The sequence below is a fragment of the Aplidium turbinatum genome, chromosome 5, assembly GCF_918807975.1.
Source record: "Aplidium turbinatum chromosome 5, kaAplTurb1.1, whole genome shotgun sequence".
Taxonomy (NCBI): Eukaryota; Metazoa; Chordata; class Ascidiacea; order Aplousobranchia; family Polyclinidae; genus Aplidium; species Aplidium turbinatum.
The window spans coordinates 11,439,104-11,511,192 of record NC_137476.1 but is presented as its reverse complement, the minus strand read 5'-3'; the positions used below and the strand labels follow the sequence as shown (position 1 = coordinate 11,511,192).

The window sequence follows — 72,089 nt, the reverse complement described above, 5'->3', positions numbered from 1 at the left end:
CAATTGATTCGTGTAGATGTATGATCGTGCTTTACAATCATGGCAAAATTGTTAAAATGCGAGCAGAAACGAGAAAACTACAGCAAGTTTAGTGGAAGCACTATTTACCGATCACTGCAAACAGGGGGTGGCGTATACTGAATAAGGATCGATTCGCCTTCACAATGCATTGGAAAAAGTGTCGCTGAGCGGCTACGTTTGAACGACGATTTCCCGTTTTATAGATAAGATATAAACCTGAAACTTTCCAGGTGCATAAAGCAAGACATATTCTTTTAGTTTGCGAAGATTTAATAATTTTATTGTGAAAATTAAGTAGCTGAGAATTGTTACAAGTTGGTGAAGTTTAAGTTATCACAAGATATATCTAGTACTTACTTTGTGCTACTGTTTAATTGATTCGGGTAGATATGTAATCGTGCTTTCCAACGATGGCAAAATTGTTAAAATCCGAGCAGAAACGAGAAAACTATCGCAAGTTTAGTGGAAGCACTATTTACCGATCACAGCAAACAGGGGGTGGCGTATACTGAATAAGGATCGATTCGCCTTTACAATGCATTGAAAAAAAGCTTCGCTGGGCGGTTAAGTTTGAACGACGATTGCTCGTTTGGTAGATGAGATATAAACCTGAAACTTTTCATGTGAATAAAGCAAGACATACTCTTTCAATTTGTAAAAAATTAATGATTTTATTACGGTATTAAAGTTAAATTGCTGAGAGTCGGTACAAGTTGGTGAAATTTAAGTTATCACAAGATAAATCTAGTACTTACTTTGTGCTACTGTTTAGTTGATTCGGGTAGATATATAATCGTTCTTTCCAACGATGGCAAAATTGTTAAAATCCGAGCAGAAACAAGAAAACTACAGCAAGTTTACTTGAAGCACTATTTACCGATCACAGCAAACAGGGGGTGGCGTATACTGAATAAGGATCGATTCGCCTTTACAACGCATTGGAAAAAAGTGTCGACGAGCGGCTACGTTTGAACGACGATTGCTCGTTTTATAGATAAGATATAAACCTGAAACTTTCCAGGTGCATAAAGCAAGACATATTCTTTTAATTTGCAAAGATTTAATAATTTTATTGTGAAAATTAAGTAGCTGAGAATTGTTACAAGTTGGTGAAGTTTAAGTTATCACAAGATATATCTAGTACGGTACTTACTTTGTGCTACTGTTTAATTGATTCGGGTAGATATGTAATCGTGCTTTCCAACGATGGCAAAATTGTTAAAATCCGAGCAGAAACGAGAAAACTATCGCAAGTTTAGTGGAAGCACTATTTACCGATCACAGCAAACAGGGGGTGGCTTATACTGAATAAGGATCGATTCGCCTTTACAACGCATTGGAAAAAAGTGTCGGCGAGCGGCTACGTTTGAACAACGATTGCCCCTGAAACTTTCCACGTGCATAAAGCAAGACATACTCTTTGCAGTTGCGTTAGATTGGTTATTTTATTGTAAAAATTAAAATGCGAAATTAGATAGCTACAACACATTTAGTTGCAAACGTTTCATATTTTTATTTTTAAAGTTTAATGGGTAAATTTTTAGTTGAATTGATGCAATTTGGTAAATTTTATGTCATTCTAGGTAGTAATATTCAACACTCGACGTTGGTTTAATGTTTTTATTGTAAAAACACAATAAAATTGTCAAAAAATCCATATCCATTCCGCTTTATCACCTCCATTCCGCCGCTTTTCACTTTCCTTTTTTTCACCCTCTCAATAATAGTTGCGTCCGTTTTGTGACGTCATGTTGACCAGGGTGGCGGATTCTATACTTGCACCGCAAATTGTCGTAGTATTTCAAAAGCCATACAAGATGGCGTTGCAAACAAACAGCACTACAAAAGCAGTAACCTTTTCCGAAAATAATATGTTTATCAAATCACTAATGAGATAGCTGTGCTGGCTTGCTATCATTGAGTTTTTGAAATCGAGGCGTTATTTTGCTTAGCCACTTGTCGGCTTCCAGCCGGTTTCGCTGTTTAGTTTTCAATACACACGGCGCTAAATTCAGTCTCACAAAGCCAAGTTGTTGCAAATGAAATCTGTTTTTGAATCACTAAATTTGAAACTGTGGGATACCCTTTGTACATGGAAGCCCGAAAGTGGATGTTTACAGAATCTTTGGGGTATTTGTCTTTGAAGGACGCAAAAGAAATTTACGATTTGCTGCTTCTGTCGTTATGTCCATAAACTGTTCTGCGACATGGATGGGAAGTTGAGGCAGATCGTTTCCAACAAATGGATCAATTATCCAATCATTTTGGCTATTAAGTGTTAGAGATTCTCCATAGTAGTAAACAAACTTTTTGGCAAACTGTTCCAGGCGTCCAATTATGGTTTGCTTAATATCAACTTCCTTGCCACAAATATATTGCGTTAGCTGAGGAAATATATCGTACTCATCTCTGGTGACATAACTTTTCCAAAATATGAGTTTTTTGTCGTAAGCAGAAACTTTGGCGGCGCGATCAATCACCGCTAAACTGTTGCCTTGCATAGATAAATTTAGAGAATTCAGAGAGTCAAATATATCGGCAAGGTAAGCAACTTTTGCGTTGAAATCTTCTTGCAAAAACTTCTCGGCTAATCTCACAAGTTCTGTTGCTTCAGGAAGATAGCAATCTCCTCCCACAAATTACAAACGCGCTTCAGGACACGACCTCGTGACAACCATCGCACTTCTGTGTGCAGCAGCAATGCTTGATAATAATCAGAATCCATGTCAGTGCACAAAGACGAAAACAAACGCCGATTTAGTGGACTTGTTTTGATGAAGTTTACACACTTCACAACATCATTCAACACTTCGGGCTGCTCTTAAGACAGCTTTTTGCAGCAAAGGCCTCACTGTGAAGAAAGCAATGAGTCCATACAGCACTTGGGGCTTTGTCTTTGATGCGTTTTACCACATCAGACTATGTGTGGCTCGACGTGTGCAAAAATTTGTCATGGTTTGTCCTACGTAGTGTTCGTGACATATAGTGCACGTTACAATGTATATCCCGTAATTTTGGAAAGTTAATTTATGTTTGAGAGTGAAATTTTTGTTGGGTTTACATTTAATAATAATATTAACAATAATAAAAACAAAAACTGTTAAAACTTCTTGCGCTACGATCATGCTACAAAGCTTTCCGATGTCTCGATATGAAACGCTTCATGACTTGTGTTTATATTTTCCAGTTTTGTGATCGATCTCTTCACGTTTCAATTTTTTTTATTGTTATTTTTTCGTCGAAGATACAATATGCCTGAAAAACAAGCGACCCAAAAAAATAATCAGGCAACCCAACTTTGGGTCGCGACCCATGTGTTGGGAACCACTGCACTACAGGGCATCGTGCTCTTGAAAAAACATTATATACATCTTTCCAATTTTGGCCTAGGCTGATCCATTTGTGGTGGCCTAATGATAAAAACAGAACACCAACATGTAGGCTGTCTGGTGGTGCTGCCATGTAGCTCAACAGCAACGTCAGTCCTTTACAAAAAGTTTGGTAACTTTTTTCCTGAACAGTTCTAGTGCAGCTGTTATTTTCGCAGCACGTGGCGGGCCGGATGAAATCAGTTCACGGGCCGGTTCTGGCCCGCGGGCCGTAGTTTGGTGACCCCTGATCCAGAGCATCGCTGAGTACTCTCTCCGCGGAAGTGAAGTGTTTGTGTTGTGTTGTTATACACAAATCGTCAGCGTATATGAAGCTTCTTGTACCAGGATGGATTGGTTGGTCGTTTGTATAAATGTTGTACAAGATGGGGGCTAAAACACTCCCTTGTGGTAGACCATTTTTCTGCTGTCTCCATCTGCTATTTTTACCACAAAAATAAACATAGAAACGGCGATTGCTAAGCAATGATTGTATCAGCTTAGTGAATCGAAAGTTCTCGGTGATATTGAGGATCTTTGATATAAGGAGACGATGGTTGACAGTGTCATACGCTGCAGATAGATCTACAAAGACAGCTCCTGTGACGGAACCCTCTTCAAACCCATTCTCTATGTGCTGTGTTAGATTCAAGAGTTGTCCTGTGCAGGATTTACCAGGTCGGAAACCTGCTTGTTCATTAATGAGTTGGTCTTCTATGAGAGGTTGCAATCGGTTTAATGTCAGCCTTTCAAACAACTTGAACAAATGACACAGCAAAGATATAGGACGAAAGCTTTTAGGGTCAGTTGGGTCTTTTCCTGGTTTCAACAATGCAATAATTTTGGCTTTTCTCCATAGCTTAGGAATTTGGTAAGAGCTGAGGCAGTTGTTGTAAAACTTTAGCAGCCATCCGAGAGCGATTGACCGAAATGTTTAATTTGTTCAGTCCGAATTCCATCTAATCCAGCAGATTTATCTTGTTTCAGAAATTCAATGCCCTTCTTCAGTTCTTCAATTGAGAAAGGAGATGTTAGACGAGAGTTGCGTTTATTTTGAGGTCTTATTAGCCGGGGTTTAGACTGCTTTTTCATGTTATTTTTGCTTTTGCCATTTAGAAGGAGTTGATGGGCAATTTGATTGGCAGATACAGTGTAGTGGTTGTCTGGTTTAGTGTAGTCAGCAATTTAATTGTTTTCCAGGCTTTCCGACTGCTATGAGACAGATCTGTGGATTCGATCATATCTTGCCACATTTTTCTCTTTTCGCTGGTGATAGCTGCCATCACGTTTTCTCCAGCTTCAACTGTAGAGTGAGAGAAAGGATCTGATTGGAACTTTTCTTTATAGTCTTCATAGAGGTCTGCTGAGTCTGAATTCAGACCAGGGATGTAACGTGTCCTACAGCCTCTAGGAATGTTTTTTCTTGACGCTCTTCATACAGCTTCTATGAAGTCAGGGTATTTATCTGATGACGTGTGTAAATTGGCGATGTGGAAGTCCAGATCTGAAGTAAATCCCTTCCAGTTAGCTTTTCGAAAGTTGTATCGTCGTTGATATGGGACATCCTTTGGAGTAACAACTGCCTTGATTCGGAGGCAGATTGGGCGATGTTGAGTATGTGGGATTGGATCCAATATGTGCTTCACACAGCCCATAGTGATGGAGTCACTTGCAAAGATGAGGTCCGGGTTTGAGCCTCGTTTCCATCTTCCGCTGTTAAAGGAAGGGGGTAACTTGGGATCATGTATGAGCTGCAAGTTATTATCGTCAGCCCATTTTTCAACAGCTTCTCCATCCTTAGTGGTGTTTCTATAGCCCCAGCTCGAGCTGTGGCTGTTGAAATCACCAATAAACAAGCCAGGCGTACTGCCATTTTGCACCATCAGATCGTTTGGTATGAAGGGTTCGTTTGGGGGCTTATAGACAGATGTTACGTCTATTCCATCGAGGTGGAGAGTCAGGCATTCGGTGTTATTGCTATCATCGGACGAAACTGAGTTAATGCGTGATCCAGATCTTACGTACATAGCACTGCCATGTTTCCCATGAGGGATTTCGTTGACGAGGTCCATTCCGGGTATTCTTGGCCTGTGGTGTGTAGCACTTCGGTGGGTTTCCTGTAGGCAGAGGACATTGCATTGATATTTCTTGCAGAGTTCAGCAAGGATGGCTGATTTTGCTGAAGAAAACCCTTCGATATTGGCCGAGATCACCGTTAGAGCAAGCCCTAAAAAGGGCTGGCTAGGCGTTAGAGTAGGCACGGTTGTCGTGTGACGTGGTGAAGACATTGGTTTCACTTCTAGTGCTTGTTAGCTCTGGTCCAAGTTACTTGTAGGGAAGGCCACGTAGAGGCTGTCTTCATCTTCCCCAATAATGTGATAAAAATAAATAAGCCAATGTGATAAAAGGTGGTTTTGCTTGCAGAACTCTGGTCGAGTTGTTTAATGAAGTAAGTATTTTCAGATAATTTTACCTCAAAAAGCTGCTTTTTGCCCAAAAAGCCACAGTTTTTTACCAAAACGCCTGTTTTTCCCCATATAAACTTGAATGGGCTGGGTTTTTTACAACCTTGGTTTGAACACTTCTGGTCTAGACATACCAGTTGTACACACAGAAAAAAAAATTAGGGGGGTCTAATTCAGAAATGTCGACCGACTGACTTGCGACAATAGTGACAGTGACAATAGGCAAATGTGCATCCCTTTGATTAATATTTAAAGGCACTCACGGCCCACAACCCACCTGTTGCCAATACATCAGGATTCGTTCTCTCAATCACTACTACTAGCACCATCAGCATCCTTATGTCCACTCTCGCAATCTTCTATAGATCTCGACTTTTTTGTCATGTATGACAACATAGAATTAGCTTTCTGTTTGCCAACACAAATAATTGCGAAAACAACAACTTGCCCAAAAACAGTTTGAAACAAAACACTAATTTTGTAAACAGTAAATTTGATGTGGACGTTTTTCCTACTTACAAAACATTCAAAGTTGTTGTAGTTTGTATTTTTAACTAAAGTCCCAGATGCCTTTGTCTCTCTGCTCAAATGTTGTGTACAGTTTTACATGTCCGTGTGATTCGGCATTGACATCGGTATGTCCACCAGACATTTGACCACGAGAGTACGGGAGCATCTAAACTTTAGAGAGGTAAAGAAAAGTGCCATCAAAGACCATATCATGGAGTTTTTTTGCACAGATTGAAAATTCTCTGCTGACTCATTTAAAATTTTACGCAAAGGCAAACCCCAATTTGACATCAAAATTCAGGAAGGAAGCACCGTTAATCAAACTCTACCGCCATAGTGCGCTACACCCCCCTACTCTACGCCTATGGCTACAACCCAAATTTAACTGTTAAATGATTGTCGACTGTTAAAACTATTTGTAAATATATATGTAAAATATATTGTTGTAATGCTCAGCCCTGTTGTATTATTGTTCTAACCCTAACCCCTTGGCCTCATGCTGGGTGCACTACAGAGACCTACTAAGCGTACCATCATCATCTAAATTGGGTTTTGTCTCCATTAGTGGGGGTAGCTGACTAGCTGTTTCATTCCTTGCAGCGATTGTCTTCACTCCTATTCTCCATCTCTCTTTGTCCATCGCATCTTCTTCACCTGTTCTTTCCATAATTTTTTATAATGGTTACAAGATGTTTATTTCCAGGTTTAGTGCAGTTTTTGTTATGTTGTAGACTTTCACTGAGAAAGACAACAATAAAAGATGACCAATGAAGAAAAGGTGTCTGGTGCTCAAGTGCTTGCAACTGCATTAAAAACTCAGGTTGGTTTTATGGATTTGCGGCTGTTGTTTTTTTGTCATTTATCCTATTGGAATTCACTGGAAATATTAGTTGCATATTTCTTTATAACTTATAAACTTATTCAAAACACTTTAGCTCCTTATATTAGTTTTAGAATGGCAAGAGTCCATCCAAATATTGAAAAACAGTGTGTCGAATGGGTTCATTGCTTTCACTATGAATTTGTATTTTAGGGAATCGAATATGTGTTTGGAATTGTTGGAGTTCCTGTCATTGAAGTCGCAATGGAAATTCAGAAAGTTGGTATTAAATTTATAGGAATGCGTAATGAGCAAGCAGCATCTTATGCTGCAGGAGCTATTGGATATCTTAGTGGGAAGCCAGGTGGTTAGAATGTTTCAAAACTTACTACTTCAACACTTTCCAATTATTTGAATTCAGTCTCGTTAATAACTGGTGTAATAATGTAATAATAAATAATTAGACTATATATTATATACATATTGGATGTAATCAATGTGTAGTAAGATTCCAGTGTTGTTGGTAAATACGGTATCAGCAAAATTATAATTGTCCACCAACACTTCACAAAGTGACAAAATTAAGGGTGAAGGCAAAATTAAAGGTCAAAATATATAATAGAAAAAATGTTAAAATGAAAATCAGTCTATCTTGTTCGAAGTGGTGTTGAAAGTTTGATTCCACCACATTTCTTTTTCCTATATAATATGTAAGTTAGTGGTTTTCAACCTGGTAGTCACTACTGCTGTGGGGTCACAATCCATTTTTTCAAGGGGGGCAAGACGCCTGAAAATCCAGTGTATCTTTTTCAATTCTTATTTGTGAGAAATGAATAATTAGGCTAATGTGTTTTTTCACAATAAACTATTCCTTGAGCTTAGGTTATCCTATTGTGTAAGCTTTCAGATGTTGCAAACGCTTTAACTTTTGGAAGCATTCAATATTGTTCACCTAGTTGTTGTACATTGCCTTGTGTAGATTAAAGTTAAGTAGTAGCCCACAGCCCCACACTATGACAAAAATCCAAGGTTATTTTGAATTGTGTGTCAAATATGCATTATAATTTGTCAGTACTTTATCGTTTCTAATAGCATTGAAAATTTTCAGTGTGGAGCCTACTTTGTATGAAAGTTCAGGCCTCGAAATTCACGGCGGACACGGCGGACATGTCCGCCGTCACAGCATGTGATGTCCGCGGGAAGTACCCTCTAGATCGGTCATATTTGTCCGCCGAGAAATATCGCAGAAACTGGCGATACAAATCGTCATTGCATAGCACGAACAACTGTTGCAAGAATATAATTTGCGCTGGGAAAGCGAAATTATCGCATTCCAAGCGCGCATCTAGAAAAAGTTAATACTGTATCTCTTACCTTCCATTCAAGCTGAAAAACTTTCGAATTTTACGTTGCTTCAACGATTGATGACATTGAATCAGCGTAACAGAGGTGAATTCTTAGCTAAGAATTGATGGGAGTACCGGTACTTCTACACTAATCACGCGCAACTTAGTTCAAGTCTTATGTCACAATGTCTGGCTTTGATCTCCGAGTAATATTGATAATGCAAGGTTGGTTACAAAGTTAGATTATAAGAGTATAGGCTACTACAGCAAGATGCCGCAAAACTTAAGTTTTGGTATTACAGTGAAAAAGAAGAGGCCCAGGGAAATTTCTGAAAGTGAGAATGAGGGCGATGAACCTACTACTAGGAATTTTAGTGGTGATAGACGCATGCGGCATATATATATTAAAGGAGCAACGAATGTAAGGATTAGCTCTGTCAAAGATCACAACACATCGTTTACCCCAAGCCATCAATTTCCGGTCATCAAGGCCATCGACAATACGAGTGACAAAAAAAAAAAATCAAAATTAAGAGGTTGTTTGAAATCGCATATTTTATCGCTAAAGAAGAGCTCGCATTTACGCTTTTCCCTCAACTAGCCGGTCTGGAGAAAAGACGGAATAGATCTCGGTATCACGTATCTTAACGACAAGCAGTGATCTCGTGGAGATTGGCGCACGTCTTTGAAGATCGATGTTATTGAAGCTCTAATCATGCGCATATGTTTGAATGGCCTTGACTGCGCTGATTATAACTCCGAGCCTGCCGTGGTCTCGTGGAATACTGATACTATTTTAGAGAGGCGACTGCATCACGGAGAGGGGAAAAAATAATTGTGCTTTTTCTAATGTTTTGTTTATTCTTTTCGTCACTTTCGCTCACATGACACGCAAAAATAAACCTAAAGAAAAAAGCCTAGTGAAACTTTGAACATCAGAAAATAGTAGCGTTACGCGTTAGTGTAGAAGTTTTCCGACTTGTGCCCAGAGCATTGTGACGCAAGAAGCCACACGACCTCGTTCGGTGGAAGTTAATCAGTTATGCGGCGGATTATTTTTTTATTATTTATTTGCATCAAGCACAAAAATTCCATAGAATTTAAATTTTTAACAATCATCATATTATCATCATCATCATATTTAGTAGCTACACGGCGTCAAGCGCACGTCGTTGGTCTGATGAAAGCCTTTCAGAGTGACTTCGCTGAAATTTTAAAAAGCCTAAACCGTAGCTATGGTTCTCAAATGGCGAAGACTTATCAAGATAAAGGGATTAAGTATGACGATCGACGTTAAAACTGGTGTGTCCGCCGTAAGACTTAATTTGTCCGCCGAGATAGCTGCTCAGACCGGACACGTTTGTCCGCCGTCAACAAAAACGAATTTCGAGGCCTGAAGTTCTTTTATTTCAGTTTCACGCATTACCAAGCAAAAAGATGCAGCATCAACTATTTTACTGAAACTGATTTTAATAAATTGATAAATGGTTAAATAAAAGATTGCTATAAATGCAGTTGGTGAAAATGTACCATAGCTTTTATTCATTATTTTTCTTTCCTATAATCTAGCCAAGCTGGATAGGAAATGTAAGGAAAGCTGCAACATTGCAAAACAATGTTTTTGATATCAAATGTTCACATTAGAACCATGAAATGAGACTTGACTGGGTGTCCTCATGAATTAAATTATATTAAACTTTGCATCAAATAGGCTATATATACATACTTTTAATAAATAGTTTCATAGGTGGTAGCGAGGCGACATTAATTGCTGTAAGAAGGTTTTTGTGCTAACAAGGTTGAAAAGCACTGGTGTTTCAAGTCATCTTCTTTTACAGTTTGTTTGTACTCAAAGCTTAAATATTATGAATGCTGTAGTCTGGCAGACTGAAATGAGAACCATCAATTTTATTCTGTTTTATGCTGATTGCTGAGTACAAAGTGCTGGGATATATATACTGGTTTTTTAACTAATTTGGTTTCATCTTCATATTATTCGATACACCTTGGTTCTTGAGCATGATAGTTGATGTACAACATTTTATATGTTGCCGGTAATGTGCTTGAAAATTGAAACGATTTTGTTAGAACTCTTCAAGAAATTTGTAACAGTAGAATATTGGCAAATATTGTATATTTTGTACGAATATCTTCAGGAGTATGCTTGGTTGTGTCTGGACCAGGATTGGTTCACGCATTGGCTGGGATGTCTAACGCAATGGAGAATTGTTGGCCAATGTTGGTGATTGGTGGATCGTCTGATCAAGATCAAGAATCTATGGGAGCTTTTCAAGAATTTCCACAGGTATATATATAACACATAACTATTGCTGAATAAAGATTAAAAAGTTTAAGTTTTGAAATTGTGACAGTGACACTTCATTTAAAATCGTACTTAATTTATTAAGGGTGCAAATTTCGATTTTTATTTATTTTAATTTACAACAGCAATTGATGCTACTGTAAAATGAATGTACAGTAGAATTTGCCTATAACGGCACCTCTAGGGGATTTGCAAAAACTGACGTTATAGCCGAATTGACGTTATAGACGAACTACCGCAAACTATTCCACAAGTGTTTTTTGATTAAAGAAAGAGGTGTATAATCCAATCAGGGTTACTGTGTACCACCAAACTGACAAAAGGCACGCAGAAAATACAGTAAACAAAGAAATTGTTTAAAAAAAATAACCTACAGGAAATTTGCGCAATCCAGCTCGTTACATACATTAGTAGAAAAGTTCATTGTTTATTAGCAAAAAAGGCATTGATCTTGAGCTCTTTCGGTTTTGACACGGATTTGACACAGCTGTAGAGCTGCTTTTTACACGTGATAGTTTTTCACGCGGGAAAAAAGTTAATTCACTTAAAGTCCCTGCTGAGAACGACATAGCGAAATAAAGGGAAGACATTTTGCAAGCAGCAGCGCTAACTGGATTAAAAGACTGACTGTTCGTGGTGAAGGTGATGGCTTAAAGTGACGTTATAAACGAACAAAAGACGTCTGGGGACCATTAAAGGGTGCTGTTACATGCGAATTGACGTTATAGGCGATGCTGTTGTAGCCGAACTACAATGTATGTAAAAGATAGGAATTCTGCCGGGACCGAGCGAAATGTGACGTAATAGGCGAATTGACGTCATAAACGAAGCCGTTATAGGCGAATTCTACTGTATATATATTAGTGTTTTAAAAAATGTACATCTTCCTACATTTGTAGAATTCTAGAAATTTATTCATATTTAATTCAATACAAAGTTAAATGACAAAATGAGATCAAACACCCTTTTCAGACGAGAATGGGCTCAGTGCAAGTTTTGTGAAAACTCAACTGCTAACTATGCATGAGGGATTATATCATAAAAATCTGTAAGGCCAAAGAAAAATTTCTGCTTTCTTTATTTAAAAAAAACATGTAACCAAATGTGATGGAATGCCTAGCCAATATAATCAAAAAATAAAAAGCACAAAATGTTGTCTTCTTCAGGTGAATATGATTGAATCGCACCTAAGATAATACAGTTTAATTTTTGAAGCATTTGCTGAAAATGAGTTAGTAACTACAAAGAAATACTCACATGACCGTGGTGGGTGAAAATTGCTGGGTTGATCTCTAAGTGGTCAAAACTGGGTTTTGACCACTAAGCGGTTTAAACCTGGTTTTAACCGGTCAAAACTAGGTTTAAACTGGTCAAAACCCTGTAATGAGTTGCTTGATCGTGTTCGCCAGAAAATCACTGAAAATGTGAGGGAGATGGTAGAAGGTGAGGGAGGAGGGAGAAGGAAAAGGTGAAATTGACTGGTGAATGAAGCATTTGAATATACTGGAGAGACTTGTTAATTCCAATTGTTCAATTGAGGTGTTCTAACTTACATAAAGTAGATAGGCATAGGTAGGCTTCAAAGAACGAATCATAAACTATCCTGTCTTTAATTTTTAAAGCATCTTAGAATATGCATTTGCATTGTTTTATTTTAACTGGATAAAATTTGATGGCAAATGTTTTTCATAAAAAAAATTGTTGGAATAAATTCTTGTACTTCAGTTGGCTGTGCAAATTGTTCATCGTTCTACCAAGCATTTTTTGGTTCATCAGAAACTTATTTTTAGAATTTGAATTTTCTCAATAATTAAAATAACCAACTGATTGAAATATCAAAAACAAACAGAGAAGTTGAATATTTTTTGTTCCAAATCCAGCATTTAGGTTATGTTGATCAAAACAAAATATAGTTGAACATCATTACTAATAACATGGAGGGTAATACTTTTAATTCAATTGAAACGCAACTTGATTCATACACTAAAGGGGTTTTGACCAGCAATAGGTGGTCAAAACTGCCCGGTTTAAACCAGGTTTTAACCGGGTGGTGTAAACCGATCAACCCTGGAAAATTGACATCTTATCCTTTCTAAAGTTAGTCAGAACGAGTGAACGACTTAATTGATATGAGACAAGTTATGTGGGTTATAACTAATAGTGCATTTAACAAATCAAACATACACATTTTTTTGTTCGTTAACACATTAGAAAATTCAACAATAGTACAATTTCATTTGTATTTTTGAGCACTCTTCACACAATGCTCATCTGTCACGTGAGACTAGAAAGTACCATTGCAATTTTGTCAATAAGGTAAGGTTTGAAAGATAGGTCTATCCAATAATCTGGTCAAGAAATAAAGAATCCAAAGTGTACTGTAGATACTAACTCATGTTCACCAAACGTTTCAAAAACTAAAGGGTAGTGCTGTTTAATATCGCTGAAGATGAAGACAGTTGAGTTTTCGAAGCGTTTGCTAAACATGAGTTTAGTATCTACATTTGGGCTGTTTTTTAGATTAAAGTTACAACCATTTTGCTTTTGACGTATCCAATTAGTTTTTACTGTACTAACAGGTGGAGGCAGCTCGTCAGTATTCCAAGTATACTACCCGGCCAAGCAGTATTCAAGCTATACCAGAAGTAGTGGAAAAAGCATACCGATTTTCAACATACGGTCGCCCGGGAGCATGTTATATTGATATTCCAGGAAATTATGTCAATTCCGAAGTTGTTGAAAACACATGCATGTAAATATATTTTAGCGATAATAAAGGAGAAACCAGTACATAAGAAAGAAAACACTCATAGAAAAATAACAACATGAGTTTCATAACTGAATTTCTCGTTGAACTTGTTATATACCAATACATGATTTTGTTTCAATTGCAAATCAAACTTACAAGACATTTTCTCGAATTTCCTGTGGTAATGTATGATCGCATACCCATTTTTCAACCTGCAGTAATATGTTTTTTGTCAAAGTTATGCTTAAAAGAGTTATACGTTGCTTCAGGAGATTGTTTTAAACTACTTTCATGTCAATGGTTGGGATGTACACTTCTATGTCATTTGAAATATTGAAAAGTTTTATATCTTGAAGTTATCTTCTGCTTTATTCTTTAGTGGAAGATATAAATATTTCAACTTCCTCTTTCAAGCAAGATTAATACTTCAGGTGGCGTGAAAAGTGTGGACCTCCTCCACACCCAGTTGCCAGCAGCATCGACATTCAGAGAGCATACCAGTGCTTGCAAAGTGCAAAGCGTCCCCTTGTTATTGTGGGAAAAGGTGCAAACTACAGCCATGCAGAAAATGAAGTAAAACAACTCATTGAACTCCATAATCTACCATTCCTTCCCACTCCCATGGGCAAAGGAGTAGTGCCCGATGACCACCCGCTGTGCGTTTCAGCTGCTCGCTCAAGGTAAGGACGTTTTTTATTCCACTCTTTTGACGACGATAATTTGAAATCATTTATCATAGCAGGCCTCGAAATTTGTACTTTTTTCCGGCGGTCAAGCATGTCCTACCGGACTGGCCCTTTCAGCGGACATTTAATATCTCAACCGGACATATTTTTTGCATACGTAGATTTTGCACAAAATTACACTACAGTATTGTGTAGTCGTGTTTGTAGAAGATTTTCTACAACAGAATAACTCTGCAATGGTTGATGGCTTAATTAACCGACCCTGAAGTAGGCTATACTGGAACAGATTGCTTGCAAATAAATCAGTGCGTTAATGACAGTCGTGTAATGACGCAATAAACACAATTGAAAACAACAATCCAAATTTCCTCATTACAAAAGCAACTACGATCACTTATTCCGTGGTTTTTGCGTTATAGAATCGTTGTGCCAAGCGATTACTGTCGGCGCAGGGTCGTAAATCTCCATGTCAGGACTGTCCAGACAAATGCGCATTAGTGACTCAATAGTGTTAGCCCTCAATAGTGTTAGTGTTAACTAACTAACACAATAGTGTTAGTCTAACACCCTCCCTTCTGTGCAGAAATTCTATTTCTATCAGTATCAGCGTGAATAAGGTCGCCACATTCGCCTGAGCACGTGCGGAACCCAGCTGAGACTTGCTTCTCTGTGACGTTTCTTTTTAACAAACGATCAATGTAACGCAATAATCCTCATTGTTAAAATTAGAATACATATCCTGCCGAAAAGTTCAGACAACTTTATTTCAAGGCAACATTGCAAGGCGTTGAAATGATGTAAAAATGGCTACTTTTGCCATTAGCTCGTTAACCACGCCACTCTAATGTGATCTTTAAAGCAATTGCCTGTACTATTATTGTTTCAGCTCCGTATTTGTTCGCGTTAAACAAACAATTGTAACAATTCAAATTTAAAATATATTTTTGCTGCATTAGCTCTGTTTTTGTCAAGAATTTTGCGGCGGTCATTTATGACCGACCAATGAGTCGGCTTCGGCAGACATTCGAGGTCATTCCGGAGGTCATGACCGCCGGAATTTCGAGGCCTGCATAGTAATGTTTGCTCTAGGTCAGGGCTTCTCAAACTATGGGTCGCGACCCCAAATGGGGTCGCGTAATGAACTTTTGGGGTCGTAATGAAATAGTTTAATTTAGTCTAGTGCCGGTAGGTTGTAGTCTTACTGTAGCGATCCATTATTTCATCATATAAATTCCCTTTCTTTAACTAAAATGAACCATTTCAAACCATGCGTAATTTCCTAAAGAATTGTAAATTTCCATTTAATCTGCTCCCGAAGTCAATAAGAAAAAGGGAACTGATGATTATAAAATGGTTTGTTCGTCCTTTGACGAGAGCTCTATCAAATCGGACGAGCTCACACGAAACCAGCTCTATCAAATCGGACTAGCTCACATCAAACCAGCCCAGTTAGACCAGTTCAGCTCTCAGAAAACATTAAATTGATTGTTTAGCTAAAAATGTAATGATTTGTAATAATGTTTCCCTGTTCCGTAATTTCAATAATGTTTCCCTGTTCTGTAATTTCACTATTCTGTAATGTATAAATTCAAATTGTGTTAGAGACCTACAATATTATATGAACACCTTCTGATAACTTAAAATTATAATTCGAATAACAATTGTGTGGAAATTATTTCATGGAGTCAGATAGCCAAACTAGATAAATTAGATAGATAGAAATTTCATCAGGCAGTTAGACAGCCTACATCTTAATTCAACTTATAAACAAACCATTCTCATACTTAAATAACCTAAATAATATATAACCACATTACCATGATGTCGATTGACCGCAACCGTCGGTGTGAAATGTCGAACATAAAATATAACCAATCGTAACAATTGATGCAAATTGTTACGCTATCATTGCTGTAACGTGCTGACCAAAAGCAACCTTATGGTCGCATAATGATTTCAGAGTAGCCTAGCAACTAGTTTCTGAAGGAACCTAGACTAAAGTTTAAAGTAGTTAGGCTACAAGATTAATTGACTATGGATCAGTGGTTACTGGTTAAGTTCCGTAGATTCATGAGGTAACAATGGGAGCACAAAGAAAACAATAGTAAGAGAATTATAAAAATGTAAAGGTGTTCCCATGCTTGATTCAAGTGTTGGGTATAAGAAGATAAGGTTCCCATTGTACTAAGCCTTCGGCACTAAGGAGAGTAGGGTGGCCAGTTCCTTTCTCTCGGCCGCCTTTACTTCGGCAACTACGCCCACCCAATTTATTACACCCTGGGTAGAGATGAGCGGTGTTTTTTCAACAACCAGCGGTGTTTTTTCAACAAGAGAATTATAAAGTAAGCTAAAAAGAACCGAAACAAATTGAGACAAAAGAACTAACCTCGTTTTAATGTCATTAACGTGGATGTCCTCATAATGGGGTCGCACAGAAATATATTTTTCAAAATGGGGTCGCAGAACAAAAAAGTTTGAGAAGCCCTGCTCTAGGTGACTGGTCATGAAAAGATTTATTATTTTGTCATTGGTAAAACTCTGTCTTATTGAGTCTTCACATCTACAAATTTGCAACCGGTCTGCGAGGCATTTGTTATCGAGTCACATAAAAATTATAAATATGTATACAAATTTTGTCTGTAGCACTGATGTCAGTGGCTACGCGTAATCCTAGACGATGTAAAATGAGGTATAAGTTTATCGATTTTGAGGACACCTGCAATCCTGCATTTGCGCTTTTTTCTGCTCATCATTATCCAAACTCGTTTTTTTCCCAACTAGTGGAGCGGCCGATTCTTTTCTAGCAGCGATTGTCGCCATTAGAATATTTTCCTCTGTAGAGGAAAGTGTTGTTATCATCCCTTTACGTACGTGATTTACGCACATAACATGATTATTTCTATGCGTGTACAAACAGAATTTCTATGTAAATAGTGTATTCTTCTCAGGGCCTTGCTTCATGCTGACGTCATACTTCTTGTCGGTGCTCGACTCAATTGGCAGCTCCACTTCGGCAGGTGAGATCAACGGTTCTTTGCTGCCATGATTTACTGCCTGTGATGTGAATTGTTGGTAACGTTTAGCTGGAGTCGAGGCTAAGGCTTTATTGTGGCGTTGATGATGATGTTGGCGTTTACAAACGTAAAGTGCGCACTCATGCTTTCTTCAACTTGACTGCAGGGAATTCTTTGAATCAGGCTTTCACACAATGAATCCGATGCCAATTTTAAGTCTATGTTCAAAAGTTGATGGACTGATCATAAACCTTGTACCACAAGAGATTGTGGCAATAATCTAAACTAGTGAAGCAATGAGTGGAGAAAAGTGAAACATTACCCTAGTGTTTTTTTAAATTTTTACAACTGCGTTACGTAATAACAACATAACTAATTACACGATAAATATGTGGTTGTGTAACCAAATATGAGTTGACTGCATGTATATATTGCAGAAAACCACGCTTTCAAAAGAACATAAAATTTATTCAAATCGACATTTGCCCTGAAGAGCTGCACAACAACGTCACTGCAGCTGTGGCATTGCACGGCAATCTTCCAGACATCCTCAAGCAGGTAGAGGACGTTCATTGCAGATGTGTTGTGAAAGGAAACGGGAACTGTTTATATTAGTTGGCAAATTTAGCACTTGTTAATTGATAGATCAATCAATTGCAGATTTCTATTTACGCTGTTAGTACACTATTCTTAAGAGTCTTAGGTTGGATGGCTTTACTGACATGGCTTATAAAATATTGTGTTTAGTTTTGCAAGTAAGTTTTTGCTTAATTAACTTTTCATAACAGCTTGTGCTACTGAAACAAACATTGGTTGGTATGTGTTTAATGACTTAACTGTTAACAAAGCCCTGAAAAAAAGCTCTTTGCTGGCGCCAGTAGCAAGTTGATGTTTTGCAGTTGGGGTCGGTGCACAGAATGAACGGGGATAGCTCACCATGGAAGGTTGCAGGGCAGTCGGAATGGTGGTCGTTTCTTAAAGAAAAAATCAACTCGAATACGATACAAACTAAAGTAGGCGTCTGATAGCAAATATCGCAACAAGTAGTTTTATTGGAATAAAAAACACCAAAGAGAACCACTTTGGTTGTCCTTTTCTTTTTTTATTGTCACACTTGATTCCAAGTATTGACTGCTTCTTGCATGAAAAGTTTCCAAGATTTTCTGTTGTTTGTTGTGTGTATTAAGTGTATGTTGGTTTAAGTACGTTAATCTTTGTCTGCCTTGGGCACGCTTCTCTTCAATTTTGCCTGTGAGGGAGAGATGTTCTAATTTTCCTTCTCGCAGCACTTCTCCTAAAAATTGAAGTTGATTTTCTTCGATTTTTTTAGTAAATTATTTGTTTGTTTAATTTGATTTAAAACTATTTTGGTTGCTTTTTCTGACAGTCCAGGAAATCTTCTGCATTTTTCGGAATGCCCACATTTCAAACCCATTTATTCTTTTATGAATTGGTTTGTTAATTGTCCAGGTTTCTAAATTTTAATTTGGTGGTAGACATGGCTAAAAACGATTTCATCTTTTGCTAAGCATTGTAATTCTGTTTACTAAAAAACGAATGATGTTTTGTGCTGATGCAGGAACTAGCAGACGACAAGTCGGTGCCAATGAATTATTACGCGGTTTTTGATGTTCTTCAAAAGCAACTCGCTAAAGATTGCTACACAGTTTGTGAAGGTGCTAACACCATGGACATCAGCAGGACCATGATCCCGAACCATCTTCCTCGACGCAGGTACGCACGTCACTTAATTGAACGAGATTTATTACCATTGCGGCAGCTAACCCATTATATTTGCGGAGGGTAGGTCACCTTGAAATGTTGAGCTACCATTGTAATTACACGTACATTTATTAACTGTCTGCTCTTGCTGGACGAAGGCCTTTTCTGTAGTTTTTTATTTTAAATAATCTGTAAAAGTTTGATCAGTTTGGAAGTGCAGTATTGCAGCTTTTGTAAGCATCACATGATATGAAATTGCCAACTTCGAGTTTATTCGATCAGGATGTAGTTTTAAAGTTTTATTTTTTGTCAATGATGGACAAGAAAAATTCGTGATTGACTTTCAAACTGCGAGATAATTAGCAAACTAGCTATCAGTTGCAAATCACGTGCTCTATACAAAAATAAACTTTGTTTTTAAGGTTGGATGCCGGAACTTTCGGCACGATGGGGGTCGGTGTTGGTTTCGCTATAGCTACTAGTCTCTACGCCGCGGATCAAGCTAAATTGCACAACACAGAACCCAACAAAGTGGTGAGTAGCGGCATGGGTGGTTGACAAGTTCAAACCGGCACAATTGTTACGCGTGATACGCGATGGTCATGACCATGTTGAACGTTCGCTTTATTTTTCGCTAGACTTTTTGCTGAGGAGACTGCACATTGCACAATCATGGTTGAACATGAACATTGATCCAATACCTCACCCTTTGAAAAGTTTACTTTTTATTAAAATGTTGTTTGTCAATGTATTTTCAATGTCAAGACACTTGATTTTCCATAACTGCTTTGTTTATATTTCGGTGGATGTTGCCCTTTGTGAATAATTAACTATTGTGTATGGAGCAATATGACAAGTTGCAGTCACATCGAAGGGTCACTGCCGAGAACAGTTCTTGCTAAGATTTAAAAACTTATTATTGAATGCATTGCAAATTATGTCAAGAGGGTTTTGTTTCCAACATTTGAATGAAATGCTCTACTGTTGTATTCTTCCACCAAGTTATCTATTTTCTACATTTTTTTTCTACACATCTTAAAAGATCGTCGTTGCAAAAGTAAAAATTGTCATTGAGCCAGAGGTCGCGGCCATTTCCTTTCTTTTTTTCGATTTGAAGCATGCCAATCTGAATCTTTGTGCTAGAACTTCTACAGCTTTTTTATATTACAGTTTAAGTCTCTTGGTTAGATGGTGTTTTCACCCACTTGTTACTGAAGAAATTTAAAATATTAAGTAAAGTTTTAGCTTTTATCGAATTCGGTTATAAAACTATTCTCACTGAGTATGGAGCTGCTTCCTTTAGCGATTAATGCTGTTTTTCACAAGTTATTTTGTCTTTCATTGCTCATTCTATTGCATAAAGTAGTTCAAATTGTGTTTCTTACCCCGGCAATCAGTTACAATTTGTCAAAAGAAAATTTCACAAACTTACGCTTTACGATCGAATCACAGTAACCTTCGACATAGTTAGTTTTGATTGGTTTTATTACACGTTTATTAAGGCAACTTCACTGTCGCGTTTTGCGTTAGCAAAATAAATCTTACTCAACGAACGATTTGACTGAATTACAAGGAACCATTGCATTGGTCAACACCACGGTCAACAGCCAACTTGGTGCCTGCAATGTTAGAGCTATTTTGAGGAGTATTCGGGACGCTGATTCTAAAGATGCAATCAGTTATTGTCCCATTCTATTTCTCTTTCGAGATATATCCACTGTGACGCCAGAGTTTGCATAGTTTTCGTATATCTTAGCGAGAAAAGGATTCTTTTAAACTTTTAATGTGTGTTGTTTGCAAACATCAAAGTGATTGTATCATGCTAGATGTACTGAAGTTAATGCAAACCAGCATCCGCAGCAGTAATGCAAACTAGACGAAATCCAGCGTCACAGAAGTTATACAGTGTAGTGAAACCATCTACAATTCCTCTATGAAGAAGTTTATTCCGCTAAAAGACTGAGACATAAACTGCAAACTGAAATCAGACTAAACATAAACACACCAGTAAAAGTGACAAAGGAACTTAAGGCAACGTAGCAACAAAGCAATCAGCAACAAAGTAATCAGCAACAACGTAAATTACAATACAACTTAAAGCAATAACATAACATTCACCCCTTCTAAAGATTATAGCCTACACAGGGATCAACATAAAATTAATTTACAAATCTATTCGGAGGTCGCCTTGAACGTGACGAGCGCCGGGGCATGGGGCGCTCGCTGGAATCAGTCGGTATATGAATTTCCGATGATGGGGCAGGTGTATCCTCATTGACTGGCTCATTAGTAGTTGTAATTTGTTCGGGAAATTCCAAAGGTGGTTTGTTTATCTCATCATGTCCAGGCAGATTGTGTGAGTTTGCAGGGCTCCCGGGATCAGGCAAACTAAGAGTCGACTCGTCCAAGCCACCACGAGCAGTTGGAGCGATGTCACGAATTGACACTGTGGTTTCGCGTCCGTTCGCGAAACGAACGTGCGCATAGTTCGGAGTTGCATGAGTCATTTCCACTTCTTCGACAAGCGGGTCATACTTGCTAGCACGAGCGTGTCGTCTCAATAAAACCTTTTGAGGACATTTAACCCAAGTAGGTATGGAAAGACCTAGACTTGAACGACGCTGAAAATAAAAAAATCGCTCGTGTGGCGTCACGTTTGTTGCAGTACATAATAAAGAGCGCATGGAATGTAAAACATCAGGTAGAACACACTCCCATTTAGAAATAGGGAGATCTCGAGTTTTCAAAGCAAGTTTTACAGAAGTCCAAATTACGTCGTTATATCTTTCGCACTGGCCATTAGCTCGTGGATTGTATATAGAGGTTCTGCTGGTAGGAATACGCAAACTGTACATGTAAGACACAAAATCTTTAGACATAAACGATGCACCTCTATCCGAATGCACATAACTACATTTACCAAACATTGCAAAAAGACTAGACATGCACGAAATTACAGTTTCAGTGTCTACTTTACTACAAGGAAAGGCGAAAGGAAATCGAGAGTACTCATCTACTACAGTCAGAATGTATTTGTTACTTGTAACAGAAGGTAAAGGTCCTTTGAAATCGATGCTTAAGCGCTCCATAGGTTGCGTAGCTTTTATCAATGGAATTTCAATTGGCTTGTAGAACTTAGGTTTCAACTCAGCACAAATTTTACAAGAGGATGTCATTTTACGGATGTCATCAATAGAATAAGGCAAATTCTTTGTTTTAACATAATGATGCATGCGAGTTACTCCAGGGTGGCATAAGGCCGCATGAATTTCATACAACGAATTGTCCATCATAGTTGCACAATACACTCTAGATAAAGTGTCGGGAGCAGTATTATACTTCCCTGCTCGATAAACGATTTCATAATCGTACTGTGATAGTTCCAGTCGCCATCTTAAATTTTTTGCGTTTTTTACCTTGCCATGGTTGTTGCTGTTGTACATGAATGCCACCGATTTTTGATCTGTGACAAGTTTGAATCGGCGTCCCGCTAGAAAATGACTCCATTTTCGAATGGCTTCGATAATTGCCGTCGCTTCTTTCTCTATGCTTGAGTGAACCTTTTCACTTTTGTTGAGTGTCCTGGAAAAAAAAGCAACGGGTTGCCCGTTCTGATTTAAAGTGGCTGAAATCGCAATGTCAGATGCGTCAGTTTCTACTGTAAATGATATTTCTTCATCTATCACCCCAAGCGTAACTTGGGCCAATTCAGCTTTCAAGGTCGCGAAAGAGTTAAGGGCTGCATCGTTCAGAGGAAAGGTAGTATTTTGAATTAGAGGCTGAATCTTATCAGAATAATGCGAGATCCATTGCGCATAATACGCAAATAAACCGACAACCCTCTGCTGTTGTTTGCTACTTACTGGAGGCGGGATTTTTAGTAGAGATTCCACTCTTTCGGGGTTAGGACTTAAAGTACCTTTAGAGATTCTATATCCAAGCAAGTCGATTGTATCCGCCGAATAAGTACTTTTTGCTTCATTGAAAGTTAGATTGCATTCTCGAGCTACTGCAAGAAATTTTGATAAGTTTTGATCGTGCTCTTCTTGGGTTTTCCCGCAAATGGTAATATTGTCAAGATAAGCGTACGTACCTTTGCACTCGTAGTCTTTGATAATGTTGTCCATTATCCGTTGAAAACCAGGTACAGCATTCGTTAGGCCAAACGGCGTTCTCTTCCATTGCCACAAGCTTCCATTGGCTTCGAAAGCAGTGTAATTTCGATCTTGCAGAGGAACTTCTACTTGGTGGTACGCACTTTTTAAATCTAGCGTTGTATAGATGTTGTTCCTAGCGACATTGTTCACTACGTCTGACATAAGAGTTAAAGGATACGCGTCCAAACAAGTGAACTTGTTTATGGTTTGGCTAAAATCGATGACCATACGCTTTTTGTGATTGTCTTGAGTGACCACAAGAGGTTGTACTCGCCATGGCGAACGACTCGGCTCAATTAGACCTTCCTTATAAAGTCGCTGCACCTCTGAAGAGATAAAACTTCTATCGGCTTGAGAATACTTTCTAGGCTTTGTAGCAATCGGATGGCACTCCTTCCTTAAGTGTTTGAAAAGCTGTATTGAAGTAGACGTTTTAATAGCTTCTAATGCTCCAATCTGTAACGTTGGCATAGGGCCTCCAAATTGAATATTCACACTTTTGTGCTGTTTCATAAAAGTTTGTCCGATAATTAGGTCGGTGAGCAAATTTTTCAAAACAGTAACTCCTACATTATCATACTCTTGTCCAAAAAGCGCAACTTTTACACTACAGGTTCCTAAACTTTGCGATAAACATCCTTTCACGGCTAAACCAATGCGGCATTCACTTTCTTCGAGATTTAGTTTTAGACGCTTTCTTAAACGGTCGCTCATGTGACAAAGGGTAGAGCCAGTGTCAATGAGAGCATTGGCTTGAACTCCGTTAACTGTAACAGGGACGTTGACCTTTTCGTGGGTGTCGAAAGATTTGGTTGTCATATTCATAATGACGTCTCGTGGAGTAGAAGCAGATGAATAAATAGGTTTTCGATTTTCCTTGGAAAGACGACAAACTTTTGAGAAATGACCTTTTTTAGAACATTTGAAACAAATAACTTCACGAGCAGGGCAATATCTTCTACTATGTCGCCTATTTCCGCAATAGTTACACTTTTCAACCAACGCGGCGCTAACATCTGAGCTTTCTTCCTTATCTGAGGAATCTTCCATTTTAAAGGTAGGACGAGTTTCAAAAGCTGTTGCGCCACAATCAAGTGAAGACGGAGTCTGGCTCGCAGTCATTTCAAAACGATTGCAAAACGTTTGGGCATCATCTAAGGATCGAGCTTTATCAAAAGTTTGTTGTAGCGAAGCAGTTTTGTCCTCTAGCAAGCGTTGTTTAATGTTATTTGACGAAATCCCAGCGATAAACGCGTCACGAATAGCTTCCTCTTTATGCGCAACTGCCGATACGGCCCGAAAGTCACAGGGGAGGCTCAATCGCTTTAACGTCTGCATGTACTCGTCTAGTGATTCATCTGGCTTCTGCTTCCTAGTTTTTAAAACAAATCGAGAAAACATGGGGTTAGAAACCTTTTCAAAAAGGCGCTTCAGCTGTTCGATAGCTTCATCATAACTTGTTGTCTCACACACCAGTTCATATATTGAAGCGTCTATGTGATTTATAAGCAAATTCAATTTGTCTTCAGCTGAAACTTCTCCAAGCTTCTCTACATAAATTGTAAAAGACTTATACCAATGCACCCATTGTCGTTTAGCGTCTTTACTTTGCGGGTCTGCAGCTAAGAGTCTAGGGCGCAAGTCTTTCAAATCCATACTTTTTTTAGCGGAATAAAATGTAGTGAAACCATCTACAATTCCTCTATGAAGAAGTTTATTCCGCTAAAAGACTGAGACATAAACTGCAAACTGAAATCAGACTAAACATAAACACACCAGTAAAAGTGACAAAGGAACTTAAGGCAACGTAGCAACAAAGCAATCAGCAACAAAGTAATCAGCAACAACGTAAATTACAATACAACTTAAAGCAATAACATGACATACAGTATATGCCATATCTCAAAAACTAGATGATCTGACGGAAACAAGCTTTTGAAATCAGTGTCCCAAATATATTTCAAAAAAGAGTTTAACATTTTAGGCACCGAAGAAATCTTTTTGTTGACCTGTATTATTAATGTAGTACAATATTTCTCATTTTATTTGCAAACGTAGCAAATCATAGAATGAACATCGGTTAGCCCACTAACCAACCATTCAGTGTAGTGCAGATTACAACTCACAATACCTTCCTCCAGGTTTGCATCCAAGGCGACAGCGCGTTTGGATTTTCCGGAATGGAATTGGAAACCGTCAACCGCTACAAGCTTCCCATTGTTTTTGTCGTCGTCAATAACAACGGCATAGGGTTCGGAGGCGACGAAGATTTCTGGAGCATGCTCAACACGACAGATGACATTTCGACAGGGTATGTGTGCGCAGTCTATTAGCGTGATATGTCGAAGTATTACAACCTGTCCCCTTGTAGTGCCGCATGTTGTTCTGGTTTAAATTTGCTACCTCATCAGAGCTGTCTAAACTTACGTCGTAATTAACTCAGCACCAAACACTCGACTCACGTCTATATTGTTGTTACTTTCACTTAAAAAAAGCATCAAAGACTTTCATACAATCGTGTCTGATTGCTTTAACAACTTCATTCAAGAAAGAAATCGAGTTTTCATAGAGCTATCTTTTTGCGTAGGATCATTATTGGTTGATTTTGAATCTTTATGCTCGGACTGACAAAGCCTCTGAAAGGTTATTCTTGTCAGTTGTGCATACTTGCTTCTAGACGTTTTCAACAACTGACGCAGAATCGGTTACTGAGATTGACAGAGTGAAGTTTCCGATTGTTGTCTGAATTATTCCATCCACTCGGCCTGAGAGTCGAACCGGCGCTACTTGATCTGGCGGTTTCTTCGTGCATTATTATAACAGTGCAACTTATCCCAGTGAAAACAAAATTACATTTTCCTTCTAGAGCACCTCCAATGTTCCTATCGGCAAGTGCGCGGTATGACAAGATGATGGGAGCGTTCGGAGGTAGAGGATACTTCTGTCGAACTCCTGAGGAGTTGGCTGATGCATTTAGAGAGAGCTTAACGGCGACATCCAGTGGACGCTGCAGCCTCATCAATGTCATGATTGAACCAACGTCCAAGCGGAAAGCGCAAGATTTCGCGTGGCTCACTCGCAGCAATATGTAAAATCGACAAAATATTGCCGATAAAGTTTAGTAATTCATGTACATTATAGTACATTCAATTATCGCAAATTACTATTTTTGCGTTTACTTTATGTTCATAAATGATGAGCTATCGTAAAAGGTGCTCAAACAGCCGCAAGGTTCGTTGTGATGGTCAGAAATAAAAAAAACTGAACTGAACCATGGCTGATCTCCGCTCCACTCATAGCACAGGAGCAGAGTTGTGAAATGGCTGATATTTGAGTTGTTTATGATCCTTGATGGTTAGCACCACCTGGGCTAACGTTGGCCTTACTTAATGAAAGAAGCTAAACCAGATGAAACTGTTAGCATGACCTCTCTGGCAAAACTTGTTTCAGTAGTAGCCGTTCTTTTTTAAAAAACCTTTGAAAACTACTCTGCCAAATATTTCATTCGACTGAATGAAGTTTTGCTTGTTTCTATCAATGACCGTTTTGTTTTCTAGTTGTGCTCTGCATGATTTTGCCACCAGGCAGCTTACTGGTAAAAGTGTCCTCTCTGTGTCTATCTCCGTTTTGCTTCAAAGAAGCCTGGTTTTCATCCCGAAACATCAGGGTCGACCAGTTGTCTACAGTGGCTCCTTCATTTCTCTCTGTCGATGGCATTTTGAAGTTTCTTTTTGCCAGGGCTTGTATCACGGTGTCATCCCATGTTTTCTTTGGTCTGCCTTTTTTCATTTTCAGTACCCTTGGTAGAAGTAGGCTACCCTACAGAAAAAAATTATACCTACCCAAATGGGCAAAAGCTGTGTGTTGTCCTATTTGGTTTTTGAACTGTGCTTATCCAACTTTTTTACACTATATATATTTTTGGTGACGTGAAGATCTTTCGGTCCATGCGTGTGCACTGTGCAAATCTAGTCATTTATATAAAATCACAAAATATTTACTTTAGCCTACTACTGCTTCTATTCCAGAATTGTGTAGTTATATCACCATAGGGACAAGCTTCTTTGCCACAGCATGTGTTTAAACTAGTGACCTTATAGGCTACAGTACGTAGCATAATTTATACGTTGTTTTATAACCGTTTTGGTTTAGACAAATCGTCCATGTTTCTGGAGACAACGTGCGTCATCTATGCAATTGTTTTACGTGAGCTTATTCTTGAAATTAATGCAATAAATTCAATTGAACTGGATTACAGAGCATTTCATTCGGATGCGCGTATTGTATGGTTGCGGTTTGTCAACTAATAGAAAATAGTGATGCAAGCCGCGCAGCGTACGCGGCCGCTTTTGACTTTTTCGCCGCGTGCCGCGTGGAAGGTTGAAATGACAAAGCCGCGCCCCGCCGCTTGCCGCGTAAACTTTCAACTTTTCAAGAAAATCAGTTATGAAACTTCAAATTTAAATTGGAAACACCGATCAGTTTTTTTCCCTTTGGAAACCGTAAGCTGGAAAGCTATGCAAATGGCTTGCAGTTGGCGGTAACGACTATAACATCATACGCCCAGGGCGAAAGAGAAAATTGAATTGAGTTCTGTCTTTGTCATGAGTTACCATGGGGGGTGGGGGGACAGGTTATACCTGGGACTGGTATATAAGTCCCCCCACCCCCCTTGGTAACTCATGACAAAGACAGGACTCAATTCAAATTTCTCTTTCGCCCTGGGCGTGTGATGTTATAGTCTTTTCCGCAGTTGGCATGGTTTTGGGGCTGTCTTGTGAGGGAAGCTGTTGGAGTGTTTTTGGTTAATAGCCTAGCTGATAAGCTCAGCTCCGAGTTACTAGGCTATAGGCCTAGCGCAACTGCCGCATTAGTTGCTATAACAGTTAGCCCAGTGAGTTCAGGCTATAAGTTTTAGCCTACTCTTGTGTGTGTACGGTAGTTCATACAGCCACTGACTTTAAAATTGCATTATTGCTTACAAAAAGTGTTCAAAAGTCCTGATACTGGATCCAGGAACATTCTATTTGAAAAAGCATGATGTCTTAGAACTTAGATGCATTGCTGATCAGAGAATATGATCTGGTTAGCCTAGTCGGTAGGCACTTTAACGTATTACACTTCTCGAAAAGGCAACCGCAACCATGCGTGACATACGACATCGCTGATGTTGGTAGCGCTATCATGCGTGACATGACTCAACACGTGATTATCTGGTCGTCTTTATCGAAAGATTTTCATACAAAGAAATTTAACTGAATGCATCGCCACAACCAGTGTTTCCGAATGGGTTAGGGCAGAGGAGTAGTAATTTCGATTGCATGGGTTCGATTCCCACCCTCTGCTAATAGGCTACTATTTTTTCTTCTGCAACTGAACTGAGTGCAAGAAGGATCGCAGTGACTGCAATCAATGGAGTTTATGAGAAAAATTGTGACTAAAACACCAGTAACGTTACGCGTGGATTGCGTTATGAATTCGAAGAGTGTACTACGTTAAAGTGCCTACCAGCCGAGTCAATTAGTGCACAACTGTACTGGTAGGTTACCAGTTAAGCCTATATGCCATGGGTGCTTTTTGCCACAATTGACTTTATAAAAAAATAACGCGTTAAAATATTTTTTGAAAATTTTGTAATTTGCGGTGCAGTGTCAAAGTTCCAGATAAATTGCGGTGTGCGGATATATGATTCAGTTGCTGTGCGGTGTGCGGATAAAAATTTTGGGTTCGCTGCATCTCTATTAGAAAAGCCTCACTACCATAGCTGCATACCTCCTTTTGTCCAAGACACTATAATATAGCTCGTCAACTTTGGGATCTACACTCAAGAGTCATGGAAAGCAGCCAGTTTTTAGTCTCTTCCTCCAAGGCACGCAGATCCTTTACTCAATTTGGTGGAGGGTATAGATTCTTTGGCGGTATGGTATAGGTTTTCAAACTGAAAGAAGCAGCTTATGCACCGCAAGAGGATTATGAAATAATAATTGGTTACGTTTTAATGTAAGCGAATATGCCTAACCAAGCTAAAAAGACTGAATAGCTTTCTAGTGCAGGCCCTTAGGGGCAAAAATGAGCATCTTTAGGCTAAACGTGTTACACGTTGTTTTTTTGCATTTTTTTGTAGTTGATGAATCTAACTTCAATTTTAGTGGGTGCCGCAACTTTTTGGGTCACGTGATCACCCCCAAATCGGGGGTTCCCTCCAAGTCAATTTTGAGCTCTTTTCACTGCATTTTTATGCAATTAGATACGTTATTTTTTTACATTTGGACTGACTGCCACTACAAAATGCACGAGATAAAAATCACACAAAATTATGTTATTAATGACGTCATTGTGACGTCATGTATTAATTTTTTGCTTGTTTTTTTCTTATTGTAGTCGCTTGTTTGTTGTTGGTGTTACTTTTTTGGTTACAATAAGTTACCAATGGTTTTTCAACTGATTTGATTAGTATTGAGTGTCAGTACTAACATATTCAAAATGTTAAGGAATCCAACTTCCGGAAAGTGGTTATTTTCAAGATAGCTTCCAAGATGGCCGCCAAACCATTGAACAAAACAGTAAATTGACCATAACTCAGTCATCATATGACCAAAACATGTAGTTTTGGTGTCTATATCTAGGTTTTTATACCCTGTGAAGTCAGTGAGACTATTCTCAGAATTGTTGAATTATCTGATAGCCTATAAATTCAATATGGCAAACCAAGATGGCCGCCAAACCATTAAAATAACAGTAAATTGACCATAACTAGGTTATCATATGACCAAAACGTGTAGTTTTGGTGTCTATATCTAGGTTTTTATACCTTGTGAAGTCAATGAGACCATTCTCAAAATTGTTAAATTATCTGATAGCCTATAAATTCAATATGGCAATCCAAGATGGCTGCCAAAACAATTAAAAATGTACAATAACAATGTATTGTTTATTAAACAATCCAGTAAATTTCTATCACAGGGATTTCTATATACAGGGTCATCAATATTTAGCGTTACAATCTATTTCATCCATCGAGGTTCTGGCTAAAGAGTCGAGAGTGTCGTATGGGACCATGTCAACTTTACTCCGAAAGGACCTGAAGATGTCTCCATTCAAGCATGTCAAGAAACAACAACTTTCTGCTCAAGTTGTTGATAAACAACTCCAAAGATCCCAGATTCGTCTTTCCTGCATTCAGGATGGCATGCTACCAAATCTCGTTTTCAGTGATGAGAAGAAATTTGATGTTGAACATCACTTTAACACCCAAAACGATCGGGTTTGGTTGAGGGATGGGATGAAGCATCTCGAGTGGTAACAAGGAAACAATGTGCCACCTCAGTGATGGTCTGGGCAGCCGTGACAGAGTCCGGTAAAAGACCCCTCTTTTTCGTTGACCAGGGGGTGAAATTGAACCAGCAAAACTATCGAGATGACATCCTCGTTAGCGCATTGTTGCCCTGGGCCCACAAGCACTTCAAAAAACGTCCCTGGTCTTTTCAGCAGGACTCTACACCATCACATGGGGCTAAAAATACTCAGGAGTGGCTTTCCGAGAATGTCCCGCACTTCATTCTCAAAGAGGAATGGCCCCCATCTTCTCCCGATCTGAATCCCCTTGATTTTGGGATCTGGTCATACCTTGAGAGCAAGGTCTCGGCCACTCACCATCAAAGTTTGGAAGCTCTGAAGGTGAAACTGCAGAAGGAGTGGGCCAAAGTCTCTTAGAAAGTAATTCGTGACACATGCAAGGCTTTTCCTAAACGTCTTCAACTAGTTATTGACGCAGATGGAGGACATATTGAATAATATTTTGTGTATTAATTCTCTATTGCTTTTTCCACAATAATACATTTGCCAAAATTCTAAATTTTCTTTCATTTCATAAATATAACCAATTTAAGTTGTAACGATAAATACTGATGACCCTGTATAGCCTATTTGTGTTAACTGAGCAGGCATAAAGAGCTCATACGATGTGGTCATGTAGACTCTTGACATAATCAGCGTAAAGAAAGCAAATGGATCAAGTATTACTAATGCTCATCGCTGTCACTCTCGATGTCATCGTCTGTAATTATGTGATTGCTGTATGGACACATGAACCAGTTTGGCATGGTCCACATCCAGCATGGTATGGTAGCACATATCTCCGGCAACTACAGTGAGGTGAACACGATTCGCAAATGCAGTGATCATTTTCAGTAGGTTGTCCGGGGCAGCTTTCATGTCCGTCATGATTGGAACCATCTGATTATTGTCTACTTTCCATCCCCAGTCTAGAGCATCCATACCATCTTCAGTAACCTACCCATCCTGACCATAATCTGGTAGTAAACTCTGAGGCAGTGGAATTTGGTAAAGGATGATGTAGGTGGCAAAAGTTCAGGGTGAACAAAGGATTTGGCTGTTTTAATTTTCTTGACCAATGTATTGTATCGCTGTGTTTCTAGGTTACTACTGCCATCGTTGCCAAACGTAACGGTCATAGCTTTGTTTCCAAGATGATGTGGTCTGTCTGATTTGGGAGAATAAAGCAATTTGCACATTCTTTGATTATTGGTTGACTTTTCAGTTTCACTAGTTTCTTGAAAGCGTCTTCTTCCCGATACCAAATATCCTTGACGTTGAATCACAACCGGTGAATGCATGAATGAAGAGGAGTTGTGAGCATAATTATGTCTGGTCCGATGATTGCTTTAAGTTTGTTGATGTCGTGTATCTTGGTTGCGTAAGCCTTTTCGGAGCGGAAGTAGAGGTCTTTAATGTCTGGGTCAGTGTCAGTATAGCGTAGTATCAATATTAAAAGGTCCGTGTCTTCACCAATTAAAGTCGTACTATGTCGATGAGGGCTGTCCATCTGCCGTCTTGACGATGTCAACATCTGCATCACCTGGAGCGTTCCTCACATTGCAGCTTCTATTCCTCAGTTGAGCAGAAGTTAATCCTTCCTTGTTGGAAGCTCGAGGCAAGAACTGCTCCTTCTTTCCAATGAACTTGGTGTCTACAGTAAAGTGAACAACCGGGTGGACGTTCATGCCGCGTCTTTGATGGGTATTGTCTTTGATAGACGGACCACCATATCCACCACAGACCACCGTTGCTAAGCGATAATGACGAATGGTAAAATCTGCATACGACTGTGCAATAGACCCATAACTGTCTCCAGTTTCAATGGCACTCGATGCAACAAGAACCCTCCATCAAGGACGTAGTGATCGGTTTTCGAGGCAGATTCTTTCACTACTTCATAATCAGCTGACATCACACTGCTGGCATGTTCTGTGATGGCAGTAGGTATTTGAGGCTTATCTTCTGCAAGAAACAGGGTCTGGGTGTTACGTGGCTGTCACCTAATACTCGTCTTCCTCTCAACTGGCCTGAGTTTTTGGGAAATGACAGCAACAAAACTACGTGATATCAACTGGTTCAACAAGCTGTGATAACTCCAGTCGATCCAAACTTGTTTACGATTGTTGTAACATCGTTAGATCCCTGGATACAGCTCTTAACAATCAAACATTGGACATGTCTGAGGTTTCCCCATGTGATCACGAAGAGGCAGACACCCGTATGTTTCTCCATGTGAAACATGAAAAATCCGATGCCATAGTCAAAACAGTAGATAGTGATGTGGTAGTTATTGCAATTTCGTGTTTTGACAAGTTAGAAATCTGTAAACTATGGGTTGAATTTGGAGAAAAAACTCGCTTCATTCCAATCCATGATATTGTTTCATCTTCACCTCAATCTCCGATGATTTGCGCTTCTTTACCTTTGTTTTATACTATCACAATCTGTGATACTGTTTCGTCTTTGGAAAAAAAGGCTTGGGATTGTTGGAAGCTTAATCTTACCGCAATGTGTGGCTTATTTAACTCTCTGAATTTCTCAAGCTCACCTAGTTCTATAAATGACATACAAAAGTATGTCATAGCTCTTTAGGCAATAGTCCTACTATCACGGATGTAGACGAATGCCGTTATATGATGTTTACCAATGGTTGCACTATTGAAAAGCTGCAACCAACGTCAGCTGCTCTGATGCAACATACACGCAGAGCGATACATCAAGCTGAAATACGGAAATCAAGCCTCGTAAATGTTCAGCAACTACCTTCTCCTTTAGCTTGGGGTTGGAAGCATAATGATGCAAATCAGCTTGTTCCGTTTTGTCAGTCTACTTGTGGCTCTCGATGTTCCTGTAAGAAAAAATCCATAAAATGCACAAGTCTTTGTTCATGCGAGTACGAAACATGCAATTCGACCACAAAATATCCAATCCTCTCTGATGTTTCATCTTCAATCCACATTGACGTTTCATCTCCAATCCACACTGATCATTCAAGAAATGCTTTTGACTTTCTAAACTCTATCTTGTAACTTGAAAAAACTTGTCGTACACGAATTTTTTTAACATCAAATTACGTATGGTAGAAATTTAACATCGAAAACCGCTAGTTTTTTCATCTTGAATTAACAGTGTTAAGACTCTGACATTGCATCATCTGGGGTCGTGTATTAATTTGATTTGTAGATCATAATTAGGCCTACATATTATTTTAAATTTTAAAGTGGCATGACCAAAAGGGAAATTCACCCCTGGTAGCTGCTCTTCTGGTTATTCCCTTGATGACGTCGTTATTGCGTCATACTGTCATAGGTGGGCAAAGTTACTTTCAAAAGTAACTGAGTTACAGTTACAGTTACATGGCCAAAATAGTAACTGAGTTACCGTTACAGTTACCGATTTTAAAAAGTAACTAGTTACCGTTACTAGTTACAGTTACTAGTTACTTTCAGTTACTCACAAATCTGAACATAAAATTCTGCACCTGGCCAGCTCTGCATGCAAGTCCAGTTTAACCGCAATGTTTGATATACAGTATAGTGTTAGAGCCATCCATACTAACATAACAGCACAAGTAGGCTACAAAACCAACAAGGTTTTATTTAAAAAAAATACTCAGTGGCTTATATGTTTATTTCCTTTGAGAAATACGAGCATTTCAAAGTGCTCGTCATTCAGGCCTGCCCCTTTGAGCTTTAAAATGTCCTTGCCCAATCGTCGTGTGAGCCTCTGGGGACGAGAGTCTATTCTGTTACCGCCCCAGATTCACGATGTTCCCGGACTACACTGGAAGGCGACTAGAGAGCAGCCAGTCTTTGGTTTCATCATTCATGACACGCAGACCTTCCACTTCGTTAGGTGGCTTGAAGATGTTACAGTCATTGATGATGTCCGCCCCGATAGTTCAATTGGTTAGCGCGTCAATTCTGGAACGAAGAAGCTTCAAGATCAAGCGGCACTGGTTCGACTCTCAGGGCATGCGCTTGAGCCAGGCCCGTAGCCAGCCGGGGGCCAGGAGAGCCTCGCCCCCCCTGGCAAAATTCTAACATTCTCGAGCAACAGCTACAATTATAATGATTATTATAAATTATAATGATTAGCAGATATTGCTACATTTGGATCTAGCACTGCCGTTTGTGAGTGTGGATTCTTCAGTGTTAACAAGGGTTGACGCTCCCACAAGACGGAGCATGTTGCAACCAAGACAGGCAAATTTGGTGCTTATGGCCTTTGAACATTCTGTATCGAAATCTATCGATTTAGACTTGTTTGTGAAACGGTTTGCATCCAAACATCCGCGACTGCAATTGCAATAGACTAGCTCACGCAGTGGCGTAGCCAGGCGGAGGGGTTGGGGGGTTACAACGCCCCCCATTGGCACGCGTGTGACGTCACGATATTGAAAATTATGCTTTCAGTCTCTATGTCTGTAAAAAAAGTTTGCCTAATTTTAAACGAAACTGCATTAAAAGAGCGAGTTTTGCCAATACCAAATATTCAAATATCTCAGCCAAGAATTAGCAACAAGAAAACACAGAGATTTAGCTTTATTACCGAAAAATGCCCAAGAAAACATGATCTTATCCTTTTGCTATGCCACCGGACAGCACAATTTTACAGTAATATTCATACCCAAATTTTTGTTGAAAATGCTCTCAGAATGCACCAAATTCAAAGTAATTTTTCAAAATTTTCCGGCAACGAGACTTCAACAATCGGAAACTTCACTCTGTCAATCTCGGTGACCGGGCCTGCGTCAGTAGTTCAAAGCCTCTACAAGTATGCGAAACTGCCAGGATTAAGTTCTGCAAGAAGCTTTCCCAGTCCGAGGATAAAGATTTAATCAATCAATCAATGATGTGGTCTGCGGTCTGTTCCTCGGCACCACATTCACAGGAGGAGGAAGAGGCCATTTCCCATTGGTGCATGGTTGAGCGGAAAAGCCCGACGCCCTTGCGGAGACGGTTGAGGCGCACCCATGCCTGTCTTGGTAGTGTCAGGTCGATGGAGCGTGTGTCGGCGTCGGGGATGCACGAATAAAGTCTGGTGATGAACAAGTGCTGCAATGAAAACAATATTTCTACTGCAGCACTTGACAGAATGGGAGTGTTATGTTTTTAAAACAGTTTTTTCATCGGTCCAATTGTGAATCTGGATCCGCTTTATAACTTGTCCTCAGGGTCCGCTTCCAAATACTCCTGTAACAGATTCAACACGCATTGCTTTCTTTTCTTGGTTTTTGCGTAAAGTGGTGCAAAAAGTCCTCCATGGCTCTACCTACCACCATCCACTTCAGTGTCGCTGCTACTCCCCTCTTCAGCAGAGCAGTTTGCTTCTTCAATTGCTTGAAGCATGTTCTGTTTTATTTTGGTCTTCAGTTAAGCAGTGTCGCTTAATGATCAGGCATTAAACACAGATAAGTCTAAATTGCGGGTGGAATGCAGTCGCAAGCTGAAAGTCGCTGTCCTCGAACCAATGACCAAATCTGGTTTGTATTGCTTCCACAAGAACGTCCACCAACGGCAAGCAAATAGCAATGCTGTTGCTTGTTTTAATGTCAGACAATCTTTTTAGAGGCATTGCAACCGTTACACTAAATGCAATAAATTTCAACTTCTTGAAGGTAACTGACTATAAGCATCAACAAATTGCTTTTAATCGCTGCGTGTTTCTTGATGCTTATAGTCAGTTAGCTAGTTACCTTCAAGAAGTTGAAATTTACTGCATTTTTATAAATGTTTTCAGGTTCCTGATGAGGCTTTAAGTTAAACCGAAAACGTTTGACTGTTAAACTCATTTGTAAATATGTAAAATATATTATTATAATGCTCAACCCTGTTGTATTGTTGTGTCTTGCCTGTCTTTGGTAGCCTACATATTGATTAATCGCCAAAAACAATTAATTTAGCCAAATCAGTTATCAAAAATCGCCAAAAAAGAGCCAAATCATAAATATGAAGCTAAACGTCTTAAAAAATCGCCAGATTTCTGGACTTTGGCGATAAATTCGCCAATATGGCAACCCTTCTCCACCAGACCGCAAAACAAAAGTAGAACCGCGCATGCGCAGTGCTGCGCCGATACATCTGCGAGAAAAATGCATTATTGCGCAAAACGCAGCAAACACGCACTACGCAAGACACAAACACGTGCAGAGAAATAAACGGCAATTAAAAACTGAAGTTTCAATACAAAAGTAACTTGTAACTGTTGAAAAAGTGCTAAAATAGGAACTAGTTACCGCGTTTCGTTACTTTTGGAAAATAGTAACGAAGTTACCGTTACAGTTACTCAAAAAGTAACTAGTTACTGCCCACCTCTGCATACTGTACTGGAATTATTGTTATTGCTTGCAATTGTAAAATTTTAAGCATTTGCAAAACTTATAATGAGAGTATTTGATCGCCTTTTTTGGAATAAACTTACCTTTGGTTCCTGAATTTGAAGTTGTCTAGTTTTAATAATGTAATGATGACGTCATAAAAGATGTAATCATGACGAAACTACTTTTAGGAATTGTGAAATGGTTTTAGTAACCGGTACTCCAACTAAAACCAACAGCAAACGACCAAAATAGGTTAAAAAAGCAAAAAAATATATGTGATGACGTCACAATGACGTCATCAGTAAAATTATTTTGTGTTTATTTTGTCTCACTTATTTGTATGTGCTTTTTAAGTTAAAATATATAAAAATCAAATATGTAATTGCACAAAAATCACGTAAAAAGAGCTGAAACGTGATTTCTGGGGAAATCTCCGATTTAGGGGTGATCACGTGACCCAAAAAGTTGCGGCACCCACTAAAATCAAAGTTGGGTTGATCAACTGCAAAAAAACAACGTGTAACACGTTTAGCCTAAAGATTCCCCTAAGGGCCTGAACTATTCCCAGGTTTCTGTAAACTAACTCGCATTATAGCCTACATATCCTGCTCCATAACTTTTCCTTTACCATTAATTTCTACAGCGGCGCATTTATGGTTGGCTACAAACTACGGACGTGGACGCAGGGCCATTGAGAGGATATTTTGGGCCCGGTGCCATTCAGGACACTTTAAAAAAAGCGCAATAAGTTCCCATGCCCTTTGGAAATGTTCCGGGCCCTTAAAACCATCCTAGGTCCAAAAGTACCCCCTGGGCCCCGTCAACGCTACTGCCTAGGCGCTGTGTATGATAAAATAATTGTTATAATCACGGCAGTTAAAGATAATTCGGACCTGGTACCAGTATGATCTTCGGGATCAAAACCAAGATACTTTTAAGAATACGCGATGGTTTCTTCAAGTTTAAGGGCCCCAAAAATCATTCCAGGTCCAAAAGTACCCCGTCAATGCTACTGGTCAAAATATTCATGAAAATGCAACGTCTCCAAGCGAGTTTTGAATTGATTTATGTTTTCGGCTTGTTTTATAAATAGTTTTTTTTTTGGTTTGTAAATCTAACAAAATAGCTTGCAGTCCATAAGTAAGTCACGTGCGTGGTCAAAAAATTAAGAAAACCTCTGATCTCAGATCTGTTCCTTAGCGCATCACCAGAAAGCTTTGACCAAGCAAAAGTTTCTCAACGCTACATTGCAGTTCGTCCCTTGCAAATCAACAACCCCTAGGCTTGGAGTTGACCTGTAGCATATAATTTTAATTACGCCGATTGAAAACGCATTCAAATAGAATGTGCAGTAAAAATAATTGTTAGCATGCTTGGTATTTATTAGGATGTTTCATTTTTTCACGATTTTTGAAATTAAAAATGCTTGGGGTCTAATCAGATCGGATTTTGGCCACATACAGCCGACCCAAAATATTTTTTCGATCGGACGACTTTTAGAGGGTGCGCGACCCTCCCAAAGTTTGAAAATTTGAAGCGTGGGAAAATTTGCAGGAAGTATGCGATATCTCGATAACAAAAGGAGATAGGAAGACGGGCAAGGTGTCAACTTGTTCGGAATGGCCAACTTCCTATCTGCGCTTAATACATTTTACTACCCTATCTGCAACGGAAAAAAAGTTAATTGCGAAAAACTGTTTTTTTCATATTTTCGATGTTTTCTTCCCAGTTCTACAGAAGCAAAACCCTTCCAGTAACTGCAGTGATGACAAATGACATTTTTTACGAACAAAAGGTTTTGTTAAATGCACTTTGATCTAACAATGCAGGTGGACGACTTGTAGAATATTATACTGTGCTTTTTAAGTTTTCAGAACTACATTCTTGTTCGAGTTTGTAGTAAGAAGATTTGTTAGTTATAATGTATAGGGTTGTTTTGAGAAGCTCCCGTTGCAGATTGAGTCGATGTCATTCGCCATCTGCTGGTATAATTTACCATGGATTGTCATTGCAGGTGTTAAGATTTAAGTATTGGCTATTTGTACCCAGAAGTAGTTAGTTCAATTGCTATTATGCCAGAAACAAGACTTGACACCAGTGAGACATTACAGAAATTTGAAAAGCTGCCAGGGAATGTACTACCCACAAACATAAGCGTTTTTCACCCCTACATTTTTTTATGCAAGCAATGCAGTGAAACGAATCCCAAGTTCTTTAAGAAGCCTCCATGTTTTGCTGATGTCAAGGGACAGTTGATAAATGATATAGTTCATGTTTGGGTTAGTGCCAGCCTTCCGGTGATAAGCATCATTCGAGTTGAGACCAGGTTAAAACTGCTCATAAACAAATTTAAGGCAATCAAGAAAAGAAAACAGCCACAGACGGGAGCGACAGAAGGTATATTCCATGAGCTGTTTGATATCTGCAAGTGTAAATGTGCCATTCCATCACAGGTGAAGTTTTACAACGGCAGACTTTCTTGTAGCTGTCAATGGATGCACCGTATCCCAGAAGAGGAGGTTGAGTTTTTGCAAGATCAAAGTTCTGCTAGAAAGATGTTTATTACTGCATCTCGCGACAGATCTTTTACTTTAAGGGTAAAAAAATAGATTGAGTCATCAGAGTTCTTACCAGCAAAAGTTACCAAGTGAAGATGAACCATCTTGCTCTTATTCAACCAGCTCAGAAACTTCCAGCCTGGTAGCACAGGAGAGGCTAAGGCGAAGACCTGCAGATATGATTACACCTGATATAACCGTTTCCAGCAGTGAGTCTTCGGAAGATGAGACACGAGGCTTAATTCTTGATCCTGATTTCGCCAAGACAGCAGTAACAGGTGGCAAGATGTACACAAAAAAACGAAAAATTGCCGTAAGTTCTTTAAGCTGTATGTTAGCTGACCGGCGAAACACTTCTACTCGCCAACAATCTGACCAGTTGCTTGCATGTGCTGGTGACGATATTGCTGCCTCACCGACTACCATGTATAGATGTAGGGAGAAAACAAGAAAGCTGTGTTTAGAAAAATGTGATGATGACATCTCTGTTTCCGATTTCCTGCAGCTTCATTATGATGATCGAAATGTGAATGGTATGGATCGTTATGTGTTTTTGGTTCAAACGCATGATCGAGCAAAGAACAAAACTATGGAAAAAGTTATCGGAGTAAAGTCTTTTCTCAAGGAAATTTCTGTTAATAGGCTAGTGAAGCTGTCTTTAATGCGATTATTGGTGCATGTGGTGCATTTAAGCAATGCTGAAGAATAATCATTAAGTGTTACATGCCGGCAGTAATTTTTATTCTTGGGTAACATGCCCGAATTTTCGTTCTACATGATGTTGCTTATTTGTTTTGCTTTCACTGGTCATGACTGGGGGATCCATGTTCCTGCGTTTGAGTACCTCTAGTCCGCAAGTATTGTACATACTGTTGAATTTATGATTTTCTTCGCGTTCACATGGTGTATGACTCTTGATTTGCACAGCCACGTCAATGTCAACTGTTTTGTTTAATTACTCTGTGTTGGTAGCTTATGCTGAAACGTTTACATGTGAGAGACACTGTGCGATAGGAGATGATGGTATTCTAAGCCAATCGTGAAAGGAAGTCCATTGTTGTGTAACATTCGATGCACACTTGTACCCTATGCCATAGCACATGTTTGTTGCTCTCTATAACTTGTAATCACTGTAGTTACTGGTTCCAAGGGTTTTGCTTCTGTAGAACGAAACATCGAAAATATGAAAAAAACAGTTTTTTGCAATTAACTTTTTTTTCGTTGCAGATAGGGTAGCAAAATGTATTAAGCGCAGATAGGAAGTTGGCCATTCCGCACAAGTTGACACCTTACACGTCTTCCTATCACTTTCTGTTACCGAGATATCGCATATTTCCTGCAAATTTTCCCACGCTTCAAATTTTCAAACTTTGGGGGGACCGCGCACCCTCTAAAAGTCGTCCGATCGAAAAAATATTTTGGATCGGTTGTTTGTGGCCAAAATCCGATCTGATTAGACCCCAAGCATTTTTGATTTCAAAAATCGTGAAAAAATGAAACATCCTAGTATTTATGCTTGCAATTAGTGTTAAAACAAGTTTGCATAAAAATGACACTCTACTATGCTAAGCCGCTAATCCGTGACGAGAAAATAAACTATGCTCAACCAACGTTAAATATCGGACATGCAACATAAATGAATATTTGACGTAAAATGACAAGTTTTGCAATCACTGCACTTTGCAAAACGTATACAGACTGACGACAGAAAATCCAGATTCGTCCTTGAATAGAATTTTCAAATGAACTTTGGAACACATTGAGTAAATCCTAGAGTCTCTCACCAATGTTTGGCTTCGCAAACCTTCAAACTTAAGGATTTGAAGATTTGTGAAGTGAGTAAAGTCAATGTTGATGAAACTCCGTGAAGAGACGCAAAACTCGTTCAGCATTTGAGCATTCAGCGAATATTTTAACTGAATACACTTCTCAAAACGGCAGGCCGTATCAACAGGACAAAGAAGGAACAGAATATAAATACCTTTATACTGTAGCCTAGTATACATACAAGGTTTCAATTATATATTTTGCCTACTGAATCGCTGATATTTGTTTTGCTTGAGAGGGTTGAAGAGAGCGGGCGAAGTGCGAAGAGAAACCAAACAAATTAATGCAAAGTGACACACGAAGAGACTTCAAATTGATATTCACAACTGTACCATAAAAACAACGATATAATGTCACTACTCATAACTACATCATGGAACATCTTCCAGTGACATACGTCGTGCCAGATACAATTACACAAAGTTTCAGATGGGTTTTGCTTCCTGTTGATAATCTCGTACATGTCAAACATCGATCATATAGAAGCAATTCTACGCAACTGTAGTTGGAAGGCATAATGCGTTGTTGTGCCGTAAGACACAGCGCAACAGTAATTACACGGCACTGTGTGCGTACATGTCATTGAACGCTGATGACCGAGCTTCATGGAATTCATTCGAGACTAACACAACACTAATCAGTGCACAAGCACGGCTTAAGATATTGGCATGACTTCCTCTTTCATATTGTAGTTATAAGCTTGATCGAATGTGCAATTGATTGAGAATAGTTCTCCCGTGATTTTGGTAGACCTAATATGCGCCATTTTGTCGAAAATGACTTTTTTGCATTTTTTTACGTTTAAAGACTTCATGCATCTCCTGACAAAAATTTGTGCCCCAATGTAGTATGGTTTTCAAGATAATTGGTGGGTAAAACCTAACATATTATAATCTGTGCAAGAATAATTTTCTGAAACCTAACATATTCATTTACTCCAATCACGTAACAGGATATCGTCACGTGACAGCCATAATTTCAGAAGCAATTGCAGCAGGCTATTTCACAACATCTTACATCTCTTGAGTTGCATGAAGCGGATTTAAAAGCGTTTGATAAAGTAGATTGGGCAAAAATGTTGTCAAGCACTAATTAAGCTTAATTATGTAGGCTAGCCTAAAAATGTCCATCCAAACACACTAGCTTTTCTTTTCATTAAATGCCGTATCATTTACGTCTCGCCGATCAGTTTGATTTTTCGTAGCCTACTGGTGTACTGATGGCTTAGTTGACTTTACGGTACACTAAATAACTTAGCTTGCATATGATTATTAAGATTGTAAAGCAGAGGCTCGGGGCCGGGAGTACGCTACTCAGTGTGTTTGGTCATTTTTAATCAACCGTCCCAGATGCTGTGCAGCCAATGTAGTACGGTAGCCTTAAATCAGGGGTGACGAACCTTTTTGCGGTCGCGGGCCACTTTGTCAATTACACATGAGTTATCGGGCCACACAACTTAGCGCTTGTCAAAATTCTATGTCGTCATAGATTGGAATCGACCAAAAATACAAGGTGAAGTTGGTGAATAGTGTTTAAACAACTTTGCCTTATAGCTTTCCTATTTTCTAGCTTTAAACCTTGAAAGTTAGTGTTTAGGGCAAGAAAATAGCAAAGGAAAGGTGTACCAGTGAATGCATAAAACAGCTTTGACTTTGAGATGTCTTTTGTCTTTAATGATTGAGCGATTGTCAAATCGTTTTGCGGGCCTCACAAAACTCATTGACCGGCCGCATGCGCCGCAGGTTCGTCACCTCTGCCTTAAATGAAGGCATGGTTATTAAGTAGGCTACCAGCAACTAATTTTGAGTCAGCGATAGCCTTTAACCGAGCAGGCTTTTGTGATATCAGCAAAGTCATCTAGAGATTACAGTGATAAAATGATACACAGTTCTGGGAGAAATCCAGAGGCTTACCGGTACTTTAGGTTTGATTTAGGCTTACAAAGCCAACATAGTGTGGTCAAAGTCAACATTTAGCTTATATGAGGCTTTATCATACAAAAACATAACATTAAATAAGCCAATAAGGCGGTTAAAGTTAACATCGAGAGTATATATTAGGTTTTATCATACAAACCTAATACTTTTTTTATAACTAGTTATCTGGCAAAACCAAATATAAGCCATATTTTAATAAACAAACAAAAACCTGGCTCAAATTTCATTCTTAAAAATTTTGTTTGGTTGTCCGCTCCAGCCTTCCAAAAGTCAACTTCGAGTGTTTTACCTTGTTAATTTTACAGCTATAAACACAAAAAGTCGTTTATCTAGAAAACTTGAAAATGGCGGATATTAGGTTGTGACAAATCACGGGAGAGCTGATAATGTTTGCAAATGGCAGGCAAAAATTCCAGTAACAATCGGTAGTTGAAAACGCTTTGTCGCATGGTAAATTAAAAAAGGTAGTACAAGGTTAAATTCAACTGGCCTCGTTGATTGTTGAAATATTGTGACGTTTTTCGTCAACCTACAATATCATGGGTTGCGATATCTGCAGGGAGTGTAATATGATGTTGGAACATATCCTGATTACAGCAAAGAATGTAACCAGGGTGTGTGGAAAACGATCATGCCAAACATGATAGTGCGTTTTTCCCCAAATGCATCCGGTCATTATGTTAATGAGTGGGCGTAGGATCTTGACTACAACTGTACTAATAGCTACGACATAAGCACAGTTGGCAAAAGCGATAGAAAACCTCGTTTGTCAACTCATTGTTTGCTGTTTATTCAGCATGTTACTACATGAGACTTGCCTTTTAAAAGTTCTTGGATTGAGCATTGTCGTAAGAACAACAGATGAGATGAGTGTTCAGCAGCTACAGTGCGTAGATGCTAACAACTGAAACCCATTAAAAATAAAGCGTCGGGCACATGACAAGTACCCCACTAACCGACCTGCATTCGTCTTGTGCCGGCTAGATTTCTCTCAGAGGTCTGACTGATGGTAAGTGCATATTTGCAAAGGTAGCTTTATGAACTAGTATTCCAATCCAACCAACCATAAAAACTCAAGTAATTCACATTTTTTGAATGTTAGGCTATTTAACAATTTTTAACTGTTGGCTAGCTGAGACTGTAGTGTAAGCTCTAAATCTAAAACGATAAAAAGAAAACATCACTTTGTGTCCTTAATTGTCTAATAGATATGAAAATACCCAGAAAAAGCGGTGTTAAAAACACTCAAGCATAAATTACATCTGCTACAAACCATGTAACCCCATCAAATGTTATTAGGCTGTTGAAAACAGTTCAAAACGATGCAAGAAGCGAGGATGGTCGTCATCAGCCGTCAGAATGATCACTTAAAGTGTCCACGTTGACTGGAGCAACATATTCACTTTTATGCTTTGGTGAGCCAAACAACTGGTGGCACTTCATCTCTCCTTTCTCAATTTGATTGCATCTCACCAGCAAGTCATAAGCGATCGTGTCAGTGACCACAGAGTCGTTTTTATAGTCCGGATGTGTTCGAACGAAATGTCGCATCCACTGTGCTGCTGTCATGTACTCGCCTGCAAACGACATTTTTTTTTCAATATTTTTGTTGTTTCAAAGTTGATCTAACATCTTTATGATTTCACAAACGTAGATGTAAACATTTAAACAACCTGTTTTAGCCTGATGCTGCGAGTTCGCTGTGGTATTAGCGATTTGCACTAGCTTTCGGAACATCCACTTAAATACTTAGCTACTAGATACATGGTGGCTGGTTCGATTCCTCACATGCGGAATCTTTTTTGCAAAACAAATCATTGCCAAAGGACTTCATAGGATCATAGCCATCAGAAATGAAGACATGCCAATGATCACTTCTCTCGGAAGTGCAAATTCTTAATATCTTACTTGATAAAATAAATTGGAGCCAGCAATATATTCATAGTTTTAAAGGATATGTTATTTTTTTGAAACTATAGGGTGAACAGAAAGTCCTTGGACTTTCTGTCATGTTATGATTAAAAATTGAATGTCACTTATATGCTTTTTAATCTGCTAAATATCTTGTTAAACTCTCAAAAATTTAGGTCCAATTGTAATAGTGAGGCCTAAAATGAGCCAAAGAGAAGCTATCACTCAGTTCTATCGCGTGGGGAAAACCAACTCTGAGATCATTAAGCACTTTAAAGTTACCAAATCAACAGTTTACTATGTTGTGAATAGATTTAAGGAACTTGGTACATCTGAAGATCGTCATAGGAGTGGAAGACCTCGCACTGTTCGAACAAAAAAAGTGGTTAAGGCTGTTTGAGAAGGGGTGAGGAGTAACCCAGATCCATCCGTCAAATGGCCAAAGACATGAATGTGAGCAACACTTCAATGAGAACCATTGTGGAAAAGGATCTTCAGTTGTCTCCTTACAAGACGAGAAAACGGCAGTTCCTTACACCTCTCCAAAAGCAAAAGAGACTTGAAAGAGCACAGATTCTTCTCAGAGAACTGAAGACAGGCATTACAGGGCAAGAGATCATTTTTTCAGACGAAAAACACCATAATTGCAGCTCAGTTCAATAATCAGCATCATAGAATTTATGCAAAGCCTTCAGATCTAGATCTTCTATTAGATTCTGGGGTATCTGCTTGACTCGAAGACCCATGGTCTCTTCGAAGATTCCCGTTGCTGGGAATTCCTTTTTTATTGCTGTATTTATTGTACTATATTTACCTACAACGAAATAAATCAATCAATCAATCAATTCAGCAGATAATAAAAATTCTGTGAGAACAGTTTACGGCCGTCAAAAACCGTTTTCTGTCATGGTGTGAGCCGCCATCTCCAAAACTTGGAAATCTCCTCTGATTTTCATGGAACAAGGGGTTAAAATCAATTCAGATCGCTACGTCAACGATAATTCGGTTCCACCCCTTGAAGAGATGAAGAAACACTACAAAGATCAGCCATGCACATTCCAACAAATGATGCACCATCCCACACCTCAAGACTCAGGACTAGTGCTCACGTCAACTTCCAAGGTTATGGAACAAGGAAATGCGGCTTCGCTCATCACCTGATTTGAATCACATGGACTTTTGTGTGTGGTCGTTATTGGAGGCAAAGGCCTTGTTCCTGGAGCATACCCAAGTGTTGATGCTTTGAAGCAATCACTCCTGCGGGAATGGGCCACCCCACGATGAGCTTCGGTCGAAAACTTCCGACAAACGATTGAGAGAGTTATCAAAGTGAAGGGCGGCCGCATTGAAAATAAAGAAACTTATTCCTAGTATTGTAAGCTCTCGTTGTGATACCTTTTTGATGAAGTTTTATTTAATTTCTATTAATAAATCGTTTATAAGTTGGACCAAGGAGTTTTTGTTCACCCTGTATACAGGAAAAGATCAATTTCTAAACAATGGAATCAATTTTCGTCTTAATTAACTCTTTTGGTAACCCGGATGTATTACCTGATGCTCTTTTGCTGATGAGGTTCAAGTATTCGCTGATGCTGCATCTTGCTTGGACTCCAACCTCCACACTGTCCAAGTAACGTCGGATTAATGGAATAAATCCGGAAAAGACATCAGCCTGTCAGAAGGAGGAGCAGATTTAAGAAAGCAATTAAGTGACGAATAGTTTGCTAGCTTCCGATCACACTTTTCTCAACGCAGTTATCTTTTCATAAACATGGTTATGATGAGTGGGTGTACACTGTACTGTACAGTATACACTACAGGATATTATACGAGGAAGGACCAGTAGAGTGTTTCATATTCAACAAAATAAACGGAACAGTCTATAATCTGTACTGGTGGTTTTCTGCCATTTTTGAAATGGCAAACACGTTTAGATTGGATGAGCTGGTAGAGATGATGACCACTAACCCAAGGGTTCTCTTACGGGGGTAAATTTTATCTTTGAAGGGAAAATATTAAAAAAAAAAAATCAGACTACACAACAAATGTTGAAAATTTATCTGAGAAATCTGATGAGGGTTAATATACTTTTGGAAAATCGAAAGGGCTGAACGGGAATAAAAAGATTGACAACTTCTGCATTAGCCAACTTCTGCATCTAACATCTTGGGGAACACAGCACAAAAGCATCCTACCTTTCCATTGATAATTGTGTCGATGGACATCTCTCTGCAACAAGCATCGTTCGTCGCATCGAGGTTATCTGCAAACGAAACCTCTGATTAGGAAATCAAGGTTGGGTGCATCATCACTGAAATCGACCGATTAGGAAAATTAATTTGTGGACTTTTTTCAGCTTAATTGGCCGCTTAAAGAACCACTGTTGGTGCTTCTAGGCCTGAGAAAAGTATTTCGTTGCTGCTACTGTATTAGAAATTGTCGAAAGTTTAAAAGCATGAAAAAAACGCATTTGAAGATACATGAATTGGTTGTAACACGTTTTAAATTCATTTCTCAAAGAGCTAGAGTCACGACATCAAACAAAAAAGCGGAACAATTTCAAAAGCACAAACATGAACGAAACCATCTATGAAAATTTTGGACTCATGACAGTTCTTGTTAATAGCGACAATCTTCTGTTACCAACCACGTTTGTGTAACGTCAAAACACTTTCAAGCGACGCATCCACAAAACAATAGGCCAGTGGTTGTGCAGCATCATCATGTTTCAAAGAAACAGCACTTGTGATCGCTTACTTTCCTGCCGAATGACAAGCACTATTGCAGCAGTTCTTTCTATGTTTCAGTGGTGAGTATTTGTTATGTCATTGACAACAGGTCTAAGATACCGTAGAATAATCTCTTAGCAAAACTTGCCACCAGTAACTGTTTGTATTAAATTTTCAAGGATATAGCTTATTTTGTGAGTAGGTTTTCAAAGACTGTACAATGGCAGAAATTCAATGATTACCAAGTCCGGAGGCGGATATATTGATGCCAAAGCTGAAAAACCTTGGTGAGCAATAAAGTGGGACTGCAGCAACGCTGTCTTACATGTGGTCTGCAAACTATCTTAAACCAACCATTAATCACTCTGGTTGTTAAGTTGAAAGCAAAGACACAGTGAAATGAAGCACCAATGGTTAAAAAACCGTCGAGTGCAGTCGATCGGTTTGAGATCATTTCTCCGTTCAACTTCAACGAGACAATTTAACATCTTATAAACAAAGCATCAACATTCGTTGGCGCTCTCGCAATACGAGAAACAAGAGACGTTGGATAGATAAGCGAACGTTTTGAAGTGGCACTTTCGATGGCCGGGTTTAAGGTCAGCGGTTCAAAACCTGTGCACACGTACCAACTCAAACCGCTAGGATTGAGCTTCAGAAAAACTTTTTATGATTTTTAAGATTCTCTATTTATCCCATTCTACTCACCAGCAGAGCAAGGGCCGCCATTAGGCAGCCTCTCTCGCTCAGACGACGCAGAGCAGAGCTGCACACAGCAAGCCGGGGTGCTGCTTGTTATTACATTTTGACGGAAATAGAACTTCTCTGTGCTGGCCGCGTTGTTCTTCTGCGCTCTAATCATGTTCTTGTCAACCTGTTGGTAAGCAAAGACACCGAATAATCGGTAAATTTTGGCATGACTAAGCAACATGAAAATGTTGCCGCCAATTGACCTTTTATTCAAAAATCTACAAATGAGTCAGCATGATATGCAAAACGACGATGAATCAGCAGATTTTTAAGTCACGAGCTTGAATACGTTAAAAAACGTTTGTACACAGATTTGTATGTTTTCGTACACGGAGAGTGAGTATTCAAATTGAATTAATTATTAACTCCGTCACGCAGTCGAATACTCACACAAGAGACAGGCATAAGAAAATCAATCTTGTAGGTCAAAATGACGCGAGTAAGGAGAACGATAAAAACGACAAAGGCAGCATTTTCGAAATCAGTCAATTGTGCCTCGCAGACCCGGAATTCCACCCTCCATCCAATCGGGGATCCAGGAGGTGGGGGCTTGAACCTCATCGACTGCCAGTTTGTTGACTGGATGTTCTGTAAATTTTGTTAAGTTGGAAGATTACTAACCATACAAGAGGAACAATGAAAGAAATATAATCACCATGGAAAAACATGGCTAGCTATTCTATGACTATACAGTATACACTACGACGGTTAAGGCACTCTAACAATGATATTCTTGAAATGCAAATTTTAAAGATTGCATTTCCTAACCTCCCAACAACCTCTCAATAAAAGTTGACGAAATATGAAATGATAGTGCGACAAGAATAGTAAAAACGGTTCACTTGTACTTGATGTCATCAACGAATTGTTTGAACTGGTGCTTTGCAACTCAGCAGAGCTATCTGGATTGGTAATGACCCAGACAGCAAAATCCGTCATTGTTGAATCAATGTAAAAATGACGGATTTTGCTGTCTGGGGCATAATTTCGGTGTCGATCCATTTGCGTTCCTAATCAACTGCGCATGGCCCAGACAGCAAAACCCGACATTTTTACATAAATGACGAATTTTTCTGTCTGGGAAATACTGTGCTAAAAAGATCAAATTTATATCGATAAATAACACCCAATGCCGCACATAACCACCACCTTTCTATAAAATCCTCGTTCTTTAAACAAAAAGCATTACATCAATTTAACGTAACTGAATGTCGAAGTTTATGTTAAGCATGTTAACCTCAAAGTGTTCTGTAGTGACGTCGTCATCAAGATTGATTCGCTTCGAGAAGAGAGTCAAAGGATCACGAATCCACAAGTGACCGATATGTTGGGCGAGTAGTTCATCCACACCTGATAGATTACACGGGGAGTTATAGAAGGTGCTGCTATAAATGCCTTTCTGGGTTAGGGCAGTAATTTTGATTCAGAAAAGCTGCCGCTATTCACAGGACAGGGAGAACCACAGCTAAACGAACGATTTTCAGCCAAGTTTTTGATTCATTACATATTTTGCTTTTTTTGCAAGAGAAAACTCAATAGCCGTTAAGGTATCAGATCAACGTAAACAGAGAGATCAGAAACGGAAGAACTGGAAACCTTTGTCATCCAGAATGCTGAAACTAGCAATTCAGACCTTTTCTATGCTGATTCAATGTGTGCAGACGCGAAATCAATGCAAAAAAGGGTTGATTTGTTTCGGGTGTCTTTATTCCTTGTTAGGTACCGGTACTCGAATCAATCTGCCTATGTTAAGGTGTAGCTTCCCTTTGCTTCAATTGTAAATAAAAGGCCACGATAACTGTTTAACCTTCCTTGACAGGAAAAATTGTGTGCTGACCATTGATCAAAAGCTTTTGTTGATTAACATTTTAATACTATATGTTAAAACTATGACTGCAATGTTCAATGCAGTTTACGCGTGACTTGACAAGCTCAGTCGAGCACGACTGGCAAAACTCAATTTATCAACATCATGATGAGAACGAAAACGTCAATTGGTAGGTGTCGTAACAAAACAGTTCGAAATGCTGGCAGTTTTGCAATAATTTCATCTCTCAATGTGGACATCGCAAAAGAATCGATTTCGCGATATCTTGGCTTATTCACATCGAAAACAAATACAAAAATGGCGAGACTGATTGTAAGAACCTGCTTCGAGTAAAACGGACTTTGCTTCTTCGTTAATCTCCAAGTCGATGTCGTTGAAAACCTTAGAATTACTTTCCAAGTAACTGTCGATGGAGTCGTAGCGAGATTTGCGGATTGTCCTTGAATGGAGATGATCGCAGTTCAGAAACTGTTTGAGGACTTGAGTAGAGCAACGTGTGCAAAAATTAACACTACGATGAATTGTATTGTACACTATAGAAGATTTTTTTTCTAACCACTGACGTAAGAACGAGTGCTCAATGCTCATTAAACCATGTTTAGTAACAGAACCCCAGCTGCAAGTAAACAATTTCAACTAAAGTTCGTCAAGCAGCAGCTAACTAGATACGGCAGGCGATGAGGGAAAGCGAAATATGGTTGTTAGCAGGTTGCCATAAATTAAAAAGCATTCACAGCTATGTATTGCACGTTGAAAATAAACAACTTTCAAAAGTATTACATTATTTTGTTGCCAAGATTTTACAAGTAACTTACTTGCTAGTTTTTGAACCCAGGCCCCTCTCGTCTCTTGTACGATCGTCCACACTATGAGCAATCACTTGCCATCGGGCGTCTATGTCCGATAAGTAACCTTTGTATATCGGAGCTGCCGCACTCAACGCTAGCTAAAAATCAGAGAACAAGTCTGAGCCGTTGGTGCGGGATGAATGGTTATAGTCGACTAATGTATGTCGTGTGAGATTACCACAATGACAACGAAAGTGAGCAGTAGACGGAACAGTATGAGAAACAACGGCAGTCTGCAGGTGCAGGCTATTTCTAAAGTTTAAATATTCACGTGGCAAACGTGGTAGGTATTTCACTATTACGTGGTCCACCATGCGTAGCCGTAGCTGAAAGCGAAATTTTGCTTAAACCCAAAAAGCTCTTTTGAAAACAAAAAACACAAGCAAACTTACCATAATAGGACAAACTGGGGCAAGTTGGTCATACAACAGTTTCGCTTCATTAATGTTGCAAGCCTGAAATGTCAGCTGAAGGCAACAGTTCCCCATGCCGAATCCCATGCAGTCCATGTATATATGATCAGGCTTAGCAGCAGCGTCCGATTCGAGATCATTGAACTTTTCAATGAATGGGGAAGGGGTATTTGTGTCTTTAAAAACTGAAAGTAAAAGTAATTTTGAAGGCCTCGTTTTCGGCCAAGGTAAAATAAAGCCAGTAAGACAACCAGACATAACAATCGCTTTATTCCATTAAAAAATTGAATAAGCTATCATATTTGTGCAAACGAAATGGAAGGTCAAGCACATCTAGTTCCGAAGATAAAGTTTAGAAGCTAGATTCTATGCCAAACTCTTATTGTTTTACCTTTAAACAATCGCCATCAATTGTTTTGATGGTGTTCAAAGTAAAAGATGCCTCACTGAATGTACTGGCCTTCCGTTCCTTATACGGTGCAACAAAATTTTAAAATTCGGGAAGCGGTGATGAAATTTAATAAGTATAAGAATTTAAATTTCAAAGTGAACTGGTAATTTAAAAAAATTCTTGAGTTTTTTGGAGATAGGGCAATGGATAAACGTGTTGTGGTACTCTAGCGGCCTGGAACAGAACAATAGTACATCGTTCAGAATAGTTTTACCCAGTGACAAGCTGTAAGAATACTAGATGATGATGAGGCATGCAAGAATGTTTCGGTAATTTCCATATACGAAACTGCATAAGCATCACTATTGTTTAAGCATTACCGCCTTTTGGAAAATGTCCAACTAACTGATCCAAATACATTCACCACAACCAAGTAACAAACAAGCTTTTGTTTCTCGGCAGTCGAGTGTAGCAAGAATTAACAGCCATAGACACGTTATTTCACCCCACGTTTTGATGAAGGCGACAGTTTTCGCGCGTTTTTTGTCATCCGTCAAAGGATTTATTTGCTCAATGACTTATTGCTTTTTATCTTTTCTTGCAGTTGTTGATTTGTCCTAACCTCAGCAAATGATTCTTTTTAGTCATTGATTCAACGTCTGATTTATTTAAGTGGATATTTGCTTTAACCGATTTATTGTCTTTTTATTTTTTTTGCAATTGATTGATCTATTGGTTTTCATCCTGACACTCCAATATCATCTTTAAGTCAATGGTGAGTGGAATGCATGTGATTTACCATCACAGAAAGCAAATGCTGTCCTTTATGTTATTTAAACGTCGGTCAACGTTTTGTTTGCAATTCTGGACGTGTGCATAGAAATCACGAGTTTAACCATTGAATAAAAAGGAGAAAGTGCATAACCACAAATAAGCATACACCCAGCGAGCAAATCAGTTTTTTGTCTGCAGATGTTGAATCAATGTAAAAGAGACTGATTTGATGGTTAGACACCAACAATGAGGTATGCCATAGCCTTACAGCAATATGTGTTGGCACAACACTCAATCAAATGGAAGGAATTAAGAAAAACAGATGTAAATGCGATTTACAATGACGATATTTTTGCCTTGCTGCAAAGCAAAATCACTTCAGAGATTTTAACTATTTCATTTGTTCTGAAAGGTGATCACTGATCAGTCAAAATATGTGAAATGTCTTGGCTTGTTTTCCGTTTCAAATTTTTACCAAGCTACAATACGCACAAGATGAAAGTTTGCCGCATATGATCAATCCCCAAAACTAATTTCGTTGCTAAAGACTAAATATTTGGCGTAGTGATTGATATCCAAGAAATTTTCTAAAACTAAGTGAAAAATCGACTAGTTCCGCTTTCTGATGTCAAGACTTTGCCAAGATTAGCAAAGCAAATCGTTTTTCAAGAAACATTCCAGACAATTTCACTACAGTATCTTCGCTCCTTTCACTGAAAGGTAAAGGTTGCACAATTTACATGTAAAACAGAAGTAAGTAGCGTAACATGTAGAGATGTTTCAACATAACAAACTAACTTGGAATGTTTATGGCAACTTTTTCTCCTCTCCTCTTTCGGATATTCCTTGTTAGATATCTGAAAAAAAATTACAAAATTACCGTTAACTAACGAATAATAAAAGCTCCGTATAGTCCAGATAGTTATTCACAAACCTGGCGGTTTTTCTATCCGAAACAGGAAATTCACCGATTCAGGAATCAATTTGTAAACTTGCGCAAATTTGAAATGGGGACCGTTAAACCAACATTTAAGTGGAAAAATTGCGACAGCAAAGCGCACGCGCAGTGGCATGTCATAAAGAAGGGGCTTTATATTAACTTGAAAGCATTCATCGGTTATGTGACGTCACCATCACTATCTGCATTCACTATCTAATGTCGCGTGGGCCTTTGAGACAAAAAACCTTGAATATTTTAATACAGACAAACTCTGTAAAAGCTTGCAGCTTACAAAATCTATATCGCAAATTGAAGTTCATAACCTAGCTCTTGATACCCGTCCTAAAAACAAACAAAAGATTATATAAAAAAACATCTTGATCAGGTGAGACTAGAAATTTTCTTGTTCGTGTTTTGTGTCTATGAGAAAAAGTATTACCGCAGATCAAAAATATGGCCCTGGTTTAGTCGGTGACATTTCTGTTTAGCGATGCTCTTGTGGTTGCTGTGTAAAGCAGAGAGTTCCAGATTTTTCAACGTTTAATTATATTAATTTATTTAATAATTAATATAGAAGAAAACTTATGAGGGAAAGTCAGTGCATCTCAATAGAGTTTTTGGCATTACAGGTGAAAAAACATTCACGTGCTGAATGCTGATGTAAGCAGGGGCTCCGGACACTTTCTGAGAGTGGGGGGATAATTTTAGCAGGAGCGAGAATAATGTTTTTGACACCGACAGAGGGCTTATTGGATTATCGAATTACATATACTTCTGGGAGGTCGCCCGTCAGACCCTCCTTCGCATTACTGAAAGCTTCAGTTTCTTATACAGCGTCTTAGGCGGCATGTTTCGCGCCGAAGGCACAAAATCTTTGCTTTTCAGCTCAATTTAAAATCAAAAAATTATTTCAACAAATCTGAAATCGCGAGCACAAGCTCTTTAACATTTGCCACATTTTTTGAAGATTTGAGACAATTTCGACTGGAAGAGGGGACCAGTATCCATCTCAGTATTCTTCCTTGACTCAAAGGCCAAAAATAAGCCAAACTCAGATCAGAAAAATGTTAAAATAATGAAGAATGCTCACGGGAATCTTGGATGACTGCTGATGGCCTGGTCCGGGAAGAACAGAGAGCGAGACACCGGGTTTGATTCAGGGCCTTCTATTGGATATGAAGGATGCGTAAAGTCAAAGCATCCCAACCTATACAAGTATTTAAAACATATTTAAATATGATATCGCATAAAACGTTGTGCATCAAACTTTCAACCCAAAAACTACAAGTGGCTGGCGAAGGTTTTTAAAATGGTCTTCAAGTCAGCAGTACTTTAGCAAGATCCTTTAATGCAGTGGTTCTTAATAACCTTTTTCTGACAAATTGTAAAGTTTGTATAGTTCGCGCCCCTCCATGAAAAAGGGTTGACGCTGCCTAGAGGAGTCTACCCCCCTGGTTAGGAACCACTGCTTTAATGCCTTAAAGGCGCACTGCAAGAAAAACACATGGCTTTTGTATTCGTAGATCTTAATGAAATAAAGCGTTTTTCAACAATTTTGATGTAAATGATTTTGATTAGTCAAAATTTTAATCACAAGACGTCACAAGACACATAGCGCCATACGGTGGTCGATTATCGTTTTGTTATATTTACCAAACAGAAAGATATACCAAGAAGAACTTTCAAAAAAGATAAAATGTTAATACTAAAAAATCACCAAAAAAAAATTAATTTTTTCTCTTCCGGCCCCCTTTAACCTATAATACAAATGAACGGCTTAGATTGCAAACGGTTTGTTGCAATGAAGTACCAGGAAATATGTTTGCTCAGGGTCATTTCAAAGTTTACAACTATTGACGATCAACGCTGAAACACCAAGTGCTGTAACTTCAGCAAATAAACATAATTCTTGAAACGGGTTCACAAAAAATCTAATTAATTCCAATTGAAATATTTCGTGAATATAATCTTAAGCGTTTAAGTCTAGTGTCGCTGATAAACGTAATGGCCTAATTGTTTAACGTCGCTGATAAACGTAATGGCCGAATTGTTTAACAACATATTATATAGCAATAGCATGAATGATAAACTGATTCTCAACAGCAAAAAACATCTAACCTGGGAAAGACTGTTAAACTCATAATTTCTTCATCCGGTCGAAGAAGTTCTTGCACTTCCTTTCTCCTGAAATAAGTCTGATGCTGAACAGCTCAAGAGCATTTGGTTGAAAACCTCACCAGGTGAGACTTCAACTAACAAAAAATCAGTGTTTGTAGGAAAAAATCCAATTCAGTGACATTAAAATTATCAGCAATGGCTTCATCAGCAAAAAAACTTAAAAAGTCACAGTAACCGGACACCATTATTACAACATAGCAAAAGCCAGGTAAGTGACAACAGGCAATGCAAGATGATTTATTGAGGCAAAAATATCAGTTTAAAATGCAAAGGATTTTGGTTGTGTTAAAATAAAATCCTGATTCTGCTGGTGAACTCACAACTATAGAGAGGTGTCGAGTGTCGACTAAATGAATCTACGAAGCCATAAAAAGGATATATATATAATTAATTTAACATGACTTCATTGTTACTTATGTTGCACAATTTTGACGTCAACACCGGATTTCCGTCTTTTCTACATCGGCGTAAATTCTTTACTTTTGCGGACAATGCGCCATTTAAGGCGAGAAATTTCTGCATTTCCACCTTTGAGTGGTGCCCACAGTAGCCCAATTATATATTTTCAATGTTAGAAATACCATAATGGCAAGGTGTATAAACCAAACTTTGTAGAGTGCAGTTAATTCTCATTGAGGCGATAACTTGCATCATATAAAAAATTGTGATCAATGCAGCATAAGCATTCATATATATCGCATGTACAATGTACATATTGTTATGACTCAGCACAATCTGGTAGTCAGTTAACAATCACCTCATTTTCATATTTGCCTCTACAACATTAAATTGTGCCATGTAACCAAAATATGGGACCCCTGGAGTTCCTTCAATCATATAACTTGCATATTCTTGTCTCCAGAGTGATGTTAAGCTACAAAATAAAGATAAAAGTAAATTCTTGGCCTGATCAAAAAGGCAACAATATCGTGCAAACGGTAAAACACAAAAAAGAGGTACAAAGCTTGGAAACGAAATTACAATAATTTTTTATAGAATTAAACAGAATGAATGATAGATTGACTAGGCATTCAATGTTAAACTTGGTGACTTAAACATCAGTGGTATCTACAATATGAAATCAAAGTAACCATTACGGTTTGTATCACCTTAAAGTAAGATCATCAGATGGTTCTTATTCAAATAGAATCTAATGCAAAAGGTAAATGTATTCACTTTACGTTTAAAAGATTATTTGACTTGCGACTTCACAGATTAATGGGAGGAATGCAATTTATTTGAATTAAAATAAACAAACCATTTGGAGATATCAGTGATTACTGATTAGCGCATCAGTCTCTGAATCAATACGCATGGGTTCAATACCCGGTCGCGATCGTCTCATCTCATACCAAAGACTTTTTACAAATGGTACTGAATATACTTCTTGCTTTGCAATGAGCAATGAACTTGATTCGGGTAATAATGTAGGCTACTCAGTTACACCTCTATACGACTGCAATGACACTGTCTGCTTTGCAAAGCACTGAGGAGCAACGCATGCTGCAATGGATACGACACTATATAAAAACAAGTATTATTATTATTATTATATCTGCGGGTCTGCTACTATTCGGTGAGTCCGATTCGGTGAGTTCCTAACCTCTAACCCTAACCCCAAACCCCTAACCGTAAAACGGCAATGATAATTAGGCTACGGTACCCGATAATTAAAAAAAAAAAAAATTGAAAAAATTCCCCGTTAAGGGATCGGACTCACCGAATCGGACACACCAAATCGGACTCACCGAAACGGGCCATTCCGATATCTGCAACACTTCCCATTAACTTTCTCATAAAATATATAGCAACAAATTTATCACTTCTTGGTTGTGCTCAGTAAAAATTAACAATAGTCCATAGGCGCCGACTTTTATTTTTGCACGGGGTGACGGATAGCATGATATGGCAACCTAAAAACTTTCAAACTGGATGTTTTTGTTTGATTTTTACTAAGCGTGTTTCGTAGATGCAATTGTATTTTCACACTTGATTTGTAGCTAGATAATTTACAAAGCAACTTTAAGACAAAGCACAGGAGGTATGTCGTGAATTTTATTGTTACGTTGCTGCTCTGACACTTAACATTTGGCAAAAATATTTTTGCGAACAGCAGCTCTGTCAATCCAACTGTTAATCAACTGGTCAAGTTGTAACCATGAAGCTTCAGCTTGATAAACATTTAAAATTAGGACGTGGTTCAATCGCTGTTGCGTCATGGTAGATCGCAAGTAGGCTTTTATGTGCCTGAGTGGACTAAACGATCGCTCCGCCTCGCGGGTGGTGGAAGGCAACGACGAGTATATTTTCACAATGCAGACCACGTTTGAAAGCATTAATGAAATTATTTCATTGCTTGCAAATAGATCAAGCAGTTGCGACATAGTTGAAACAAAAATCTGTTCTTGCTGTTGAAAACTTTCCAGCTGTTGCAATTCCAGACGCAGAAGCGTTGGGTTTATGTCATCTTTATATGTGGCAGCGACATTTTCAAAAGCAGCTCTGTTCTCTTCGGATGCTTGATCCTTGGCAAGCAGAACTGTTTTCATGTCATTGATCGTTTTCATGTCCTGCTGTGAATAACGTGACTAAAGTGAAGAAGAACACTGTTTAAATACGTCTAAATAAATGCTTTGGTAGTAAGCATCTACGGTAGAAAAAAGCGGTTGCTGTTGCTGGTCATCGAAAGATCTTGCAGTACGTCTACCACGGCCACGCGGCAAAGATGGCAACTGCAAACCCATATCAACAGCTGATTTTTTACATGCGTCGAACAACTCAGATGTCTCACTTTCTGTTGCTGCATTCTAAGAAACTGTTGATAATACGCCTTCCAGTAATTCACGTACCTTTCCGACATTGATCCCACGTTTCTGAACAGCGATATGTACAGGGCTTAAAATAAGCAAAAGCTTTTGCAGGACACGCAAGGAAAAGTAAACGTCAAAATTCTCCATGGATAAAACATGGCTAGTGGCATTGTTTCGAGTGACAGCATCCATGCCATCTTCTTTCGATGCCGTGTCAAGCCAATCTAGTATGACCTCATACTGGTCAAGAAAAGCATTTACGGCTGGGAGCTGCATTACCCAAGTAGATGACAGTACACTCCAATTGAAATCGGAAAATAATTTAAAATGCAAAATCTTGAGTAATTGAAAAAAGTTGCTTTTATTATTGGGAATTGGCAGGGGGTGTAGCTTTCCTCGAATAGAATCATGTAAATGTGTAAATTTGCAAAACGTCAAAACTGCTACTTTACTAAGTGTACTTTTTAAATAAAACTCAAAAAGTTTTGAAAATTGCATTTTTTTTAATGAAATTTGAAAATAGATTCATTTAGGGGGTGGAGCTATCAATCATCGAGATAATTTTATTTCCAAGTATTTTATAGCTGTCATAATTTATAGCGATATTATTAGCAGTTTAAAAATTTTCAAAAAAGATTTTTGATGGAGGCAATAGAAAGATCGTATTTTATTGATTAATAAATCCCATTGTAAACCTAACAAATGTAACAATGACTTATGACAAGTAACAAATAAAACGATCGCAACAACAAGGAAAAAACTCGTAGTCACGTGTTGCGTAATCTTCACGTAGCTTGCTTGATGTTACGCGAGTATCATGCTTGTGACAAAAACAATCATTTTCTTCGCAATGCTGTATTGGTTCACCTCTTGCTTTACGTTGAGTTGAAGCGAAAACCAATGATCAAAAAAAGATTTAAACGTCCGTTCAAATTACATTTATTTGCAGTAAGTAATGTAACTTAAACGGGGTGGCTGCCACCCCGCCACAGCGGTTACGGGGTGGCCGCCACCCCGTAACCCCATAAGTCGGCGCCAGTGCAATAGTCTATTAATAATTTTTGGGCCAACTAGTTTTCAACTCCGGCTCTGGAGGTGTGTATGCCAACTGTGTGTGTGGCTGTAGTCAAGTTCATGACCTTGCATAAATGTAATTTTATGTGTCATTGACTCATTATAGTAAAGCAAGAATACACAAATACATTTTTTATGTTGGCTGTAACATTGGTCTTAAATGTCTGGATTCAAGAAAGTTAATCAAAAATCCTCAACATCTTAACAATACTACACATTAGATAGCCAAATTTCAAATATACTCAAATATTTACTTCTATAAATGAACACTTTTAAAAAACAGTAAGTATTGCCAATGCCATAAAGCACCTTTTTAAATGGGCCTGGTTATCGCTTCAGTGCTTAATAAGAGTAGCGTACGGCACCAACAACCAGGGCTATTGAGGAAAAAAACTTTGGCCCGATACGAATGACACTCTCAGGCTCCGAATTCAGACACTTCCAAGAAAAACACACCATATCCAACAAATACAAGATGGTTTCTAAGTTCTCGGGCTTCTTGGAATGGTTCCCTTAAAATTATCCTGAGTCCAAAAGTACCCTATGTACGTCCCTGTCAACGCTACTGCCAACAACCGCTTGGTTAAAACATTAATCATTTATATGAGGTAAATATAACAAGGCTGAAAGCTCCGGCCAGAGTTTAAATTCTCTAGCCAGAGCATTCTGCTTCCAGCCAAAATCTTGCCTCCGGTGCATCACTAGGGCCAACCCAACACACTCTGCTGCCCACCCAAGACTTTGTCTAATGGAATTTTTAAACTTAACTCTTGTGATAAATACTCTTAAATCAGGCGTGTTCAATGTTTTTGTTTGCTATTGGTTGCCAAAACACAAAGTGAAATATAGAGAAGGGTCAGAGTGCCTGATATTACTCTGCTTTACAGTTCATATTTCCACCGCAATGCTGTTTCTTGTTGTATGCAGGGAAATACCGCCACTAAACATTTAAACAAAGTAAACAAATAAAAATGAAGAAAACCCTTCTGCACTTTCAAGCATGTCATCGTCTTTGCCAATATGGGTTTGTTGCAAACAGCAAGTTTGGTTGGCATCAAGAAAACTGATGCTATTTATGAGCATTGAGCAATGAGCTTACATTTTCATCAATGAGCTAATGGAGCAATGAGCAAAGTACCATTGGCCATGCAATGTAAAGACAACATAAAGATTTGTGGTAAACATACTGCACATTAGGGTGTACCAAAAAAATAAAGTTCTTTGGATTTTTTAGCCTATTTGCTAAAACTTGCAGTTGGGGTCACAATCAACTTTACAACAAATTTTTTTCAATTTCAATGATGCCGGTATTCTGCGTTTTCATGACGACGCGGCCAAAAATTCATGTTTTGGTCATATATTCAGATCCATAAGTGTTAGAGACTTCATTCTTGGTTTGGTGCTATGGATGCAGAATGTCCACTATCCTATCACCAGCAGGGTTGAGAAAAACCCGGGTTTTTTTAAAAAAGCCCAACCCGCTCGGGTTTTTTAAAAAAACCCGGGTTTTTTTGGGTTTTATTGGGTTTTTTAAAAAAGATGCAAAAAAAGGTAGATTCATGCTTATTTCACCTCAAAACTACTTTTTACGAATGAAGTGCCTTTCACTCACAGTACATGCTTGCATAACTCAATAAAATAATGCACTAGGGCTGTAGTTGCTTGAATGTTGCATCATCTATTAATTTCAAGATCAAGTTGGATGTTGCATCATCCACTGATTTCTATACCAAGTTGATGCTACCGTGGTAGAAATCACATTATTGCATCATTTGCTTTAGATTTGAAGGCAAGGAGCGTTTATGCCATCATATTTAAATATTTTTTATCATTTATACTTATATATATTATATATAGTAATGGATGAGCAATTGAGCGATTACGTGGCCAATGGCCATTTAGGCAAATGCTCTGAAACAGCCATGCATTAGAATCCAGAATCTGTAATTGGTAAATAGCCTCCTAAATTGCATTTCACATCATCTGTCTTGTCGCATTTTGCAAGCGAAAAAAGACTTCGACGCATGCGCATCGTCGATCACGTGACTATCACACGCTCTCGCGGGTCCAACGGCCAGTCCTGCACATGTGCGTTGAGAAAAGTCGTGCGCAACGTCGTTGTCTTCCACGCGCGTGCAGCCAACGGGAGGTGTCAGTTCTTCCGATTCCGATAGCCCCGACGTTCAGCCAACACAGGCGATGAGCGAAGACGCCAGACAACTCTGACGGACCTCTTCTCCATGGGCGGGGTCCAGACGGAAGACTCCAACAACAGTGATGATGATGAAATTAGCTCCATCTCAAACGAGATTTCCTATTTTATGAAGCAGAAGCTTGCTTTTGGGCAAGCTGATCCGCTTTCCTGGTGGAAAGCAAACGAAGGCGAGCTACCGCTGCTGAAAAGGCTAGCCGAGAAGGTGTTTGTGACCCCAGCGACCTCGGCTCTAGCGGAGCGATGTTTTCAAAAGCTGGCCTGACCGTCACGAAGCTGAGATCCCGACTGACGGGTGACCATGTCGATCAGCTTGTGTTCTTAAACACCAACATGGGCCTGGAGCTGTAGACGTTATTTTGTGTTCTTTTTTCGCAAATTTTTATGGCGTTTTTTCGTGTTTTCTAGCGAATTTTCATAACGTTTCTTTTAATAAAATCACATTTTGCAGTGTGGTGAATAGTTGTGATATTCGAAATCGAAATTCGGAAATCGAAAATAAATTGAATTTCGAATTCCGAATATTCAAATAATCGAAATTGAACACCCCTAAATTCACATCCTTAAGTCCTAATTTAAAGTTTGTTTTAAGTGCCTTGTAGTGTTTTTGTTCATTTTTTTAATTTTCTAATGAAAACTGGACAAATATGATGCTCTGGGTTTTTTTATGTTTTTTTTGGGTTTTTTTAAGTGGGTTTTATTAAAAAAAACCACCCGGGTTTTTTTGGGTCGGGTAAAATACCAACAACCCTGATCACCAGTCACCACTCAATACATTTATAGGCTATACCCTAAAGGCCTAAGGTCGTCAGTTTTTGAGTTTTTTGCTAAAAACTAATTTTTGCCCTGTTGTCATAGAAATTTATCCAAAAATAATCTTAAAAAACATGAAAGTCAACAAATAATTCATAATGCTAAATTTGAATATTTATAAGTACTGATATGTATGAAAGTTTTCTAGCTCGATCAACTGACAAGCATTGACTGAAAGGCACTATGTATTAAATAAGCAAAAGAATTGTTACATATCAGCTAGAGATGTACCGATACCAATATTTTGGCCGATACCGATATCACTTTTTTAGGCCGATACCGATACCGATATTTTGGCCGATACTTTAGTTTAGTGTTACAAATAGAAGCAATTTTGGTATTTGCAAGGAATTGTATCAAATGCTAAGTTTGACCTTTTTTTTTAAAGGTCCCATAGTCAGATACTGAGCTTTGGGGAATGAGAAGATATAAGGTTCTCATTATACTAAGTCTTCGGCACTAAGGAGAGTAGGGTGGCCAGCTCCTCTCTCTCGGCCGCCTTTACTTCAGCAACTATGCACACCCAATTTATTACACCCTGGGTATAGGTGAGCGGTGTTTATCAACAACCAGCTGAAGCCGGGAGTCGAACCAGGTTTGCATAATTGGATAGCCAACGCCTTATCCGTTGCACCATCCCACCGCCAAGTTTGACCTTATTTGCATATAGAACTATTAAAAAAAGCCTTGAATTGGCATAGTTTATTAAAGATTCAAAAATTCAATCTCAACCGCATTGTTGTGTCATAATAGTAGGTTTTGGTAATGAAAGGCCACCGTAATTGAGGACTGGGGTATAAGGGAAGAAACATTACATCATAATTGGGGTTTCTGAAACATTAATATTTTAGGGTTTGCATAAACTCTCCAAATAGGCTATCATAATTCATAATAAGATGTAAACCAAGTCATTTGTGTAGTCGAAAAAAAACTATTAGACAAGTAATGTGCAATGTTGTTTGGTTGAGCAGCTTTTGCCGGGCCAAGACTACCCAGGTAGCAAAAACGTATAATTTTGCATCTTTTTTATGTTACTAAACGTTTAAAAAACACATGTAACTTGGTTGTTTTTATAGTAAGCTGGTTCTATCAGCTTGTGATTTAATATTGTTATTATTATTATTAAGCTTAAACAATGTCATGGCAGAGTAAGTACGCTGCGCAACGAACTCCAATAGTTATCCCCACTTGCTGCTGACAAGTCAAAGAACATCTATGTCTTGTGATGTTGCCGATTTGCGTCACATTTTTGTGTTTTTTTATAGTGATAATTGCTCTTCGCTATTTCTGTTGCGTTACTTGGTGTGGTGTAGCACGTGTCATCACACACCACCATCTCTCTTGATAACAGCGCAGTGTGACTTTGCGGATTGCCTGGCTTGACTTATACTTGTTTTCTTTCGTGTTGATTCATTCTTTATTTTCAGTTAACAACAGTGTAGCAGTGCAATCGGAAACTTAAAGACTTGTTTAGTTTGTCATTTAATATTCCGTTAACATTCTTTACAGCTTGTTTTCAATTGCATGATAATCATGTTTTAAGTTTATAGGTCAGCAACAATTTTGTCACAGCAAAAATGCGTTAATTTTGAAGGCTGCCGAGCTGGAAACAGCTTGTCCAATGTATAAGTCAAACCTGGCTTTTTGTGGTGAAAATCACTTGTGAAAATCTCGAACTATACTCGAGTAGGCTATAATAAATAGGGTAATAAGTAAAATTTTGAATGTTAGGATACAGAACAAAAATCGCCCGAGGCTAAATTTTCATGTCAAGTTAAATATTTTTGCTTCTGGAGTGCCCTATAATTAAATAAGTCACGCCATAGTTACGCTACACCACTGTCTGTACAGTATAACTCCTGTTGCAAGCAGGTTAACCACAGTTGATCTAAACTGCTTAGTGGATGAACAACGGAGAATGACTGGTATTTAAAGCGCAGATGAACAAGAAAAAAAAACAGTTCCCGAACTTCATTGAAATGCTGCATGTTGCGCCATAACATTGTTCTTTGTAATACCGCTTTGAAAGAGGATTACGACTATGAATAAACTTCATTTTGAATTGAAAAGACATGACGTAATGTCTTCCATTCTTAGTTATCACATATTTTTTCATTACGTAATGTCTTGTAGGAATAAATTGAAAATCAGTATAATAATTCAAAATGAAAGCAATGGGACTACGAATCCTCACTAAACCAATCAATCAATAGTCTTGTTGCGTCTAAGAGGACAACCTTATATGTTACTGATCTCCGGAGCCGACGTAAGCCTTAAAAGTTATGTCGACTTATTCTTGATGCCCCCCTTAACGAAAATTGTTCTTTGTAATACCGCTTTGAAGGTGGATTGCGACTATGAACAAAAGAATAATTTTTAAACTTCATTTTGAATTGAAAAGACATGACGTAATGTCTTCCATTCTTAGTTATCACATATTCGTTCATTACGTAATGTCTTGTAGGAATAAATTGAAAATCAGTATAATCATTCAAAATGAAAGCAATGGAACTACGAATCTTCACTAAACCAATCAATCAATGGTGTTGTTGCATCAAAGAGAACAACCTTAGGCCTATATGTTACTGATCTCCGGAGCTGACGTAAACCTTAAAAGTCATGTCGACATATTCTTGATAACCCCTAAACTAACCCCATAACGAAAATTGTTCTTTGTAATACCGCTTTGAAGGTGGGCGACTATGAACAAAAGAATAAATGTTAAACTTCAATTTGTATTGAAAAGACATGATGTAATGTCTTCCAACCTTATCACATATTTTTTCATTACGTAATGTCTTATAAGAATGAATTGAAAACGAGTCTATTCACTAAAAAGGAGAGCAATGGGACCACGAATCCTCACTGAACCAATCACTAAAAGGTCTTGTTGTGCCTACTGATCTCTGGAGCTGACGTAAACCTTAAAAATATGGACTTATTCTTGATATGGAATTTGACTACCGTACATAGCCTATATTACATATCGATTACCGGTAATGGATATTTTGTTTCAATGCACTTCAAAGTTAAAACGTATTTGTTTACCACAACCAAACCACTTGTGACGATCGAATTTGTTAATTTATTATTCGATAAAATGTTTAGATGATGTCACGTCATTACGCCGATTTGAGATATAATTTCATTCATGACGTCGTATGGATGAAAAACTTTTACAAGTTTTACACTCTGCTGAGAGTAAAAAAGAAACACATATTGGAGAAATTGAGTCTCTTTCACAACTTAAGAATCGAACAACGCAAAACTGCTGAAACAAAACGTTTTGTTTGAGTGAAAGAATCACTGCAAGCAACCAATGCCAAAAGGCACGCGCAAGAAGTCATGGGAGTGTGAGATATCAGCAATTTGAACAGGTTGTTATTTTTCTATATCAATGTGACGTTAGTTACAACTTTAAAAAATCTGTATCTTTATTCTGTGGAAAATCCGCAGCAAACGCCTTTTTTACATGTTTAGTATCGGCCAAATTTTGCCGATACCGATACTCAAAAAGTGACCGATATCACCGATACCGATATATCGGTACATCTCTAATATCAGCATAAATATTCATATTTTGCATGAATTTTTTGTTAAATTTCATGTTTTTTAAGATTTTTTATGGATGAGTCCCTATGACAATAAAACAAAAATTAGCTTTTAGCAAAAATTTCTAAAACTAAAGGCTTTATAAGGTATATAAATGTATATATTGTGTGGTGATAGGAAAGTGAACATTCTGCATCCATAGCACCAAGAATGAAGTCTTTAGAACTTATTGTTTAAGTCTGAACCTATTGCACATTCAAGTTGTGAAAATGGCCTATGGCTAATTTGATATTTTTCTGCAATAAGGCAAACATTCTTGTATAACATTTTTTGTTTCTTGCAATGTAATGCTGTAATATAACCGGCTTATACCGGTTGGTACCTGTGTGCTGTGTTGATTATATATACCACTTAAATTGCATTTTCTCAAAAAACAAATGAAAAGCAGTTAGTAAAGCAGCTGGAATTTTATTAGTCAATTGTTTTGTTTATTTAATATATATATAGTGCCGTTCAACCGTTGATTCAATGCTTGTGAGTTGATTGAGCTAAAAAGCTATCATACATACCAGTATAAATATTCACATTTAGCAGGAATTATTTGTTGAATTTCATGTTTTTTAAGATTATTTTTGGATAAATTCCTATGACAACAGGGCAAAATTTAGTTTTTAACAAAAAACTCAAAAACTGAAGACTTTAGGGTATATAAATGTATTGAGTGATGATGGGAAAGTGGACATTCTGCATCCATAGCATCAAGAATGAAGTCTCTAGCACTTATGGATTTGACTAGGCCTATATGACCAAAATATGACTTTTTGGCCGCGTCGTCACGGAAACGCAGAATACCGACGTAAGACGTCATTAAAATTGAAAAAATTTTGTTGTAAAGTTAATTGTGACCCCAAATGCAAGTTTTAGCAAATAGGCTAAGAAATCAAAAAAACTTTCATTTTTTTGTACACTCTACTGCACATCCAACCATACATTGTTCAACAAAAATGTTCTACTTATAAACGTACTCTTTATCGCCATTGTTTTCTCTTTCTTGCAGTTTGTTGCAAAGTTCTTCACCTCTCAAGGAGAGCTTCACTTTTTTATTTTCATGATCGAAATGAATGATCATATATTCAACCTAAAACACAAATTTATACACAAAAAATATTGTAACAATTACAGTATACAATCATGGAAAGTTAAAAATAAAAATTAGTTACAAAAGCTTCATACTAACTTATTTATTTGTATTCACACTTATTGGTTGAGTAGGCCTAATAAATAAAACCTACCTACTACTTATTTAGGAATTACAAAAAAATCAATTTAATATTAAACTCTCCTCTCCATTTGAAATGTTTTATATCATAAATTGGCAAAGAAGAATGGCAACAGGCTCTAAATGTTTGAACAAATTCATGCTTGAAACTTCACATTAAGTTGGCTGAATTAAACAGGTCTACACATAAACTGAATAAAAACTACCTAAATGAAAGTTGTAAACAAAAAGCAAGTTATGACAAAACATATCTCCTGGTAATATCAAAGCTACACCATATCAAAACATAAACAATATAAATTGTTGTGATCCAAAGTCAACAATCAAAAGTTCGATTGATTCCTTTTATTTAAAAATACTGATACAGTGTGCCGCTTTTGATAAAGCCCCACATTTCACATTGATATAAAATATTTATGAATACCGTAATGTTTTAAATACATAATCTACTATCAGAGTACCTCATCACCCCATTTCAAAATATCGCCAGGACGCTTCATAAGCCGCTTGTAATTGTTGACAAATTGAATTATCCCATGTTTTTTTACATTTTCGACATAAGGCATAATTTCATTCCATTGTAAAGGTTCACCTTCAAAATCTAACAAGCCCATTTCTAAACAAGCAAAGTAACCTAATAAAATAATTCTAAACATTACATGTATTACAAAACAGCTACAAAGTTATTCTGCTCTAGATTTCCAAGTAAAGTGCAACAAATTCATCACGATACAGATAATGCAGTCCGAATACCAAATGATCTGATTCGCATACAGTACCGTGAGACTCAAAAGCTACCAGACTCAAATGAGAACAGTGCTCATCGTTATTGTACTAACCACTCAGATATTCACATTAATTATTTCTATTATATATATATATATATATATATATATGTGATTTTTTAAAAGCGATGTCATGAGTTTAGGCATATATTTTTGTAAAATATAAGTTTACACTTGCACTATAAAGACATGAACTTGACATGAATAAAACAAAAAACATTGCAAAACCAAAAAAGTTAAAGTTGTAAAGTGCCTTTCTTTAGAAATCAGAATTGTGATTGTACGACAATCAACTACCTACTGTAGTCTGTAGGTATATGATTGCAAGCCTGAAGCAGCCGGCGGCTATCGCGGCCATGGCCGCTAAGTAGTGCTTGAATGACCGCTTGTGCTACCTTCTCCGTCGGCCAGGTTTGGCCGCCGGTTTCTTCTAGCCAATTATTTAATTTCGCAATAGAATGATCGTGGATTAAATGTGGAAAATATGTAGTATCAAAGAGTGACGCAGATTTAGGTCAGCGCATCATAGTAACCTGGGTTTATTTTTTCGGTCATTTATCGGTCATTGACCAATTTTTTAGCAAAATGTCCGAAAAAAATATAGTCAATTCGGTCAAAATGTCCGAAAAATATATAGTCAATTCGGGTGTTGCACGGTTGAGTTTCGCTGATGAACGTTGAAGAAAGTTTTCTCAGATAAAACACGACAACGTTTCTCAGCGAAACTTGTTGTAGCTCATAGACGCCTAACTATTTTTTTGGCCGTGGGGGCGAAAGCGTGTTTCATCAGCAGCAACGTAAATTCAGCAAAATGTCACGCAGATGGATGACATAATTATGTCGTCACACTAGGATTGCTTTTATTGCCACACTCGGAGTTATCGCTACGTTCGACCTACCGTTAATTATTATAAACAAAACTCGACCACTTCGGTTAAGCAAACACATGCCATGCGTCTGCGTAAACTAGCGGTTGATGGACTGCGACTCTTTAAGCTAAGCACAACATAAAGTTTACCAACGAATTAGATTTACTACCATGAAACAAGAGACGAAAAGGTTTACTAAAAAGTAAAAGGTATACTGTAAATGGAATAACAATGTCTTGAAAATGGAATGCAAATACTAACTTGATTATACGCTTGAAAATGTACCTGTTGAAAGTAAAACCATTCACGTTTACATCAATTCAACAGCACGTCACCTTGAATAAATTTAGAAGTTGCTGACATCCGTAAACAGCCCTTGAAAAATAGTTACGGAGAGACGTTTGATTATAGCTCCCTTTTCACTACAATATCGCAACTTATGACTGACCTGTTTTCGTGTTGCAGATGAAACAAAATATGCGCATATTCCCGCCTTTTATCAGGTTTCTATGGCAACGGTCGTGTGTGCGCCATGCAGTTTGCGCGAGTCCGTTGTTGCGTTGATTATTCCGCATGTGCGCAATGCAGTTTGTACCAGCCCTTGTTGCGTTGGTTGGTGGTTACGTCGTGCCAAGACTTCAAGTTCATTTTCACAGCGAGCGGTTCACTGCCGCGACAAATCACTGCCGCGACAATTCACTGCAGAGGTTTCGACTTTCGAAAGCAACATCGAGTCTGTTTGCAAGCGCATAAAGCTAAACGCACGCTCCGTCTACGTAGCAAATTATGTTGTTTTTGGGTGCATTCAACATCTGATGACATTGAATCGACACAAAATGGTAGATTTTGCTATGTTGCAGGCAGCAAAATCAGTCATTTTTACATTGATTCAACGTCTGCAGACGTTAAATCAATGTAAAAATGACAGATTTTGTCTGGTGTGGAATTGTAGCATCCTACTCGTTCTAGTGATTATTTATCGCAAAGCTGTTGCGGTTTGCATTCAAAAAATGTTGTCCTGCTGCCGATCGCTAGTTCATCTGTTGTTTTATGTATCAATACAGCATAAAAAGTTGGCGCCTATGTTGTAGCTAGTCAGGAAGTGCAAATTTTGGTTTGTATCAGCTACTTGAAAGGAAATATTTTCCTCAGAAAAAATGACCGAAATAAACAAAAAATGACCGAATTTTTTCAAGTCATTTCGGACAAATGACCGAAAAGTGTCAGCGAAAAAAAAAACCCAGATAGTAACTACTGTTGTATTGAATATATCCAGCTGCGATCACCAGCGCTGTAAGTTTTGTTTGCAATTCCCGATGTTTATTTTAACGAAGTGTTAATCCGAAGTGCTAATTTACATCGGCTGGCAATATTGTCGTTTTTATATTGATTCAATGTTGTCGGATATTGAATCGTTGTTAAAAAGGAGAACTGGGTTAGTTGACATCCCTGGGTAAAACACATTTCTTCACAGTTGAGAACGCTGTGGGTTAGTGACTTCACACCCTCAATGGTGACATCATAACAAAATAAATGGTCAAGTTTTATGAAAGGCGGTATGCAGTTGAAACAATTTACTGAGCTGCAAGCAGTGAAAACAATTTAGGGTCGTTAGATGGTCCGCAATACCGGATTACAATCCCGATAAAGCATTTAATGCGTGGTACAACGATTCTATTGCAGGACATCACCCAGACTTCAACAACGTTAAGTGATCATTTTAACATTGTTGCAAGTTTAATGCTATTTACTTGTGCTATCGTTATTGTATTTTGGCCTCCAAGCACACAGATTTGGCCGCCGAGAAGGAGCTCTCGGTAGGCCACGATGGCTGCCGAAAAAAAACACGAGTTTTAAGGCCTGGATTGATTACGGTACTGATCAGTTATCCTTTTAAACTAGGCTAGTAACCTAGGAGGAACCCAATGTGACAATATGAAGTACAATTAAAAAAGCACCACAAAAGACAACTGGAAATACAGACGAAATCGGTTAATAGTATGCCACTTAAACGTATCAATCGTTTATTTGAATCAAAACCTGAAATCCTAAACCAAATCCAATCTAATGTTAAGTAAAAACATCGGATAAACGTATACATACCGCTTAAAAGAATAAGTCGGATAAAAGCATCAGGATTTGCTTCTCGTTTGCATACTTCATTCATTTAATCGTATAATTGTACCCGTAAGCGAAACGAGAATGTCTCTTTTTTGCTTTGCATAGTTGTCTGCAATGTTCAAAGGCGAAATGAAGCAAAGGTGAGACAGACGCATGCGATCAAAACAAAGGCAAGTGTCTGCAATCCCAGACGAAAATCTTATGTGCTAGACATAGCACTGCAAACAACCAATTTTCGCACAGCTGGGTTTCATTAAAACAGGAGAGCAGACAAAAGGAATAATCACACTTCTCAATAAAGAAGTTTAAATGCTTTTGATGTCATCCGTCAGCGACTGGCCTTCCAAGGAATAGACAAAGACAAATTATTTCGGCTTGAGAGGGAAGCAAGCATGTCCACAAGTTTAAACCAGATTACTTTAGAGAATTTTTTTCAATGCTGAATACAAGTAGCCTACTGTCGTGAAATGTAGTGCGTAATTTCATTTGTGCAGTTTTGTTCAGTTGAAGAGCATCGCAAATTAATTATTTTACCAGACAGCGCAAAAGGTTTGAAAAAAAAGCCTTTGCGATTTCAAAACAAACAATGACTGTGAGTCGCGTTTTTCTAGGATACCTTTATTTTCGTAAGCCACTTTCCATAATCAAA

The 72,089-nt window shown here is 38.3% G+C and overlaps 2 protein-coding genes across 3 annotated transcripts; one reads left to right on the top strand and one right to left on the bottom strand.

Moving 5' to 3' along the window:
* The first annotated feature begins 7,065 nt into the window (after positions 1–7,065).
* LOC145769979 (2-hydroxyacyl-CoA lyase 1-like) lies at positions 7,066–27,423 on the top strand. Its single transcript, XM_082581548.1, has 12 exons — positions 7,066–7,184; positions 7,398–7,548; positions 10,687–10,835; positions 13,433–13,605; positions 14,034–14,282; positions 17,237–17,305; positions 17,740–17,860; positions 18,202–18,315; positions 18,882–19,036; positions 19,447–19,558; positions 25,323–25,492; positions 26,048–27,423. The coding sequence occupies exons 1-12, from the start codon at positions 7,125–7,127 to the stop codon at positions 26,271–26,273; spliced, it is 1,749 nt and encodes a 582-aa protein (XP_082437674.1). The 5' UTR covers positions 7,066–7,124; the 3' UTR covers positions 26,274–27,423.
* A 10,708-nt stretch (positions 27,424–38,131) lies between these two features.
* LOC145771393 (glutamate--cysteine ligase catalytic subunit-like) lies at positions 38,132–68,293 on the bottom strand. Of its 2 annotated transcripts, XM_082583153.1 has the most exons (15): positions 68,127–68,293; positions 67,412–67,524; positions 56,683–56,799; positions 55,866–55,931; positions 54,838–54,954; positions 53,606–53,664; positions 51,622–51,827; positions 51,197–51,327; positions 50,702–50,820; positions 49,791–49,903; positions 48,944–49,141; positions 48,512–48,677; positions 47,270–47,337; positions 46,626–46,746; positions 38,132–44,740 (listed from the first exon to the last, which is right to left on the bottom strand). In XM_082583153.1, exons 1-15 carry the CDS (start codon positions 68,277–68,279, stop codon positions 44,511–44,513), a joined length of 1,977 nt encoding a protein of 658 aa, XP_082439279.1. In that variant the 5' UTR covers positions 68,280–68,293; the 3' UTR covers positions 38,132–44,510. The 2 variants fall into 2 exon arrangements, with proteins under 2 accessions (XP_082439279.1, XP_082439281.1); XM_082583155.1 differs by lacking the exon at positions 54,838–54,954.
* Positions 68,294–72,089: the final 3,796 nt, after the last annotated feature.

Excerpts from the sequence above, each read along its gene's own strand:
- LOC145769979 (XM_082581548.1), top strand. The coding sequence starts at position 7,125 with ATGACCAATGAAGAAAAGGTGTCTGGTGCTCAAGTGCTTGCAACTGCA. Across the intron at positions 13,606-14,033 it reads GTTGTTGAAAACACATGCAT|GTGGCGTGAAAAGTGTGGAC; the intron begins GTAAATATATTT and ends TTAATACTTCAG. Across the intron at positions 17,306-17,739 it reads TGGCAGCTCCACTTCGGCAG|AAAACCACGCTTTCAAAAGA; the intron begins GTGAGATCAACG and ends TATATATTGCAG.
- LOC145771393 (XM_082583153.1), bottom strand. The coding sequence starts at position 68,279 with ATGGGCTTGTTAGATTTTGAAGGTGAACCTTTACAATGGAATGAAATT. Across the intron at positions 51,328-51,621 it reads CCCCAGTTTGTCCTATTATG|CTAGCGTTGAGTGCGGCAGC; the intron begins GTAAGTTTGCTT and ends TCTGATTTTTAG. Across the intron at positions 49,142-49,790 it reads TCACTACAGAACACTTTGAG|AACATCCAGTCAACAAACTG; the intron begins GTTAACATGCTT and ends CAAAATTTACAG.